Source organism: Tachyglossus aculeatus, chromosome 4, assembly GCF_015852505.1.
Source record: "Tachyglossus aculeatus isolate mTacAcu1 chromosome 4, mTacAcu1.pri, whole genome shotgun sequence".
NCBI lineage: Eukaryota > Metazoa > Chordata > Mammalia > Monotremata > Tachyglossidae > Tachyglossus > Tachyglossus aculeatus.
Genome location: NC_052069.1, coordinates 134,435,295 through 134,507,383, shown reverse-complemented (window position 1 = coordinate 134,507,383; position 72,089 = coordinate 134,435,295). Strand labels below are relative to the sequence as shown.

The 72,089-nt window shown below is 48.1% G+C and overlaps 1 protein-coding gene and 1 long non-coding RNA gene across 2 annotated transcripts; both read right to left on the bottom strand.

Moving 5' to 3' along the window:
* Positions 1–17,439: 17,439 nt before the first annotated feature.
* Positions 17,440–28,383, bottom strand: LOC119926515. The gene is made up of 3 exons (XR_005450339.1): positions 27,802–28,383; positions 18,410–18,574; positions 17,440–17,528 (listed from the first exon to the last, which is right to left on the bottom strand). It is a non-coding gene; the product is annotated as an uncharacterized LOC119926515 (long non-coding RNA).
* A 10,518-nt stretch (positions 28,384–38,901) lies between these two features.
* Positions 38,902–57,161, bottom strand: LOC119927202 (probable N-acetyltransferase CML1). Its single transcript, XM_038745728.1, has 4 exons — positions 57,152–57,161; positions 56,256–56,313; positions 43,400–43,488; positions 38,902–39,749 (listed from the first exon to the last, which is right to left on the bottom strand). Exons 1-4 carry the CDS (start codon positions 57,159–57,161, stop codon positions 39,058–39,060), a joined length of 849 nt encoding a protein of 282 aa, XP_038601656.1. The 3' UTR covers positions 38,902–39,057.
* Positions 57,162–72,089: the final 14,928 nt, after the last annotated feature.

The window sequence follows — 72,089 nt, the reverse complement described above, 5'->3', positions numbered from 1 at the left end:
GTTGAGGTCTTTGGGAGGTGGGAGAATTGAATGCTAAGAAAAAAAGTAATTGGAAACCCCTGCCCTTTTCTCCCCAGCTTTGAGGCCACTGATCCTCCTGGAGATGTTAGCATCCGCCGATTCAGATGCGGTCGGTCCTCGGCTGTGGACGTAGGGCAGGGCGAGAAAGCTAAAACTTGGGGATCGAAAATCCAGGCGTCCCCGCCGAGGTTTCAGATGCGTCGGCCAGGACGGGCTCCGATCGTCCCCCACGTTCTCGGACTGACGTTCCAGGTTCCGGTACCGTGTCGGCAGAGGACGAGTCGCACGTCCGAACAGCTCCGATACCCAGCGGGAAGTCCTGCAGCTTCAGGTCCTGGCAGTCCACGGGTTGGGGTGGAATGACCAAGAGGAAAGCCTGGCTAGCTATTAATTTCTCTACCGAGAGGACCATACTCTCTCTTGACATTGCTACAATTCCACTCCATCCTCTCCATCCAAACAGGTACCACATAAAATGTAAACACTTATCCTATCCTGCCTCGATTATTGTACCAGCCTCCTCGGTGACATCCTGTCCAGTCCATCCTCCAGTACATGTGCCTGGATAGTTTTCCTAGAAAAGCATTCAGACCACATTTCCCGGCTCCTCAAAGAATTCCAGCGGCTGACCGTCCACCTCTACAACAAACAAAAACTCATCACCACTCCTACCTCACCTTGCAATTCTCCAAGTACAACTCAGCCCACACACTTTGTTCCTCTCATACTAACCTTCTCACTGTACCTCTATCTTGTCTACCTCACCACTGACCTGTGGCCCACACCCTCCCTCTGTCTTCATATCAGACAGATAATTGTTCTCCCCCACTTCAAAGCCTCACTGAAAGCACATCTCCTCTAAGAAGCCTTCCCTGACTAAACCCTCTTCTCCCCATCCCTTCTGCCTCACCCTGACTTGCTCCCTTCATTCATCCTTCTTCCCATCCCCACAGCACCCATCCATATATATCTCTGTGTAGATGAATGTCTGTCTCCCCCTCTAGACTGTGAGCTCTATGGGCAGGGTATGTGTCTGTTGTTGTACTATCCCAAGTGCTTAGTACTGTATTTTCCACACAGTAAGTGCTCAAAAAATATGATTAAATGAATACAGAGGCTGCCCTATGTATTTCCCCAGCTTTGAGGATTATCTCTCCATACCTTCGACTGTCAGGCCAATTCTCTGACTTGCACTGCTATTGAGAAGGAGTCACGGTCTGTACTCCTACCTCAAAGGGAAGCTGTTGGGAGGCGGGTGGCTGTGTGTGTGTGTGTCTGTGAGTGCATGTAGGTGGGGGCGGCCCAATGAGCGGCGGTGAGTACCGAGGCATATGTGGGATGGACAGTATTGCTCCCCAAAGGGCTTGTCTTTGTTGGCCCAGAGGAGGCAGGATAGAGAGTCCTACCCAGGGCACACTCTAACCACGCTTGTCATCTGGGCCATCCTTTCTGACCGAACAACACTTGCGTTCCCAGGGGAGCCGACAAGAGGGAAGGCGCCCAGAGAGCAGACGAGGTCGGGATTGACCGCTACCGGCCCTTCCACTCGGCACAGACCGTACAGAGTCACCACGGCCGCGAAGATCTTTACCGTGCGATGAGGCTCTCCGATGTCTCTCGGGGCTTAATATGTCTAAAATAGAACTGTTTACCTTCCCGCTCCAAGGCCATGTGTATCTGCAATTTGTTTATGTACGACAGTGTCCATCTCCCACCGTAGCCCGTAATGGGCAACGGCGTGGCTGTCCATCTGTTAATCTGTGTTCTCTCAAGTGCCGTGTCTCGTCTCATTTTATGGCGTCGAGCCGTCTCCGTCCCACAGCGACGCCACAGATGCATCTCTCCCAGAACGCCTCACTTTCATCTACGTTGTTTCCGGTAGCATATCCACGGAGTTTTCTCTGTAATAAATACGGAAGCGGCTTACCGTCACCACCTTCCGCGGGATAAACTCGAGTCTCTGCTTTCGACGCTCTGCCTTGCTGCCCGGCTCGGGGGAGTTATGACTTCTAGTATCTCGCCTTCCACTCTGTCGCCACCGCTCAAGCTAGGTTTGGAACGGATATGCCTCCGCTCGATTCTGTCCCATAACAGAGATCATAGGAAACTCTTTGAGTGTGACCCCGAGAGAGGAAGTGCTGTGTACAGTGTGAGAATTGAACGGAAATGACAGGTCTGGCCAGAGAGAAAGGGTGAGGACCGAGGCAGTGGCCGGGACAAATATGTGGCGCATGATGGGGATATTGGGGGAAAGGGGAGTGGGTTTGGGGTGGGTAGGGGGATAGGCTGCTGTGAGCAGGGAACGTGTCCCCGTCTGCTTGTACCGTACCGTTCCGAACACTCGGTACCATGCTCTGCACACAGTAATCGCTCAATAAAAACAATCAAATGAATACTTTTCAATTCTCATGTTATCCCCACTCTTTTAGATTTCAGATGGTATCCTAGCTTCTCAGTCCCTAGCCTCACTGCTCCATCTACAACTCAGCCCTTAAGCTTCACAGTTGAGGTGAGCTACTCATTGTGTCTGCGCCTCTTTCTTTCATCTGTGTGTCTCTCATTTCTCAATATTCCCTGGCTTACTCTTTTTTCTCTGACCCCCAACTTTCTTGTGCGGCAGACCCTTGGTTTCCACCTAAGGACCTCTTGAAATGACATCTTCTCCGGGCGGCGTGGTGTGATTCATCTTTCATCTCTCCATCCTCTCTCCCCCTCCGATGAATACTCCGACATTCTCATGGCATGTAGATGTGGACATTCATTACAATCGGGAAAGGATAGGCGGGCGGTGGCCACCACCCGCACAAAAGGGTTTCAGAAGCCGAGGCTCCATGTGTGGAACCGGTTCCGTTGGACAGATGGAGGCCCGCAACCCTTGATTCTGTAGCCGGGTCCCATCTCCCCATGTCCACTGTTCCGTCTGCGGTTCTCCCTGCCCATCCTCAGTCCTTGGAGAAGGGACCCTGCACTGTGTGACAGAGGTATCTTTTGGACGTATAGGGTTGGGAGCACGATAGGGTGGCATCGATACATCCAGTACATCCGTCATCGAGAAGCAGAGTCTGAAAGACTCGCCATCTGAGGCCAAGTCAGCAGGGTGTGGGCCGGGAGGAGCTGCGTAGTCGGGCTCGGTAGCGGAAGGTGAATCATGCATTTGTACCGGACCCATGGCGAATGAACCCCTCGCGGAATAAGAGAGCCCTTAAGTGTCAAGAGGCCAGAGAGTCGCCATCAGCTTAACCAGGGTGGTCTGTCTATATGTGATATCCCCTGATGCTAAGTTCAGTGCTTGGTGGGGGAGAGGGAAAGTGGTGTCTGCAAAAGAAACTTATGTTTCCTACCCTCTGCTTCCTGTCCCTCTCCAGTTATGAGACAACAGGGTGTGCCGGAGCCCAGAGATGGCCCCTCAGTATCCTCGATCTCCGTGTGTCTCTCAAGGTCAGGTTCCACAACTCTAGGTGGGCTTTGGGTCAGGTTGGTTGAGAAACTCCCATCCCACCATCCTTCCCTCGTATCCAAACTCTGCCGCCTTCCACTCGGTGAGGGTTTTTACAGCCAGTCTTGGGTTTCGGAGAGGGTGGGGCTGGGCACAGAAGGGGAGAATGGGCAGTGTGAGTCGGTCCTGTCGGATCAGATGCCGAGAGGAGCCCCGATCTCCGTAATGCACAGATAAGGGTAGGATGACTGGAGTTAGAATCTGATAGACTATTACCTTCCCTACAGAGGCCGCTCGGTTATTCCCCGTGGCCTGGAGAATCATCCCCATGCAGCGTGGGTCTAGTTGAATCCATTCTACCACCTGCCAGAGATTGAGATACAGCTCGGCTTAGTGGAGAGATCCCGGGCTTGGGAGTCGGAGGCCATGGGTTCAAATCTCAACTCTGCCACTTGTCTGGTGTGTGACTTCGGGCAAGTCACTTCACTTCTCTGTGCCTCAGTCACCTCATCTTTAAAATGAGGATGAAGACTGTGAGCCCCATGTGGGACAAGCTGTTTGCTCTCTCTACCCCAGCGTGTAGAATAGTGCTTGGAACATAGTAAGCGGTTAACGAATACCATCCTTATTATTGAGAGATGGCGTCCCAGACTTTACGGCCACCACAAAGGCACGATGTAGTGTCGAGGAGCGCGAGTCCATCGGAGGGGTCAGCTTCAGGGGTAAGGGGAGAGAAGATGGGATCGCCGCTCTAGGTAAAGGGATCCGCTCCACCCGAGGCTCCAAGTGGGGAGCCAGTCCTGTCTGAGTTGATGACAGGAGTGAGAAGAGCCAGGGCCCTCGATTCCCTCGGAGCTTCGGAACAACATGTGCCCATGGTCCCATATGCCGGATGGAGCGGTGAGTGCTTAACTCCTGGGGAAGGGAAAATTCTGGGGCTGTCAATAGAGGATTCTGGCAGTCTAGGGTCAGGAGAAGAAGAGGGCGGCTTCCACACGTACCCACCGTTTGAATTGGAATTTGGGGAGAGCGGCTGCCTGTCAGATATGGCAGGGGAGGCCGTTCGAGGCCAGAGGTGGGACGTGGGAGCCAGGTAGGTGGTGAGATAGACGAGGTGGAGGTGCGGCAAGCGGGTCGGCCTCAGAGGAGTGGAGTGTGCCGGCTGGGACACAGTGGGAAATCAGCGAAAGGAGGGAGGAGGGGGACGAATCTTTAAAGGCAGCAGCAAGGCATTTCTTTTGGACGCCGAGGTGGACAGGCGACTCCTGGAGGTTCTCGAGGAGCGGGGAAATGGGAATGGAGTGTTTTTTTAAAAAAAGATGATCCGGGCAGCTGAGTCAAGTATGAAAACCCGAAGTGGGCGGGGATCAACTCTCTTTATTGCCAAATTGTGCATTCCGAGCCCTCGGTACAGTGCTGTGCACACAGTCAGCGCTCAGTAAATAGGGTGGAATGAACGAATGACTGGAGTGGGGAGAGCAGGAGGAAGAGATGTTAGGGAGGAGGTCGGTGCAGTAGTTAGAGAGGGATATAATAAGTGTAGGGATCATCATGGTAGGAGATAGCGGATTTTTGTTTGTTTGGTTGGTTTTTTTTTAAGGTATTGGTGAAGCACGTAGTACGCGCCAGACACCGTAGTATGTTCCGGGCACCGTACTGAGCACCAGTTCCGGTACCGATCACCGGCTGGGACGGAGAACAAAAGGTGGATTCTAGAGATATCACTAAGGTAGAACCCATAGATCTGGGTGACGGATCGGGTCGGATGAGAGCAATGAATCGACGATAACACTGAGGTCACGGGGATTGTGGGGTGGGGACTTTGAACTCAATCGGATGTATTTCTCGTGCACTTGACCGCGTGCAGAGCTCTGTACTAAGCTTTCGGGAGGGTGCTATCTAACCGAGTCGGTAGTCGCGTTCCCCGTCCGCTCCCTCTTGAAACCCCCCGGCCTTCCGCCCATCTCTTCTTGTCCTCCATGGCTTCTCCAGAAGCTTCCCCCAGGGAAAACTGAAATCAGCAAGCTTGATCCCCATAAGATCTCCCTCGCACACCCGTCTGGGCTCATCTTCCTCCACTCTTCTCCTCCTCCTCCCAGTATCTATCTACCCTCGGTACCCCCGACCCCATCCCCGCACTCCTCATTAAGACACCCGTCTCCTCCTCTCTTCCCTTTCTGACCGCTTATCATTCATTCATTCATTCAATCATATTTATTGAGCACTTACTGTGTGCAGAGCACCGTACTAAGCACTTGGGAAATACAAGTTGGTAACATATAGAGATGGTCCCTACCCAATAGCGGGCTCACAGTCTAGAAGGGGGCATCGAGCCGTCGTTCGGTCGTCTTTACTGAGCGCTTACTGTGTGCAGAGCACCGGATTGAGTGCTTGGAAGAGTACCACGCGATAGCATCCGTAGACACCTTCCCAGCTTGCTGTGTGACCTCAGGCGCGTCACTCTGCTTCTCTGAGCCTCGGTTACCCCATCTGTAAAATGGGGATTAAAGCTGTGAGCCCTCTGTGGGAAATGGGCGGTGTCCAATCCAATCACCTTTGATCTACCCCAGAGCTCAGTACAGTGTACGAGGTAATAATTGTAATGCTATTTTTTATGTGCTCCCTACGTGCCAAGCTCAGTCCTAACCGCCGAGCACCGTTCTAAGAGCCGGTGCCGTTCCCCGACGGCATCGGCTATTCGGGTTCCAGGGCGGAGACGGTAAGGCTCACCATCGGAGGTGGCGTTCATCAGCCCTCGCCGTGTATGGGACATTGGACCGAGCCCTCGGGAGAGTCTGGCGGAATCAGGGGACACATCTCCGGCCCACGGCGACCTTTGGCCTCGAGGCGGGTAGGTGGACGGCGATGTGGGATCCATAGCTCCGAATGACCTGTGACCTTTTTCGAGGGCCCAGTACAGGGCGGGTGTCCGCGGTCTAAGGGGAACAGAGAAGGGGTTTCGAATCTCCGTTTTACAGAGGAGGACAGCGTCTCAGTAACATCAATGTTATTGTCTCGTTACTGATAATTGATATGAGCTGTTCTCAATTGGCATCGTTTACTACAAAGAAAAAAAGGAAACAAAATTTTAGAGATGGCCAACCAAGTAGAGCTAAAACCTTTAGCTGAGCAGCTCAAGGGGGAGTGCTTTAAACCCTCCTCCGTAGAAGATGATGATCATAATAAATATCATGATGGTATTAGTTAAGCGCTTACTACGTGCCAAGTAGTGAACTGAGCGCTGGGGGAGATACAAGGAAATCAGGTCATCCCACAGTCTTCATCCCCATTTTTTCCGATGAAGGAACTGAGGCACAGAAAAGTTAAGTGGCTTGCCCAAGGTCACACAGCAGACAAGTGGCGGACATGTCCGTGTATAGACAAGAAAAGGGCCACAGGAACCGTGGCAGGTAAAGAGTGGCAAGTAGGTAGCGTTCAAGCAGGCGCACGTCTTGACTTCTCTCTAGGAAAATTTCTACTCTGAGGTCCCTCTGCTTTCCCCGCATGGACACATGGACACTTCTGCCGAAATCCTGGTCTGCCCTCTTCCACCGTGAGTCACGTTCCCTCGGTCCGTCACCCGTTCCTGGCCCCATGGCGTTTATGTCCGTATCTGTTGTTAATCGATTTTTATCAATGTCAGTCTCCCTCCCTCTAGACGGTAAGCCGGTTGTGGACAGGACAGGGGGAATGTGTATGTCGACTGAAGCACTGTATGGTCCCAAGTGCTCAGCGTGGCGCTTTGCATATGTAAGCGCTCAAAAAATATGGGATGTGGACAGAGTCCAAGCCAATTTTTTTGATGTCTTTCTCAGTATTTAGCAATTATCCTATTTGAAAACAAAAAAAAGAGAGAGAGAAATGTTATTCAGTTTTTCTTTATACACAGAGCATTTTATGTCATTATTAAGCTGACAGAGATAGGGAGGAAGCATATTATTGAGGTTAAGGCAGATACACATATATATTTACAACCTTATTTTACTTTATGCAGATATTTATACCCACCATTTTATTTATTCATTGCTTATTTCTATGCAGGCGCATACACACACAATGCATTTATAGACCGACCCGCAGGTTTGAACCGACAACCTCTGAATTCAGAAACGCATCACTTACCTTTATTCCACGAGCTGCTTCACATCGGCTGCCTGCTCTGCTTGGCCCCTTAAGCTCTCCTTCTAAGAGAAAACAGGTGAGCTAGAAAGTGGTTTTTTTTTTTTTCTTCTCTAATTAGGTCATCTGCTTGAAATAGGATGAACGAGCAGTTCTCTCCGTGAGAACTGCTGTGGCTTAGAGGTAAAGTAACAGCCTTGTAAAAGCTGGAGGCCTGGGTTCAAATCTCCCCTCTGGTGTAATAATTGTAAATTCACCAGAGGGCCTAGAAGTAGTCAACGTGTAAGGCTGATGTAAAATTTTTAATTCTACCTTGTCAGTAACCTCTAAAATTGATTATTTTATAACAATTAATCAGAACTGAAATTGCTTAATCACAGGTACTTAATTACAGGTGTGAGTGACTGATTTCAATGTTAACATGCTAGTACTGTTGTGATTCAATGCAATCACAATTAATAAATCATGGCAAATTAATTAATCACAGCTGTGAGTGACTGACTTCAATGTTAACATGTTAGTGCCATTACAATTCAAAGAAGTTAATCATAATTAATAAATCACAGCAAATTAATCACAGCTGTAAGCAACTCATTTCTGTGTTTGATTGTTAGTAACTCATCCATTGTTTGCAACTGGAATTAATAAACTTATTATTTAATCACTTATTCGCAGCTGTGATCAATTAAGATGAGGGAAGGGGGGAAGGGGGGAGGGGGGGAAGGGGGGGGAGGGGGAGGGGGGAAGGGGGGGGGAGGGGGAGGGAGGGGAAGGGGGGAGGGGAGGGGGGGGAAAGGTGGGGAGGGGAGGGGGGGAAAGGGGAGGGGAGGGGGAGGGGGGGAAGGAGGGGGGGAGGGGAGGGGAGGGGAGGGGGGAAAGGGGGGGAGGGGAGGGGGGGAAAGGGGGGAGGGGGAGGGGGGGGAAGGGGGAGGGGGGAGGGGAGGGGGGAAAGGGGGGGAGGGGAGGGGGGAAAGGGGGAATCCTATGCCCCCCCTCCCCTTCCCTATCATTCTTAATCGTTAATGTTAGTGTTATAATTATTGTTGATGTTGTCGTTCGTATTTAACAAAGGTATTGTTTCTGTCATTATTACTATTATTATCACTAATGTCATTATTGTCCTCACTTTTATTTGACAAAAGTATTGTCGCTGTTGTTATTACTGTAGTATCATTAGTTATTTGAAGTTGTCTTCAATTAACCTTGTTAAGTATAAAGAAATAATGACAGAGGTATTGTCCTTGTTGATATTGTATCAACATTGGTTGTTTTAAGCTGTTCTCAATTAACCTTGTTACCTATAAAGAAATAACTGTTCTTCTCAGTATTGTTGTATTAATTATTGTATTATTGTCAGTATTAATTGTTCTAAGCTGTACTTAATTAACCTTGTTAAATAAAAAGAAGCAATAGCAATAACAATAAAGACAGAAGCAACACCTTGGTCAAGTAAGAATGAAAGCAGTAACAGTAATACCAACATCAATGATAAATAATGGTAACAACAATAGTACTAGCATTGATGATAATAGTAATAGTGACACAGGCAATACTTTTGTTACTATTTCTTTGTATTTAACAAGGTTAATTAATGACAGCTTAAAACAACTAATGCTATTATGGTAGCATTTTACATATGTATAGCATTATATATATGCATATATATATATGTATATATAGGTATTATAATGATTATAATAGTAATAAAGACAGAAACAATACCTTTATTAAATACAAATGACAACATCAACAACAATTATAACACTAACATTAACGATTAAGAATGATAAGGAAGGGGAGGGGGGGCATAGGATTTCCCCCTATCCCCCCCTCCCCTCCCCCCCCTTTCCCCCCCCTCCCCTCCCCCCCCTTTCCCCCCCTCCCCTCCCCCCCTTTCCCCCCCTCCCCTCCCCCCTTTCCCCCCTCCCCTCCCCCCCTTTCCCCCTCCCCTTCCCCCCCTTTCCCCCCCTCCCCTCCCCCCCCTTTCCCCCCTCCCCTCCCCCTTTTACATATGTATAGCATTATACATATATATATATATGTATATATAGGTATTATAATGATTATAATAGTAATAAAGACAGAAACAATACCTTTATTAAATACAAATGACAACATCAACAACAATTATAACACTAACGATTAAGAATGATAAGGAAGGGGAGGGGGGCATAGGATTTCCCCCTATCCCCCCCCTCCCCTCCCCCCCCTTTCCCCCCCTCCCCTCCCCCCCCTTTCCCCCCCTCCCCTCCCCCCCCTTTCCCCCCCTCCCCCTCCCCCCTTTCCCCCCTCCCCTCCCCCCCTTTCCCCCCTCCCCTCCCCCCTTTCCCCCCTCCCCTCCCCCCTTTCCCCCCCTCCCCTCCCCCCCTTTCCCCCCCTTCCCCCCTTCCCCCCCCTTCCCCCCCCCTTTCCCCCCCTTCCCCCTCTCCCCCCTCCCCTCCCCCCTTTCCCCCCCTCCCCTCCCCCCCTCCCCCCTCCCCCCCCTTCCCCCCCTCCCCTCCCCCCCTTTTTCTCTTTCTCTCCCTTTTCCCCCCCTTTCTTTCTCTTAATTGTGTCATATCTTAATTGATCACAGCTGTGAACAACTGATTAATTAATAAATGTATCGATTTCAGCTGTGATCAATTGGCTATTAACTTAATCAATCACAGGTCAAATCGGTTCCCCAACCCCCCCCCCCCCCCTCGTTCTTTTTCTCTTTCCCTTTTTTTTCCCCTTCCTTTCTCCTAATTGTGTCATACCTTAATTGATCACAGCTGTGAACAATTGATTAATTAATAAATTTATTGATTTCAGCTATGATCAATTGACTATTAACTTAATCACAGGTCAAATCAGTTGTGCATAGCTGTCATTGATTAACTTGTAATTTATTAATAATGATCAACTTCAGTGAATTATAATGATGCTATCATGTTGGTATAGAATTAAAAATTTTATTTCAGCACTCCTCAGTGATTTATTTTAAACCCTCCTGTGTATTTGCAATTTTTTAAAAATATTCATACCCCAGGGGGGATTAGAACCCGGGTCTCCAGCTTTTCAAAGCTATTACCTTGTCATTAGGCTACAGGAGACCTCATATGGGAAAAGTGCTCGCTCATCGTATTTCAAGCAGATGACCTAGTTAAAGAAAAAAAAACAAAAAACAACCCTCTAGCTCACCTGTTTTCCCTTAAAAGGAGAGCTTAAAGGGCCAAGCCGAGCAGGCAGCCACCGTGAAGCAGCTTGTGGAACAAAGGTAAGTGGTTCGCCTCTGAATTCAGAGGTTGTCGGTTCAATCCTGCGGGTCGGTCTCTAAATACAATGTTTCTGTGTGTGCCTGTATAGAAATAAGTAATGCATAAATACAATGGTGTACATAAAGTAAAATAAGGTTGTAAATGTACATATGTATCTGCCTTAATGTGAATAATGTGTTTCTTCTCTGTCTATCTGTGTCAGTTTAGTAATGTAATAAAATGCTGTGTCTGATAAGGGATATGTACTGGGAAAAAATAAAAAAACTATGTTTCTCTCTTTCCCTGTTTTGCTTTTTTTCCCCAAATGGGATAATTGCTAAGTACCAAGAAAGACATGATAAAATCAGCTTGGACCCTGTCCATGTCCCATATTTACTGAGCACTTAGCACCACGCCGAGCACTTGAGACTGTACAGTACTTCAATCGACAGACACGTTCCCCCGTCCGTGACCGGCTTACGGTCTAGAGGGAGGGAGACTTGATATTGATAAAAATCGATAAACGATAGATACGGGCATAAGTGCCACGGGGCTGGGAACGGGCGACGGACAAAGGGAACGCGACTCACGGCGGAAGAGGGCAGAGCGGGACTTCGGCGGAAGCATCCGTGTGTCCACGCGGGGAAAGCGGAGGGACCTCAGAGTGGAAATTGTCCTGCAGAGAAGTCAAGTCGTGCGCTTCCGTATCGGTCAACGCGCGCCCGCTTGCCAGTCTTTACCTGCCACAATTCCTGTGGCCCTTTCCTCATCTATACATGGACATGTCTGCCATTTGCCTGCTGTGTGACCTTGGGCAAGCCACTTAACTTCTCTGTGCCTCAGTTCCCTCATCGGAAAAAAAACTGTGTGCCCCACGTGGGACGACCCGATTACCTTGTATCTCCCCCATTGCTCAGTTCACCGCTTGGCACGTAGTAAGTGCTTAACCAATACCATTACGATTTTTATTATGATCGTCATCTCCTACGCAGGAGCGTTTAAAACACTCCCCATTGAGCTGCTCAGGTAAAAGTTTTAGCTCTATTTGGTCGGCCATCTCTAAAATTTTGGTTCCTTTTTCCCTTTGTAGATAACGATGCTAATTGAGAACAGCTCATATCAATTAACAGTAACGAGACAAGAACATTGACAATAAAGAGACGCTGTCCTCATCTGTAAAACAGAGATTCAAAACCCCTTCTCCGTTCCCCTTAGACGGCAGACGCCCGCCCCGTACTGGGCCCTCGAAAAAGGTCACAGGTCATTCGGAGCTATGGATCCCACATCGCCGTCCACCTACCCGCCTCGAGGCCGAAAGTCGCCGTGGGCCGGAGACGTGTACCCCGATTCCGCCGGACTCTCCCGAGGGCTTGGTCCGGTGTCCCGTACACGGCGAGGGCTGATGAACGCTGCCGACAGCGAGCCTTATTGTCTCCGCTCTGGAGTCCGAATAGCCGATGCCGTCGGGGAACGGCGCGGGCTCTTAGAACGGTGCTTGATGGTTAGAACTGACCTTGGCACATAGTAAGCACTTAACAAATAGCATTATGATTATTACCTCATACACTGTACTGAGCGCTGGGGTAGATCAAAGGTGGTCGGATTGGACACGGCCCATTTCCCACAAGGGGCTCACGGCTTTAATCCCCATCTTACCGATGAGGTAACTGAGGCTCAGAGAAGCAGTGACGCGCCGAGGTCACAAGGCAAGCCGGGAAAGTGTCTATGGACGTTATCGCGTTGTACTCTTCCAAGCGCTAGATCCGGCGCTCTGCACAAACTGAGCGCTCAATAAAGATGACGGAACGACGGATCGACGAAGGATAAGCGGTCAGAAAGGGAAGAGAGGAGGAGACGGGTGTTTTAATGAGGACTGCAGGGATCGGGTTAGGGGTACCGAGGGTAGATCAATTTTGGGAGGAGGAGGAGGAAGGAGACCTCTTCTGGAGATAATGCTCATGAGGATGGGAGAGTCGAAGAAGGGAGGAAGATGAGCCCGTATGGATGTGCGAGGGAGATTTTAGGGAGATCAAGCTTACTGATTTCAGTTTTTCCCAGGGAAGCTTCTAGAGAAGCCACTGAGGGCAAGAAGAGATGGGGGGAAGGCCAGGGGGTTTCAAGAGGGAGCGGAAGGGGAACGCGGCTACCGACTCGGTTAGATCGCACTCTCCCGAGAGCTTAGTACAGAGCTCCGCACGCGGTCGAGTGCTCCAGAAATACGTCTGAGTTCTCTAGAAATACGTCCGATTGAGTTCAAAGTCCCCATCCCACAAGCCCCGTGACCTCGGTGTGATCTTCGATTCATCACTCTCTTCTGATCCGATCCATCACCCAGACCTGGCGGTTCTACCTTTGCGACATCTCTAGAATCCACCCTTTCTTCTCCATCTGAACCATTGATCAGTACCGGAACTGGCACTCGGTACGGTGCCCGGAACTTACTATGGTGCCTGGAGTGTAGTAGGTGCTTCACGAATACCTTAAAAAAGAAACAACCAAACAAACAAAAATCCACTGTCGCCTACCATGATGATCCCAACGCTTATTATATCCCTCTCTAACTATTGCACCAACCTCCGGGCTAACCTCTCTTCCTCCTGCTCTCCCCACTCATTCATTCATTCAACCCTATTTATTGAGCGTTTACACTCGGAAAGCACAATTCGGCACTAGAGAGAGACGATCCCTGCCCACACCAGGCTTTCATTCATTCAATCGCATTTATTGAGCACTTACTGTGTGCAGAGCACTGTACTAAGTGCTTGGGAAGTACAAGTTGGCAACATATAGAGACGGTCCCTACCCAACAGTGGGCTCACAGTCTAGAAGGGGGAGACAGAGAACAAAACAAAACCTATTAACAGAATAAAATAAATAGAATATGTACAAGTAAAATACATCAATAGAGTAATAAATACGTACAAACATATATACAGGTGCTGTGAGGAAGGGAAGGAGGTAAGGTGGGGGGATGGAGAGGGGGAGGAGGGGGAGAGGAAGGAGGGGGCTCAGTCTGGGAAGGCCTCCTGGAGGAGGTGAGCTCTCAGTAGGGCCTTTCCTACTTGACTCTGCTGCCTGGATCATTAAAAAAAAAATTCCATTTCCGTTTCTCCACTCCTCTAGAACCTCTAGGAGTCTCCCGTCTACCTCAGCGTCCAAAAGAAACACCTTGCCTCTGCCATTAAAGATTCGTCCCCTCCTCCCTCACTTCGCCGATTTCCCACTCCAACTCGGCACATTCCGCTCCTCTGAGACTGACCCGCTCGCCGTACCTCCGTCTCATCTATCTCATCACCTATCCGACTCCCACGTCCCACCTCTGGCCTGGAACGGCCTCCCCCGCCGTATCTGGCGGACAGCCGCTCTCCCCAAATTCAAAGCCTGACGCAAATCGGATTTTCTCCAAGAGGGCTTCCCCACCTAAGCCTTCGTTCGCTCTACTCCCTCTCCTTTCTGGGCCGTCTGCATGCTCGGCTGTGTACCCTTGAAGTGCTTGGTATTCACCTCCCCCTTCCCTCCAATCCATCTGTGTACGTAGCCGTCGGAAATTTATTTCAATGTCTGTTTCTCCCTCTGGACGGTCAGGTCGCTGTGGGCGGGGAACGTGTCTAGCGCTTCTACTGCAGCCTAAGTAACGCCCTAAGTGTTTTACGGTGCTCTCTCTGCCCACAGTAAGCACTCGGTAAGTACCACTGACAGATGGATCGATGTGCCGCCCGCTTGTTTTGATGTGTCTATATCTGTAAGTCTATTGATTTCTATCGAGGCCTGTTTACTCGTTTTGATACCTGTCTCTCCCCTTCGAGACAGTAAGCCCGGTGTGGGCAAGGATTGTCTCTCTTTATCACTAAATTGTACTTCCAAAGTGCTTAGTACAGTGCTCTGCACATGGTAAGCGCTCAATAAATGCGATTGAATGAACGAATGACCTTAAGCCCCTAAAGACAGCAATCGGGTCTATTAACTCTATTCTCCTCTCACAAGTGCTCGGTACAGCGCTTTGCACGCTGCAAGCTTCCCGAGAGGGTGGATCGTGTGCTCGGCACAGTCTTCCACACTCAAGTACCACCGATCGACCGATTCGATGCTAGGGTGTCAGAAAAAGACGCAGAGGATTTTGATTATTTTTGGCAAACGTTCCTGACCGTAGGTGAATCTCCTAAATCCGACACCGATGAACTGCATTTTCTAGCTTCCTTTGAAGGGGCAAGGGGACGGGACTGTTTCTGGAAATGAATGTTTCTAGACCTTAAGCTCGTTGTAGGCAAGGGAGGTAACTACCGGCTCTGTGGTACTGGGCTCTCCCAAGTGCTTAGTAGAATTCAGACAGATGATCGCTCTCCTCTCCCTTCAAAACCTTACTGAAAGTACATCTCCTCTAAGAAGCCTCCCCTAAGCCCTCCTCTCCCCTCCTCCCACTTTCTGCACCACGTTCATTCATCTGTATATACCTGAATCGTGTCTCGTAGGAGAGAGTCAAAGGCAGAGACTCGAGTCGACTGTGCAGCAAGAGGCGACGATACACCGCTTCCGTATTTTTACCGAGAAAAGTACGCTACCGGAACGACTGCAGATGGAAGTGGGTCATTCTGGGAGAGGTGTGTCCATGGCGTCGCTATGGGTTGGGGATGAACATATATCTGTAGTTTATTCATTTATATTCATGTCTGTTTCCCCCTTTAGACTGTGAGCTTGTTGTGGGCAGGAATGTGACTGCGGGTGTTATATTGTACCCTCCCAAGCACTCACTACAGTGCTTTGCACACAAGCACCCAATATATACCATCGAACGAATGAAAGAATTCTCAGCACACAATAAATGCTCGATAAATAAGATCTATTGATTGAGAAAAGAAAGTTCCCGAATGATTTTTTTTGTTGTTTGTTTATGGTATTTTGTTCAGCGCTTACTGTGCACCGGGCACAGTACTGAGCATTGAGGTAGATACAATAAAGTGGGACGTAGTCCCTGTCCCACATGGGGCTCCCCCATGCTAATTCCCATTTTATTGATGAGGTAACTGAGGTGCAGAGAAGTAACTTGCCCAAGGTCACACGGCAATCGAGTGGCGGAGCCTGGATTAGAACCCGCTGACTCCCAAGCCCGTGCTCTATCCGCTAGGCCACGTTGCTTCCTTAGGGTCCCCGTCCTCACAGCCGGGGGACCCAGGCCGGGGGCACCTAGAGGGACCGGCAGGACAGAGGCCCCAGAGCCAGGGGCTATGTGAGCCCGGGATCGGCCCCCAAGTCACCACAGACCCCCCACACCCAGACTTTTGATCTCTTAAGCACTTACTAGGAGCCCGATAATGTGCTAAGCACTACGGTAGGTACAAGAACATCAAGTCGGTCACAGTTCGATCAATCGAGTGCTCCCTATGCGCAAAGCACTGTCCCAAAGCTACTATGTACCCTTCGTGCCCAAGGCGATTAGTGGACCAAGCCATCAGGGAAATCCAGAGCCGAGAAGCCGGCCGGGGGCCTGTTCGTCGAGCGATTCCAGAGCCGGGCCTCTGAACTTGGAGTCGCTCTGAGGCTCCGTTGCAGGAAGGATCAAGTAGGATGAGGTTTCGTGGCTGCTTGGGGAAGAGGGGCTTCCTGAGGAAAACACGTCCACGGTGGGGACCCTTCCCCACGCACCCGTACGGCTTGTCCGTTTGCGTCCCGGCGAGAGCGCCGGCCTACCGAGTCACCGGGCCCGGGTTCTCCTCCCGGCTCCGACGCCCGCCCCGCAGTGTGACCTCGACTCGCGAGTCGCCTCGCTTCTCCGTGGCTCCATTTCCTCAGTTGTAAAATGGGGATTCGGTGCCTATCGATCCATCGATAGATCATACTTAATGAGTGCTTACTGTGTGCAGAGCACTGCGCTAAGCGGTTGGGATGATACAGAAGAACTTCCCCCCCCAAAACGAGCTTACGGTCCAGAAGGGTAAATGGACGTAGATATAAATCAGTCAATAAATTGCAGATATGGACAAAAACGGTCCAGAAGGGTAAACGGACGTAGATATAAATCAATCAATAATTGCAGATATGGACAAAACGGTTGTGGGGGCTGAGGTGGATAAAGAGAGAGAGTCGGGGCGACACAGAACAGAGCGGGAGAACAAATGAGGACTCAGTGGGGTCAGGCTGCATGGAAGAGATGTGCCTTCAATAAGTCTCGGAGGGTGCGGAGAGCGGTCGTCTGTCAGTCGAGAAGTGGTGTGGCTTAGTGGATAGCGCACCGTCTTGGGTGTCAGAGGACGTGGATCCTAATCCTGACTCTGCTACTTGTCTGCTTTGTGAAATTGGGTAGGTCACTTCCCTTCTTTGTGCCTCAGTGACCTTGTCTGTAAAATGTGAGCCCCACGTGGGACAATTTGATTACCCTGTATCTACACTAGTGCTTAGAAGAGGGCTTGGCATATAGTAAGCACTTAACAAAAACCACCGGTATTATTATTATTATTACAAGGAGGGAGGGCATTCCGGGATATACCGGGGGAGCAGCGAGGTGAAGGAAGAAGGGGGCAAGGTGACCGAGTGCTTTAAAGCCGGCGGTAAGGAGTTTCTGCTCAACACGGAGGTGGACAGGCAATCTCTGGAGTTTCTTGAAGAGTGGGGAGACGGGATCTGAAGGTTTTTGTAGCAAAATCATCCGGGCAGCAGAGTGAGGTAAGGGCTGGAGTGGCGGGAGGCGGGGAGGTCCAAACAGCCATCCAGGACGAGTGCTTGGCTTAGCGTGCTACCTGTTTGGATGGAGAGGAGAAAGCAGGTTTTATTCACAGCATGAAGGTTCAACTGACAGGATCCAGTGACATGCTGAATATACTGGTTGAATCAGAGAAATGATTGCTTGTTCTACAAAAATGTTTGGTCCCCGTCTCCCCGCTCCTCAAGAACCTCTGGGCCATCAGATGCAGGAGGCAGTCAGTCAATCAGTCATTGGTATTTCACTCATTCATTCATTCATTCAATCGTATTTATTGAGCACTTACTGTTTGCAGAGCATTGTATTGTGCCCCATGAGAGAGGAGGATAAAATGACAGACAGGTGGGCCCTCCCCACCAGAATGGGAGTCCTGTGAGGGGTGGGGATCATGTCCGACCGGAACATCTCCTGTCCGTCCCTGAGTTTGGCATGTGGTCGGCACAATGTGGGCCAGATGGCTGGAATTTATTCATTTATTCATTTCCATTAATGTCTGTCTCCCCCTCTAGACTGTGAGCTCGCTGTGGGCAGGGAATGTGTCCGTTATATTGTTGTGTTGTACTCTCCCAAGCACTTAGTATGGTGCTTTGCACACAGAAACTCACTCCATAAATACAACTGAACGAATGGATGAACAGTTTTCATCATCCTCGTCATCCGTACCACCCTGGTCTGTCAAAGGAAGACCCCAGATGGGCGGTTTGGGAGAGAGGGCGGGCAGGTCTTTGTCCTTGGGCCCATTTGCACAATAAAGCTCTTTATATGGGCAAGTAGCATCTCCGCCCATTATTTATTCCTATTAATGTCTGTCTCCCCCTCTAGGCTGTAAACTCGTCAGGGGCAGGGGACGTGTCTGTTGGATTGGACTCTCCGGGAGTTCAGTCCAGGGCTCCGCACGAACTTATGCTCGATAAATACCGGCGATCGAATGCTGAAGAGGGGAGGCCCAGCCGACGGGGCGGACGCTGAGAGTGGTGGCCGCCCGGAGTCGCTCCGGAGGAAGGCCCGGTCTGTGGGTGTCGGACCGCCACCTTTCCGTGGCTCCACGGGGCTGGCTTCTGTGGGTGTCTGGTCACCGTGGGGCTGAAAGATTTAGAGATCTGAGTTGGACACATCCACGGCGAAGAACTCAATCTATCCAATTTTCAATTGGTCGGTCAACCGATGGTATCGACAGTGCAGATAAATACCAGATCCAATAAATAGCACTTTGCTGAGCACTTGGGAGAGTGCTATATGATAGAGTTACTACTACTGATAATAATAATGATAGTCATAATAACGGCATTTATTAAATGCTTATTATGTGTCATGCAAGGTTCTAAGTGCTGTGGCAGGTACGAGTTTATCGGTTCAGACACCATCCCTGTCCCACATCGGGGGAACGGTCTAAATAGGAGAGAAAGTAGGTATTTGATCCCCATTTTACAGTTGAGGAAACCGAAGCACAGAGAAGTAAAGCGTCTTGGCCAAAGTGCCACAGCAAGCGACTGGCAGAGCTGGGATTAGAACCCAGATCCTCCGTCACTCTGACTGGCTCCCTTCATTCATCCCCCCCTCAGCCCCACAGCATTAGTGTCCCCATCTGTCATACATTTATTTATATTAATGTCTTTCTCCCCCTATGGACTGTGACCTCACTGTGGGCAAGGCCTAAGTCTGTGGATTTTTATATTTGTACTCTCCCCAGTGCTCAGTACAGTGCTCTGCACTAAGCGCTCAAGAAATAGGATTTAATGAATGAATGAAAGAAAACAGAGCACTGGGCCAAGCGTTTGGGAGAGTACAATAGAACAATAAACGGACACATTCCCTGCCCACAACAAGCTTACGGTCTAGAGGGGGAAACTGGCGATAATGGAAATAAATAAATGACAGATACGGACATAAGTGATGTGCAGCTGAGAGGAGGGGAGAATAGAGGGAGTGAGTCAGGGTCACACAGAAGGGAGTGGGAGAGGAGGAAAGGAGGCTCAGTCACAAAAGGCGTTCTGGGGGCTTAGTACAGTGCTCTGCACACAGTAAGTGCTCAATCAATACGACTCATTCATTCATTCATTCAATCGTATTTATTGAGCACTTGCTGTATGCAGAGCACTGTGCTAAGAGCTTAGAAAGTACAATTCGGGAACATATAGAGACAGTCCCTACCCAACAACGGGCTGACAGTCCAGAAGAGGGAGACAGACAACAAAACATAACAAGTAGACAGGTGTCAATATCATCAAAATAAATAGAATTACAGATATATACACAACATTAATAAAATAGAGTAATAAATATGTACAAATATACACAAATGCTGTGGGGAGGGGAAAGGGGTAAGGCGGGGGGGCGATAGGGAGGGGAGGAGGAGCAGAGGATAAGGGGGGCTTAGTCTGGGAAGGCCTCCTGGAGAAGGTGAGCTCTCAGTAGGGCTTTGAAGGGAGGAAGAGAGCTAGCTTGGCGGATGTGTGGAGGGAGGGCATTCCAGGCCAGGGGAAGGACGTGGGCCAGGGGTCGATGGTGGGACATGCAAGAACGAGGCACAGTGAGGAGGATAGTGGCAGAGGATTGGAGTGGGCGGACTGGGCTGTAGAGGAAGAGAAGGGAGGTGAGGTAGGAGGGGACAAGGTGATGGAGAGCTTTGAAGCAAACAGTGAGGAGTTTTTGCTTCATGCAAAGGTTGATAGGCAACCACTGGAGATTTTTGAGGAGGGGAGTGACATGCCCAGAGCGCTTCTGTAGACAGATAATCCGTGCAGCATACTGAAGTATAGACAGAAGCGGGGAGAGACAGGAGGATGGGAGATCAGAAAGGAGGTTGATGCAGTAATCCAGTCGGGATAGGATGAGAGATTGAACCAGTAAGGTAGCAGTTTGGATGGAGAGGAGAGGGCGGATCTTGACTATGTTGCGGAGGTGAGACCGGCAGGTTTCAGTGATGGACTGGATGTGTGGGGTGAAGGAGAGAGTGGAGTCGAGGATGACACCAAGGCTGTGGGCTTGTGAGACGGGAAGTATGGTAGTGCCGTCCACAGTGGCGGAAAAGTCAGGGAGAGGACAGGGTTTGGGACGGAAGATAAGGAGCTCAGTCTTGGACACATTAAGTTTTAGACGGCGGGCAGACATCCAGATGGAGATGTCCTGAAGGCAGGAGGCGACACGAGCCTGGAGGGAGGGAGAGAGAGCAGGGAAGGAGATGCAGATTTGGGTGTCAGCGTAAAGATGATAGCTGAAGCCGTGGGAGCGAATGAGTTCACCAAGGAAGTGAGTGTAGACAGAGAACAGAAGGGGACCAAGAACTGACCCTTGAGGAACCCCTACAGTAAGGGGATGGAGGGGGAGAAGAAGCCCATAAAGGAAACTGAGAATGAACGGCCAGAGAGACAAGAGGAGAACGAGGAAAGGAGAGGACGGAGTCTGTGAAGCCAAGGTTGGATAGCGTGTTGAGGAGAAGGGGGTGGTTCACAGTGTCGAAGGCAGCGGAGAGGTCGAGGAGGATTAGGATAGAGCAGGAGCCAGTGGATTTGGCAAGAAGGAGGTCATCGGTGACCTCTGAGAGGGCAGTTTCGGTGGAGTGAGGGGACGGAAGCTGGATTGGAGTGGGTCTAGGAGAGAGTTGGTATTGAGGAATTTGAGACAGCCAGTGAAGACGACTCGTTCTAGGAGTTTGGAAAGGAAGGGTAGGAGGGAGATAGGGCTATGACTAGAAGGGGCAGTGCGGTCAAGAGTGGTTTTTTTTAGGATGGGGGAGACGTGGGCATGTTTGAAGGCAGAGGGGAAGGAACCAGTGGAGGGTGAGCGGTTAAAGATGAAACTTAAGGAGGGGAGGAGGGAAGGGGCGAGAGTTTTCATAAGATGAGAAGGAATGGGGTCCAAAACACAGGTGGATGGAGTAGTACTTGAGACAAGGGAGGAGATCTCATCTAAAGATACTGCTGGGGAGGATAGGATAAAAACGATTGAATGAATGATCAATCAGGTCAGACACAGTTCCTGTCCATGTGGGGCTCATAATGATGATGATGATAATGATAATAATAATGATATGAATAACAATACTAATACTACTAACAGTTCAGCCAAGTCCATGTCCCACATGGGGCACACTCTAAGTAGGAGGTAGGCAGGGAATGTGTTTGCCCACTGCTGTATTGGACTTTCCAAAGCACTTAGTACAGTGCTTGGCACATAGTAAGAACTTAATAAATATGACCGAATATAATGGTATTTGTTAAGCACTTACTATGTGCCAGGCAGGCACCGTCTAAGCACTGAGGTACATACAAGGTAATCAGGTTTGACACAGTCCATGTCCCCCATGGGGCTCACAGTCTTAATCCCCATTTTACAGACGAGGTCACTGATTAATCAATCAATCAATCAATTGTATTTATTGAGCACTTACTTTGTGCAGAGCACTGTACTAAGCGCTTGGGAAGTACAAGTTGGCAACGTATAGAGACGGTCCCTACCCAACAGTGGGCTCACAGTCTAGAAGACTAATGTCCTCCACAGTTAGTCAATCATATTTACTGAGCACTGACTTGTTGCAGAACATTATACTAAGCCCCTGGGAGAGTACAGTAGAACAATATAACAGACACATTCTCTGCCCACAACAAGCTTACAGATTAGAGGGGGAGACAGACATTAATATAAATAAAACTGGCAGAGCCGGGATCAGAAGCCAGGTCCTTCTGACATCCAGGCCTGTGCTCTATCTGCTAGGGAACAAACCAAGCAGCAGAAAAACCTCAAAATCCCAGTTCCTACCGCAACCCTTCTCATTTCTCTCCTCTGCCTCGCATTCACCACATTTATGAAGCCAAAAACATCGAAGTTCGAATAAGCAGAAATAGGAAAATCAAAAGGCTGGTTTTTCAGACTCCAGACTGTAAGCTCCTTATGAGCAGGGAACGTGTCTGCTACTTCCGTTGCATTGTACTCCCCTAAGTGCCTAGTACAGTGCTTTGCACCTAGTAAGCATTCAATAAATAATTTTGATTGATTTTTAACCAGAAGGTGGAGGAAGGGGTGTGGCCTAGTGGAAAAAGCAACCAGTCAATCAGTTACATTTACTGAGGGCTTACTGTGTGCACAGCACAAGCCAGTGAGTCAGAGGACTTGGATTCTAAGCTCAGCTCCGCCATTTGTCTGCTGTGTGACCTTGGGCAAGTCACTTCACTTCTCTGCACCTCAGTTCCCTCATCGGAAAAATGTGGATTCAAGACCAATTTTGAATTGTGAGCCCCAATGTGAAACCCAATTATTTCTTCTCCGTCCCACTTTAGCACAAGCCACAAATACCACAACTATCATTAACCCAACTTCTTACTCTATTCTAGAAATTAGCCTAGGCCCAGAGACTTCTTTCGGTCCTTGGAAATATTGGCTTAGTGGATGGAGCACGGTCCTGGAGGTCAGGTTCCAATCCTGGCTCTATCACATGACAGCTCTGTGACCCTGGGCAAGTCACTTACTTTCTCTGAGCCTCAGTTACCTCATCTGGAAAATGGGGGTTAAGACCAGGAGACCCATGTGGGACAGGGACTGTGTCCAACCTGATTAACTTGCATCTACCCCAGAGCTTAGAACAGTGTTTGGGACATAGTAAGGGCTTAACAAGTACCATTATTATTATAATATTACTACCCTCCTCCATGGTAAACATGTGGAACCCATTCTCACAGGAAGACAGGCCTGAGAAGCCGCATGGCCTAGTGGTAAGAACTTGGGCCCAGGAGTCAGAGGACCCGGGTTCTGATTCCGGCTCTACCACTTGTCTGCTGTGGGATCTTGGGCAAGTCACTTACGTTCTCTGTGCCTCAGTCACCTCATCTGTACTATGGGGATCAAACAGAAACTCCTTACGGTCGGCTTTAACGCTCTCCATCAATTCGCCCTCTCCCACCTCGCCTCGCTGATTTCCTACTACAACCCAGTCTGCATGCTTCGCTCCTCTAGCGCTACCTCGCTCACTGCCTCAATCTCGTCTATCTCGCCGCAGACCCCCTTCCCACATTCTCCCTCTGGCCTGGAATTCCTTCCCCCTCCATTTACACCAGACCACTACTCTCCCCACCTTCCAGGGTCACGTCTCCTCCAAGAGGCCTTCCCCAGTTAAGCTCTCTTTTCCCCAGCTCGCTCTTCTCCCTTATGCGTCATCTCTGCACTTGGACCTTTGATCTTTGTTCAGCCTACAATGTGTTCCCGAAATCCTATTTGGAAGTGAAATAGGACCAATGTCTGGAGGGCCGGCATTTGGTTGCGGAAAGGGGGATGGGGGAGAATCAAGACGAGGGAATAGGACCGGTGACTGGTGTGGTCCATGATTATGAGCCCATTATTGTTAATAATAATTAGTATCATTATAGTATTTGCTAAGCGCTCACTATGTGCCAGGCACTATACTAAGCCCTGGGTTGGATACAAGCCAATAGGGTTAGGCATAGTCTCTGTCCCACATAGGGCTCACAATCTCAACTCCCCTTTTCCTGGTAAGGGAACTGAGGCACAGAGAAGTGAAGTGATTTGCCCAAGTCCACGGCAGCAGACTAGGGGCAGAGCTGGAATTAGAACCCATGACCTTCTGACTGCCGGTCCCATGCTCTATCCACTACATCCAGCCAAACTCCCATCCCTTCAGGATAGGATAAGTGCTTGGATCTGTGGGGTAGCTGTTTGAATGGAGAGGAAAGGGTGGATTGTAGAAATGTGAAGATAAAACCTCCAGGATTTGGTGATAGATTGAATATGCAAGTTGAGTGAAGGATGAGTCGAGGATAACGCCAAGGTTACCGAATGTCAAGATTACAGGCTTGAGGGGCAGGGAGGACGGTGGCGTTGTCTACAGATGGGAAAGAATTTGGAAGAGGAGTGTTTCGGTGGAAATAAGGACCTCTGGGTGGGAATATGAGGAGTTCTATTTTGGACGTGTTAAGTTTGAGGTGTCAGCGGGACATCCGAGTATAGAGATGTCATTCATTTGATCATTCAATTGTACGTATTGAGCCCTTACTGTGTTCAGAGCACTGTACTAAGCGCTTGGGAGAGTGCAATACAAGAACAGACAGACACATTCCCTGCTCATGGTCTAGAGGACGAGCTCACTGGAAGACAGGAGGAAATGAGAGGCAACATGGCCTCGTGGATAGAGCACAGGCCTGTGAGTCAAAAGGACATGAGTTCTAATCCCAGCTCTGCCATTCATCTGCTGTGTGACCTTAGGCAAGTCACTTCACTTCTCTGTGACTCAGTGACCTCATCTGTAAAATGGGGATTAAGACTATGAGCCCCAGTGGGACAAGGAATGTGCCCAACTTGATTAGCCTGTTTCTACCCCAGGGCTTAGTAAAGTGCCTGGCACATAGTAAGCACTTAAAAAATGCCATTAAGAAAAAAAGAGAGAGAGGTTCAGGCTGGAGAGGTAGATCTGGGAATCATCCACATAGAGATGGCAGTTAAAGTGTAGTTTAGTGGATACAGCATGGGGCTGGGAGTCTGAAGGACCTGGGTTCTAATCCTGACTCTGCCACATGTCTGCTGCTAGGGTAGTAATAATCATAACAATAATGGTATTTATTAAACACTTACTATGTGCCAGGCACTGCACTAAGAGCTGGAGTGGATACAAACAAACCCAATTGGACACAGTCCACGTCCCACACAGGGCGCAAGTTCTTCATCCACATTTTACAGATGAGGTAACTGAGGCACAGAGAAGTGAAGTGGCTTGCCCAAAGCCACACAGCCCACAGGTGGTGGAGCAGGGATTAGAACCCATGACCTTCTGACTCCTAGTGTGCTCTAGCCACTAATTAATGTCACAACTTCTGTGCCTCAGTTACCTCATCCGTAAAATGGGGATTAAGAGTGTGAGCCCCCCATGAGACAGGAACTCTGCCCAACCTGATTAACTTGAATCAACCGCAGCACTTTCAATGGTGCTTGGCACATCTTAGGCGCTTAACAAGTGCCATAATTATTATTAAGGCTCCTTTCAATTCGCGCCTGTGCATTCTTTCCCAGCGCTTGGCACAGTGCTCTCTCTGCAAACGGGAGACAGAGATACTTAATAGTCCTCCTCCTCTTCATCCCCCCCACCAACCCTACTCCTCCTCTTCCTCTTTCTTCTCCCCCTTCTCCTCCTCCCCGTTCCCCTGCTCCTCCTCCTCCTCTTCCTTCTCTTTCATGCCTCAGTGAGAAGATGCCTCCTGGAAGGACTAGCGGAGTGTAGATGGCACCGTGCAAGGCGCAAACACTATCATCAACTCCTGCACGGGTTTCTCAGGCTCAAAGTTTCAGGGCCCAGCGTCACCCACCATCTTCAACAGGAGACTTTGTCTTCATAATTTTTGCCTTGTTTAGTCATCTCTCCCACCCACTAAGCTAATTTTTTGGAGGGTAAGTGGGAGAAACTGTCTTCTACTTCTCTGGTAATAACAATTGTAATTATTAACAACTGTGGTATTTAGTAAGTGCTTTCTCTGTGCCAAGGACTGAAAAGCAGCATAGCCTCATGGATAGAGCGCAAGCCTGAGGCACAGAAGGGCCTGGGTTCTAATTCTGGCTTTGCCACCTGTCTCCAGGGTGACCCTGGGCGAGTATCTTCACTGTACTTAACGTCATCTGGAATATGTAGATGAAGACCATGAGCCCCATGTGGGACGGGGATTGTGTCCAATCTGATTAGCTCGAATCGACCCCAGTGCTTAGAAGAGTGCTTGATAAATAGGAAGCGCTTAACAAACACCATCTCTTCCATCCACTAAGATCACTCTTTTGAGGATAAATGGGGGAAACAGTCCTATACTTCACTTGTAGGAATTATAATGATCATCATACTTGGAATAATTAATTGTGGTATTTGTTAAGCATGTACTATGCACCAAGTACTGAGAAGTAGCATGATCTGGTGGAAAGAGCACGGGCCCGGGAATCCCAAGGACCTGTATTCTGATCCCAGTTCTGCCACTTGTCTGCTGTGTGCCCTAGGGTAAGCCACTTCACTTCTCTGGGCCTCAGTTCCCTCGTCTGGAAAATGGGGATTTAAACTCTGAGCCCCACGTGGGACAGAGAATGCGTCCAACCCAATTAGCTTGTATCTAGCCCGGCACTTAGAACAGTGCCTGGGCCACAGGTAAGTGCTTAACAAATATCATTTTTTAAAATGTTACAAAATGCATTTGTTTCCTGGGACGTTATCTGCTCATAGTAGAAGAAACAGGAAACACAAAGTCCTCCCCCGGCCTTTCCCCTCACTGTAGATGTCACCACAGTGCTTCCTGTCTCACAGGCCTGTAACCTTGGTGTTATCCTTGACTCCGCTCTCTCATTCAACCCGTCACCAAATCCTGTCGGTCCCACCGTCACAACATCGCTAACATCTGCCCTTTCCTCTCCATCCAAACTGCTACCACATTAATACAATCACTCATCCTCTCCCACTTAGATTAGTGCATCAGACTCCTTGCTGACCTCCCAAACTCCTGCCTCTCCCCACCCCAGGCCCCACTTCACTCCGCTGTCCGGATCATCTTTCTACAGAAGCATTCACGACATGTCAACCCCCTCCTCAAAAATCTCTAACGGTTACCTATCCATCTTCATATCAAACAAAAACTCCTCACCACTGGTGTTAAAGCAGTCCATTTACCTTGCCCCCTCGTACCTCACCTTGCTTCTCTCCTACAACCCAGCCTGCACACTTCACTCCTCTGGTGCTAACTTTTTCACTATGCCTCCATCTCACCTGTCTCGCCAATGACCCCTGGCCCATGTCCTACCTCTGGTCTGGAATGCCCTCCCTCCTCAAATCCACCACACAATTACTCTCACCCCCCCCTTCAAAACCTTACTGAAGGTCCATCTCCTCCAATAGACCTTCCCAGACTAAGCCCCACTCTGCCTCATCTCCCACTCCCTTCTGCATCGCCCTGACTTGCTCCCTTTGTTCTTCCCCCCTCTCCAAGCCCCACAGCACTTAGGTATATTTCTGTAATTTTATTTATTTGTAGTGATGTCTGTTCACTACAGGGCAGGGATTGTCACTCTTTATTATTGTACTGTACTTTCCCAAGTGCTTAGTACAGTGCTCTGCACAAAGTAAGCGCTTATTAAATACGACTGAATGAATGAATGAGTGAATAAAAGTGAAGGCCCTGGGCCACTAACGCAAGGCCGGGTGGATTTCGAACACCCTCTTGGGCCCGTCCGTGTCCGGCTCGACTGCCGAGACTGAGGTCCCTGAGTCGGCAGGAGAGTACCAGATTCCCCATCCCTCCTGGGGGGACCCCGTATCTGAAGCCCCCGGAGCCTAGGCTTACCCTGGCACTTTCTTGGTGGTGCGGGACACACAGATCAGGACGGGGCGGAAACGATGGTCTCTCTTCTTGTCTCCATATCAGTCAAAAGTTATTTAATTTCTTTTCTAGAACTATAAAAACATACAAAGGAGGGTTCAGTTTAAGGCTGGAAACAAGATAGAATTACCATGACCAACCAGACACAAAGGAAACAATATCTTTCTTTCCCACCTCGTACTTCCCTCCTCCAACCTGACCCTCCTTGATTATCAGAATCAAATCGATCCCTGCCTAGATTAACAAAGGCACAGCGAATCTCCCAAAACACACATCCATGCGGCACATAAAATCAGATTGTTCACCCCCCCAGATCAGTGCTGGATCCTAGTAATAAATATCCCTTTGGAGCCCAGAAGGATTGTTCCTTGTCATCACTCCCACATGGCCTTTCTTCCCAAAACCCGGTTGGTGATTTTCTGTGGAAAGAAAGAACTGAAGAGTGATTAATCCTGCTTTGCCGAGTCCAAGCCCATGGACCCATTCCAACTCTTCACTCCCTTGAAAAACTACACTAGGAGCAAAAAAAGAGGTGGTATCTGTTGTTAAGGGCTTACTATGTGCCAGGAACTGTACTAGACACTGGGGTAGATACAAGCTAATCGGGTTGGACGCAGTCCACGTCCTAAGTGGGGCTCACAGTCTTTATCTCCATTTTACAGATGAAGGAACTGAGGCTCAGAGAAGTTAAGAGACTCGCCCGAGGTCACCCAGCAGACAAGCTGCGGAGCCGGGATGAGAACCCGAGTCTTTCTGACTCCCATGCCCGGGCTTCAGCCACTAGATCCCGCTGCTTCCCTTCCCCACAGCTAAACGGGCCGACACCTCCTCCGTCCTTTCTCCGCTGTGTCTGCCGCAGCTGCCAGGGCAGGGAGAAGGGTTTCTTCCTTCCTTAGGGTGGCAGGGAGCTGACCGTTGAGCCCAGGGGAGGAGGCTTCCGAAGCACAGTTCTTGAGACAGACATGAGCTTATAGTGCAAAGCGAAGGGGATCAAAACCAAAAACTCTGTTCCCGAGACATAAAGAGGAGTCTTTGGTGTTCAAAACACCCCTCGGTATCTCCATCCACTACAACGCCTTACTGAAAGCTCATCTCCTCCAAAAGGCCTTCCCTGACTAAGCCCTCTTTTCCTCTTCTCCCACTCCCTTCTGCTTCACCCTGACTTGCTTGCTCCCTCTGTTCTTCCCCTCTCCCAGCCGCACAGCACTTATAAGCACATCTGTAACTTTATATAAATGTCTGTCTCCCCCCTCTAGACTGTAAGCTCATTGTGGGCAGGAAATGTGTTCTTTAGACTGTGAGCCCACTGTTGGGTAGGGACTGTCTCTATATGTTGCCAACTTGTACTTCCCAAGCGCTTAATACAATGCTCTGCACACAGTAAGAGCTCAATACGATTGATGAAATGTGTCCATTTATTTATTGTTGTATTGTACAATCCCAAGTGCTTAGTACAGCGTTCTGCACATAGTAACCGCTCAATAAATACGACAATGAATGAATCCTCCTTCTCCAAGTGCCTGAGGAAATTCTTATTTTAAATTCATTTCAATTCCCTTTTATGTCTCTTCTCACAACTGAACCCTCATCCCGAGGGTTGCCAATTCTGCCTCTTGCCAAGTGCGTGAGAAACTGTGGACAGGATCCCTGCCTTCGAGGAGCTTAGGGTCAAACGAATGAGGAGCACTGTCCTAAGCAATTGGGAGCGACCGATAGCATTCTTAGCCATGATCCCTGCCTTCCAAGAGCTTACAGTCTACTATGGGCACAGCACTGTACCATGGACTTGGGAGAGCACATTAGAGTTAGTAAACAAGAGCCCTGCCTTCAAGAAGCTTAAGTCAGCTGTGTACAGAGGGCTACGCTACACACTTGGGAAAGAACAACAGGATAGCGTTGGAAGACACGATCCCTGCCACCAAAGAACCTACAGTCTAGAAAGGGAGATGCTTACCATGTCTGGGGCACTGTGGTGGATGCCCATATGCAGACCACTGAACTAGGCATCTACCATGCAGCATGAGAAGCAGCGTGGCTTAGTGGAAAGAGCACAGACTTGGGATTCGGAGGACATGGATTCTCATCCCGGTTCTGCCACTTGTCTGCTGTGTGACTTTGGGCCAGTCACTCAACTTCTCTGTGCCTCAGTAATCTCATCTGTAAAATGGGGACTAAGACTGTAAGCCCCAGGTAGGACAAGGACTGTGCCCAACCTGATTAACTTGTATCTACTACAGGGCTTAGAACTGTGCTTGACCCAGAGTAAGCACCTAACAGAATGTCATTTAAAAGAAAAGAAAAGAGAGGGAGGTAGCCAGGCTGAAGAGTCAGTCAGTCAATCATATTTATTGAGTGCTTACTGTGTGCAGAGCACTGTGCTAAGTACTCTTGGGAGAGTACAATAGAACAATAAACAGACACATTCCCTGCCCACAACGAGCTTAGTCTAGAGGGGAAACAGACAATAATAGAACTAAATAAATGACAGATATGGACATAAGTGCTGTGGGGCTGGGAGTGGGGATGAACAAAGGGAGCAAGTCAGGGTGACGCAGAAGGGAGTGGGAGGAGAATAAAGGAGGGCTTAGTCGGGGAAGGCCTCCCAAGTGCTTAGTACAGTGTTCTGCACACAGTAAGCACTCAATAAATACAACTGCCTGACTGACTGTCCTACCGGATTAACTTTTATCTGCTCCAGTGCTTGAAACATAGAAATGCCATTTAAAAGAAATAAGAAAAAAGAGAGAGGAAGCCAGGCTGAAGAGGAACTGAGCTCTATTCCTCATCTGGCCAACTTCCCTAGGGCTGGAGGGAGGAAGGGGAATACTCTACCAGGAGAAAAAGGGAGCCTAACGGCTAGATTCCAGGCCTGGAAGTTAGAAGGACCTGGTTCTAATTCCAGTTTGGTTCCTGGTCTGCTGGGTCACCTTGGATAAGTCACATCACTTCTAGAACAGTGCTCTGCACATAGTAAGTGCTTAACAAATACCATCATTATTATTCTCTGGGCCTCAATTACCTCATCTGTAAGATGGAGATCAATCATAAATTAATACCTATTTATAATTTAACTTCCAGGATTATTTTATTGGGGTAATTCTTGATTGATTTTGGTGGGGGTGATCTAGGAGTATGATAAAACCACTGTAGACTTACAAGTCTACCCAAAGAATCACCAACAATATATCCAACAGTGGGCCTTGTGGAAGGAATGCAGAGCTGGGAGTCAGAGCTTCTGGGTTCTAAGTGGCTCTGCCACTTGTCTGCTGTGTGACCTTGGATAAATCACTTCACCTCTCTGAGCCTCAGCACCCTCACCTGTAAAATGGAGATTAAGACTGTGAGCCCCATGTGGGACAGGGAAATGTCCAACCTGACAAGCTTGTATCTACCCAGGCCCTTAGAACAGTGCTTGACACATAGTAAACTGTGTTGCACTCTCCCAAGCACTTAGTACAGTGTTTTGCACCCAGAAAGCGCTCAATACATACAACTGAATGAATGGCTTTCATCACACTTGTCATTCATACCACCCTACGTCTGGCAAGGGAAGATCACCAAAAAGCAGTGATTTTTTTTTTTTATGGTATTTGTTAAGCGCTTCCTACATGCCTGGCACCGTACTAAATGCTGGAGCAGAAACAAGCTAATCAGGTTGGACACAGTCCTTGCCCCACATGGGGCTCACAGTCTTCATCCCCATTTTACAGATGAGGGAACTGTGGCACAAAGAAGTGAAGTGACTTGCCCAAGGTCACATAGCAGCTAAGTGTGCTTACTGGGTGCAGAGCACTATGCTAAGCTCTTGGAAGAGTACACAATAACAGAGTTGGTAAACATGTTCCCTGCCACTTTTTTCCCCTCTGATCTCTCAAGGGTCAGTCCAGCCCAGCTGACCTCAGTCTAACCTGTACTTTCCTCTGGCCCCTGATCAGGAGATACCAACACCCCATGAGATATTTATTTATATTAATGTCTGCCTCCCCATCTAAACTGGAAGCTCTTTTTAAAAAAATGGTATTTGTTAAACGCTTACTATGTGTCAGGCACTGTTCTAAGCGCTGGGGCACATGCAAGACAATCAGGTTGGTCACAATCCACAGATGAGGTAACTGAGGCACAGAGAAATTAAGGTAACTAAGGTAATTAACAGAGAATTGAAGTGACTTGCACAGAGTAAGGATTTAACAAATACCATTTTTTTAAGATATACCAAAACCTCCAAAAAACCAACAATAAAAAACAGCAGGGAGGGGGAACTGCCTGCCCCATGATGATGGTTTTGAAAATCTGTTGTGGGGAAGGAAAACCAGATCCGGACCCCTTCACTGAGGTTTAGAACTTGGATAACACCACCAGCGTGGCCTAGTGCAGAAAGCACAAGGCTGGGAGTCAGAGGGATCTGAGTTTAATTGTGAATTGCTTACTGCACGACTATGGATATGTCACTTAACTCCTCTGAGTCCCAGTTTCCTCAACTGTTAAATAGGGAAACCTGTTCTCCCCCATACTTAGGCTATGAGCCCCATGTACGACATTGGCAATGTACAACCTAAAGAGCAGGCATATGTCCTTGGGCCCATTTGCATAATAAAGCTCATGATATGGGTAGGGAACATTTCCACCCATTATTTACTTCAATCAATGTCTGTCTCCCCCCTCTAGGCCATAAACTCTATATGGGCAGGGAATATATCTGCTGAATCTGTTGGATTGGACTCTCTCAAGACTTTAGTACAGCACTCTGCACGTAGTTAGTACTCGATAAATACCAGTGATCGAATGATGAATAGGGGAGGACCAACTGCACCCAGCCGACGGGGTGGACGCTGAGATCAGGGGCCGCCTGGGATCGCTCTGGAGGAGTGTCCAGCCCTCTGTCTGTGGGTGCTGGAGACGGGCTGCCACCTTTCCATGGCTTGGCGGCCTCCGTGGAGGCGGCGATCACGGGTGTCTGGTCATCCTGGGGTCGTTCACCTGGGGTTATCTCGGGGCTGAAAGATTTAGGGATCTGAGCAGGACACTCCTTAGGGAAGGACTCAATCGATCAAATTTTCAATTGTCCAATCAATCAATGGTGTCAACTCAGCGCTTCCTAAATGCAAAGGGCAATGCTGAGCAGTTGGAAGAGTGCAATACAATAGAGTTAACTACTACTACTAATAATAATGATAGTAATAATAACGGCATTTATTAAGCACTTATTACGAGTCAAGCAAGGTTCTAAGTGTTGAGGCAGGTACAAGTTAATCAGGTCGGACACAATCCCTGTCCCACAAGGAGGGGGCACAGTCTAAATAGGAGAGAGAATAGGTATTTAATTCCCATTTTACAGTTGAGGAAACTGAAGCACAGAGAAGTGAAGCAACTTGGCCAAGGTCCACAGCCAGCAACTGTCAGAGCTGGGATTAGAACCCAGATTCTCCAACTCCCAGGCCCCATGCTCTTTCCACTAGGGCATGATGCTTGAAGTTGGTAGCGTGGAAGCACAAGGGTCTACTGGTCCTACAGTTGTCCCCCTTTCTTTGTCTCTCACCTCTGTTTCAGCCTCAGGCCTGCTTGACCACTCATATCACTTAACGCCTGGATTTACTCAAGAAAATTTGGTTCCCAAGATGAAACTCCTCCCTTGTGCTAATCAAGAGCCCTGGCCCTGATTATCAGTAATATCAGATCACCTAGAACAAGGCAGGCCTGGAAAAGACCAGAAAGCTTATTGCTTTCTAAAGTATTGCTATTGTATTCTTCTGATAATATAAATGCTGTACCAATGGTATATAAAGAAACTCTGTAGTGCTTGAAGATGAGCTGGCCTTGACATGCCAACTTGTACTTCCCAAGCGCTTAGTACAGTGCTCTGAACACAGTAAGCGCTCAATAAATATGATTGAATGAATGAATGAATATAGAGGGAACTCTGCCACTCAATCAGCACTCCCTGCTAGCACTCACAGAAATAAACTTGCCTCTGACATACCCTTTAAACAGAACGTGGAGTTCTTGAAGTTTTTCTTCCACAGTACACGTGATCCTTGCCCTCAAGGTAGCTTAAAAATCTATTAGGAGTGACAGACATTAGTTGTCCTCCCCTAATAATAACAATGACCATGGTAATAACTGCACTATCTGTTAAGCGTTCACTACGTGCCAAGCACTGTCCAACCCCAAGACAACCGGGTCAGACACAGTCTGCCCCAGAATGAGGTACCAGTCCAAGGAAGACGGAGGACGTGTATTGAAGCCCCATTTTCAGAAGGGTTTTATGGGTGTTTGCACATATTTATTACTCTATTTATTTATTCATTTTACTTGTACATATCCATTCTATTTATTTTATTTTGTTAGTATGTTTGGTTTTGTTCTCTGTCTCCCCCTTTTAGACTGTGAGCCCACTGTTGGGTAGGGACTGTCTCTATATGTTGCCAATTTGTACTTCCCAAGCGCTTAGTACAGTGCTCTGCACATAGTAAGCGCTCAATAAATACGATTGATGATGATGATGATGATGAATGATAAGTAAAGACTTACAAGTCTATCCATAAAATCACCAGTAATATATCCAACAGTTGGCCTTGTGGAAGGAATGCAGGGCTGGGAGTTGGAGGTTCTGGGTTTAAATCCCTGCTCCGCTCGTCTGCTGGGTGACCTTGGGCAAGTCACTTGACTTCTCTGTGCCTCAGTACCTCGTCTGTAAAATGGGAATTAAGACTGAGACACCCATGTGGGACAGGGAAGTGTCCAACTTGATGAGCTTGTATCTACGCAGGCCCTTAGAACAGTGCTTGACACAGAGTAAGTGCTTAACAAATACCACCATCATCATCTCCCTTAGCAGAGCCTTAGTTCCCTCAACTGTAAAATGGGGACTTAATACCTGTTTCCTCTCCTACTTGGGCTGCGGGACAAGCACCATATCTACTGATAAACAGTTCGGACACGGTCCCTGTCCCATGTGGGGCTCATAATGATGATGATGAAGATAATAATAATAATGAGTTAAGCAAAGTCCTTGAGTCTAACTGGGAGGTGGGCAGGGAACGTGTCTGCCAACTGTTGTGTTGGACTCTCCCAAGCACTTAGTACAGTGCTCTGCACATAGTGAGTGCTCAATAAATACCATTGATGGTGATGATGTAAGTTCTCTGTAGACTATAAACTCGTGCACAGGGAACGTGACCACCAACTCTGTATTATTATATTCTCCCAAACGCTTTGCATAGTGCCCTGCACACAGTAAACACTCAATAAATACAACTGATTGGCTGATGATCTCGTATCTACCAAGCACTTAGTACAGTAATTGGCATATAGTAAGCGCTTAACATCCCCTCAGGATGGCACCTGGGGAGTCTCCAGGACTCTACCCGTCTCAGCTACGGGAGGGAGAGTCAAGCAGAGGCCTACCCATACCATTCCTAGCTTGGCCAGTGGCTAAAGAGTGGAAGACCATCGGCTACAAGTCCAAGTACACCTGTGCTGGGCAGCAGCGGCACGGGAGAGAGAGTCGAGGGCGGAGACACAAGTATACTGCATGGAAGAAGGTAAACCACTTCCAGACTTTTACCACGAAAACTCTAAGGATACACTCCCGGAACGATTTTAGATGGAGGTGGAGCGTTCTGGGAGAGATGAGTCTGTGGAGTCCCTAGGGGACGCAGATGACTGGACAAAATAGGATAAGCACTTAACAAAAACCACAATTATTGCAATTATTGTCAACAGAGAAGCACACGGCCGACAAGTTGTAAATTCAAACTCGAACCCAAATCTTCCTTTCTCTTGGTCTTGTGCTCTTTCCCTACACTCTGCCCTCATCATACCCTGGCCTACAAGCCCTCATCTTCTCTCTGAATGAATTTGACAGTTTGACCGACTCAAGGCAGTGCTTTCGATCTACTAGACTGTAACCTCCTCAAGGGTGTGGATTATTGTTTCGATAATATCTGGTGCAAGACATTATCATTTGATTTTTCAGCCCCTCCTATTTGTTCGGTGCTTACTATGTGCCAGGCACTGCACTAAGCACTGAGGTAGATACAAGTTAATCAGGTTGGACACAGTCTACGCCCCCCATGGTGCTCACAGTCTTAATCTCCATTTTGCAGATGAGGTAACTGAAGCACAGAGAAGTGAAGTGTCATGCCCGAGGTCACTCGGCAGACAAGTGGCAGAGCCAGGATTAGAACCCAGGTCCTCTTGACGCCTAGACGCATGCTATTTTGGAGCAGGCTGTGGTCTCCGTTCTCTCTACGCTACATCTCTCTGCAAGTCTCAATGGCGCAGTCTGCAGCAAATGGGAGGATGGAGCCCCTGGACCTGCGCTTGGTACTATAGAACACAAGCATAAATTCGTCCAGGAGGCCCTTAAAAAACAGAGAGGAAGCAATCACCCAGCCCAAACAGGTGGGTGTCTTTATCCTTTGGGAATGGGCAGAGGAGGTTTGCGACCCAAAGGGGAAAGCAAACGGAATGGGGTTTAAAGAAGGGGTACTCCAGGCGTCACCTCTCAGGGTCGCACCTGGAGAGTTTCCAAGACTTCGACTACGGGAGGGAGAATCAAGCAGAGGCATTTCCATTTCTAGCTTGGGCAGTGGCTAGTGAGCGGAAGACAATCGGCTACAATGTAAAACTCCTGTGCTGCGGCTGCCTGGCATGGGAGAAAGTCAAGGGCGGAGACTCAAGTTGACTGCACGGAAGGAGGCAACGATGAACCTCTTCCGTATTTTTACCAAGAAAACTCTATGGATACACTACCGGAATTACTGCGGATGGAAGTGGTCCGTTCTGGGAGAGATGTGTCTATGGCATCGCTATGGGTCGCACAAGATCTGACAGCATAAGACAACAACTACTACTCCTCCAGGCTTTCTAGGGCAGGATTGAGAAGCAGTGTGGTTTAGTGGATAAAGCACAGGCTTGTGAGTCAGAAGATCATAGGTTCTAGTCCTGGCTCCACCGCTTATCCGCTTATCTTATCTTGGGTAAGTCACTTCACTTCTCTGTTCCCTCTTCTGTAAAATGAGGATTAAGACTGTGAGCCCCATGAGGACATGGACTGTGTCCAACCTGATTACCTTCTATCTGAGGGCTAAGTACAGTCCCTGGCACATAATAAGTGCCTAACAAATACCATTTTTTTTTAAAAGGCTCGTGGATAAATCCAAAGACCTGGGAGTCGGAAGGACCTGGGTTCTAATCCCAGTTCTGCAACATGCCTGCTTTGTGACCTTGGGCCAGACTCTTAACTTACCTCATTTGTCAAATGTGGGATATGGGCAGTATCCAAACTGCTTACCTTGTATATACCCCAGTGCGTAGAACAGTGCACCTGGCTGGATTATCACATCAGCCTCCTTTCTGACCTCCATCCCCCCCACTTTACCTCCTTCTCTTCTCCACAGCACCTGTATATATGTTTATATGTATTTATTACTCTATTTATTTTACTTGTACATATTTATTCTATTTATTTTATTTTGTTAATATGTTTTGTTTTGTTCTCTGTCTCCCCCTTCTAGACTGTGAGCCCACTGTTGGGTAGGGACCGTCTCTATATGTTGCCAACTTGGACTTCCCAAGCGCTTAGTACAGTGCTCTGCACACAGTAAGCACTCAATAAATACGATTGAATGAATGAATGACCTCCCAACCTCCTGCCTCTCCCCACTTCAGTCCATACTTCACTCCACTGCCCGGATTATCTTTCTACAGAAACGTTCAGGGCTTGTAACCCCCCTCCTCAAAATTCTCCAGTGGTTGCCTATCAACCTCCATATCAAAAACTCCTCACTATTGGCTTTAGAGCACTGCATCACCTTGCCCCTTCCTACCTCAACTCCCTTCTCTCCTTCTACATCCCAGCCTGCAAACTCCACTCCTCTGGTGCTAACCTTCTCACGGTGATTCGATCTCACCTGTCTCAGTGCCAGCCTCTGGCGCATATCCTACCTCTAGCCTGGAACGCTCTCCCTCCTTAAATCTGCCAATAATAATAATAATGATAATGGCATTTATTAACCGCTATGTGCAAAGCACTGTTCTAAGCACTGGGGAGGTACAAGGAGATGAGCCAATCACTCTTTCCCCCTTTCAAACTCTACTGAAGGCTCACCTCCTCCAAGAGGGCTTCCCAGACTAAGCCCCCTTTTCCTCAGCTTCCCCTCCCTTCCGTGTCACCTCAACTCACTCTTCGCTCTTCTCCACCTCACAGCACTTATCTATATATATATATATATATATATATATATATATATATATATATATGGAGAGAGAGAGAGAAAGAGAAAATCTACAATTCTATTTATATTGATTCCTCTTTATTTTGATGCCTGTCTACACTGTAAGCCCATTGGGGGTAGGGATTGTCTCTCTACTGCTGTACTGTACTTTCCAAGGGCTTAGTACAGTGTTCTGCACACAGTAAGCGTTCAATAAATACGATTGAATGAATATCCACTAGGCCTCACTACTTCTCAGAGTATTTACAGTTTAATGAGGCTGGGAGACATCCAGATTAAAATCATCTAGGGAAGATTGCTTTTAGGTTTGCTGGTTTTTACCTTTCTGGCTACTTTTATAGTTTTAAGGTGGTGCTGCTGATTTGCCATAGGGAGAAAAAAAGGAAAGCTGGAGGAATGAAGAAAAGGAGAAAGACTGTGAGGAGAGGAGGCAAGGAAAGGTTTAATTCTCCTAGCTACTCAAGCGCTCACGCTAATAGTGGGGTCAGCAGTCCTTAAGACCACTCTGGCATCTTTCAGGAACCAAGGATCACTGGATTAAAGGCCATCAGCCCGGCTTACTCATTCACTCTGCTAATTCTGGGCCTGGGGTTCAAAGGTCATGGGTTCTAATCCCAGCTCCGTCCCTTATCTGTTGCGTAACCTTGGAGAAGTCACTTCACTTATCTGGACCTCAGTGACCTCAACTGGGAAATGGGGAATGAGACTGTGCACCCCACCTAGGTCAGAGACTGCGTCCAACCCAATTTGCTTGTATCCACCCCAGCGTTTAGTACAGTGCCTGGCAAATAGTAAGTGCTTCACAAATACCATAATTATAATTATCATCCATTCAATCATATTTATTGAACGCTGAACGGTATGCTGAGCACTGGACTAAATGCACGGGAGAGGACAACAGAAAACTAAACAGACATATTCTTGGCTCGTTATCACCGACGCTTCCTGCGTCTGCTGAGGAGGGGTCTTATCCGACTGGGAGTCAGGGAGACGGGGGGAGGGGGCAGCTGTAATTAAAGACGCAGAGGCCGATCACCCTCCAGGAGAGCAACGGGATCTCCTCGGACATCTTTCGGAAGCCCATGGCCTGGTAGAGCCTATGGGCCGCGTACTGCACGCAAGTGGTAGAGAGGAGGACCGTGTCGCAGCCCTGATCCCGGGCAAACTGTAACACGGTGCGGACCAGGGCCTGGGCGATGCCCCGACCCCGGTGATCTTTGCCCAGGGACATGCGGAGGAGCTCTATCTGCTTCCCCCCGGACGGGTCCGGCACAGGCCGGGCGGCCACCAGGCCCACCACGCGTCCGGCCGACTCCGCCACCCAGAAGCCGCAACCGTCCGCTTCCAGGTAGGACCCGCGGATGTCCTTCAGGTCGGTGCGAAGGGCGTTCTCCACGTAGTCCCCCCAGGGTTTTTTCAGGAACACCCGGAGGGCGGCCAGCAGGACGGCCGGAGCCGAGAAGGCCAGGAGGGGGGAGCCCGTAGCCACGAACAGCGCCAGGGACACCGCCAGGAGGAACAGCCCGGTCCGGGGCAGGGTGGCCACGTGCCAGAAGGCAGCAGGAGCATGCTCCATTATTCCACTGGAGAAAAGGTCCCTCACGGCCTCTCCGTCGCCCTCCCGGAACTGTCGGATGCGGTAGTGGGCCATGACGGAGCTCCCGGTCACGTCTCCTACAGCCACCATGGGAGAGACCAGACCCGATTCCCCCGACTCAGATTTGCCGCATCACGTGGTGCCCCTTCCCCCCTGGGCCCACTATGGCTGTGGGCAGGGAACGTGTCAGTTTATCGTTCTACTGCACTCTTCCAAGCACGTAGTACAGTGCCCTGCCCACAGTAAGGGCTCAATAAATACGACTGTGAGCCCACTGTTGGGTAGGGACTGTCTCTATATGTTGCCAATTTGTACTTCCCAAGCGCTTAGTACAGTGCTCTGCACATAGTAAGCGCTCAATAAATACGATTGATGATGACTGACTTACTCGGGGGAGTCTGCCATTTTGAGGTTCCTCAGAGCGCCTACGGACAACTTAAGTCTGCACCCCACTCCCCCAGACTTTAAGCTCATTGTGGGCAGGGAATGTGTCTGCTTATTGTTCTAGTGCACTCTCCTGAGCGCTCAGTACAGTGCTCTGCACACAGCAAGTGCTCTATAAATACGATTGACTGACTGACATGGGGAAGTTTGCCATTCTGAGCTGGCTCAACGGGCCTAGGGGCACCTAATGTCTGCTCCCCATGCTCCGGGCTTTGAGCTCATTGTGGGCAGGGAATGTGTCTGTTTACTGTTCTTCCATACTCTCCCAAGCGGTTACTACAGTGCTCTGCCAGTAAGTGCTCAATAAATATGACTGAATGAAGGAACAAACTGTACCTTAGCGCTGACGGCTTTGGCACTGTCCTTTCTGGGACAACCTGGTCAGTAAGTTTCTGGGTCTGCCCTGAATAAATGTCTGCCTCTTGTCTTGTGGTGACCTTTGGTCAAGTCACTTCACTCTGGGCCTCAGGTACCCCACCTATAAAAGTTGGATTGAGACTGTGAGCCCCATGAGGGACAGGGACTGTGTCCCATCTGATTAGCTTTTATCTACCCCAGCGCTTAGAATGGTGCCTGGCGTATAGTAAGCACTTAAATAACGATCATCATTATAATAATAATAATAATGATGATAATGTTGGCATTTGTTAAGCGCTTACTATGTGCAAAGTACTAAGCGCTGGGGGGATACAAAGTGATCAGGTTATCCCATGTGGGGTTCACAGTCTTAATCCCCATTTTACAGATGAGGTAACTGAGGCTCAGAGAAGTGAAGTGACTTGCCCAAGGTCACACAGCAGACATGTGGACCTGATTAGTCTGTAACAGAGTGCGTATTACAGAGCCTGGCACATAGTAAGCACTTAACAAATAACATTTTTAAAAAAGGTGCTTCTCTTACCCACTCAGTCAGTCAACTGCATTTATTATCAATCGTTTCAATTATCAATTGTATTTACTGAGCGCTTACTATATGTAGAGTACTGTACTACATGCTTGGGAGAGCACAACATAACAAAAGTAGCAGACATGTTCCCTGCCCATAAGGAGCTTTCAGTCTACAGGGGAGTAGGATACTGAGCGCTTACCGTGTGCAGAGCATTGTACTAAGCACTTGGGAGACTACAATATAACGGATACTGTCCCTGCCCGCAACAAGCTTACAGCCTAGAGGGGGAAATTTCAGGCAGATGGGGTTTTTCCCCCCAGATTTAAAAGACTCCTGTGGTCTTTCCATCACCGTGACTAATAAGTAAGGGCAAGGAGGCTGGTGCCCATTCTTGGAGGACAGGGAGCCAGGCAAGAATTGGGCATTCATTCATTCAATCGTATTTATTGAGCGCTTACTGTGTGCACAGCACTGTACTAAGCGCTTGGGAAGCACAAGTCAGCAACATATAGAGACGGTCCCTACCCAAAAACGGGCTCACAGTCTAGAAGGGGGAGACAGACAACAAAACATGTAGACAGGTGTCGAAACCGTCAGAATAAACAGAATTAGAGCTATATGCACATGATTAATAAAATAGAGTAGTAAGTATGTACAAGTAAAATAAATAGAGTAATACATCAATGCAGTTATTGGTGGGGAGAGGCTGGGGGTTTGGGGCACCCCAGTGGCCCTGGGAGTCGGAAGTCCTGGGTTCTAATTTCTGCTCTGCTGTGTGACTTAGAGCAAGTCACTTCAGTACTCTGGGCCTCAGCTCCCTCATCTGTAAAATGAGGATGAAGACCGTGAGCCCCACATGGGACAGGGACTGTATCTGACCTGACTACCTCGTATCCACCCGGGCACTTGGAACAGTGCTTGGCACGTAGTAAGCGCTTCAAGCCAGAAGAACCTGGGTTCTAATCCCGGCTCCGCCACTTGTCTGCTTTGTGACCTTGGGCAAATCGGCTCACTTCGCTGGGCCTCGATGATCTTATCTGTGTGTATATATATCTATAATTCTATTTATCTATCTTGGTGGTATTGACACCTGTCTACTTGTTTTGTTGCCTGTCTCCCCCTGCTAGACTGTGAACCTGTTGTTGGGTAGGGACTGTCTCTATCCGTTGACGAATTGTACTTTCCAAGCGCTTAGTACCGTGCTTCGAATCAAGCAAAAACTCCTCACTCTCGATTTCAAAGGTCTCCATCACCTCACCCCCTCCTACCTCACCTCCCTTCTCTCCTTCTGCAGCCCAGCCCGCACCCTCCGCTCCTCTGCCGCTAACCTCCTCACTGTGCCTCGTTCTCGCCTGTCCCGCCATCGACCCCCGGCCCACATCCTTCCCCTGGCGTGGAATGCCCTCCCTCTGCACATCTGCCAAACTAGCTCTCTTCCTCCCTTCAAAGCCTGACTGAGAGGTCACCTCCTCCAGGAGGCCTTCCCGGACTGAGCCCCCCTTTTCTTCTGTTCCTCTTCCCCTTCCCATTGGCCCCCACTCCTTCCCTCTGCCTTACCCCCTCCCCTCCCCACTGCACTTGTGTTTATTTGTACATATTTATTATTCTATTTATTTAATTAACGTGTAGATAGCTATAATTCTATTTATTCTGATGGTATGGACACCTGTCTCCTTGTTTTGTTGTCTGTCTCCCCCTTCTAGACTGTAAGCCCATTGTTGGGTAGGGACCTTCTCTATATGTTGCTGATCTGTACTTCCCAAGCATTTAGTACAGTTCTCTGCACACAATAAATGCTCAATAAATACGAATGAATGAATGCTCTGCACACAGTAAGCACTCAATAAATACGATTAAATGAATGGAGTGGGAATGAGGACTGGGTGCCCCATGGAGGGCAGGGACTGTGTCCAACCCGATTAGCTTCTATCTACGGCAGGGTTTAGTACAGGGGCTGGCACGGAGTAAGCGCTCAGCGTGGCTCGGTGGAAAGACCACGGCCTTTGGAGTCAGGAGTCACGGGTTCGAATCCCAGCTCTGCCACTTGTCAGCTGTGTGCCTTTGGGCAAGTCACTTCTCTGTGCCTCAGTTCCCTACTCTGGAAAATGGGGATGAAGGCTGTGGGCCCCCCCGTGGGACAACCTGATCTTGTAACCTCCCCAGCTGTGCTTTGCACAGAGTAAGCGCTTAATAAAATGCCATCACTTTGGCATCACAAAGGATGCCATGGCATCAAAAATGCCTTGATTATTGTAGGAGCCCCTGACTCCTTTTTAGTGGCAAAGCTTCCCGGCCCTTGCTCTTCCTTGGGGTCCCCGGGTGGTCGGCAGGGGCATCCCCAGGAGGCTCAGGCTGTCGGGGTCCCGATGCCCATCCCGGGGGGCTCCCCATCACCTCTCACCACCTGCGGGCAGCTACTCCTGTGGGTACCGCACCCAGCTCCGCCTCCGGACTCTAGCCGCCGCCGACCCCGGAAGATCCCGCTAGGGGGCGGAGCGGAGCAGGGGGCGTGGCATGTGGTGTGGGCGTGGCCTCGACGCGTGGGCGGAGCCAATCACCGCCCGCGACGGGAGAAGGGGGCGGGGCTTACGAAGACCCAAGTCCCGACCGGGCGACAGGAAAATCCCGGCCTGGATCTGCTCCGCCGCCGGAACGGGCTCCTTCTCTTTAAAAAAACAAAATTTTGACCGGCCTGGATTTCCCCAGCACTGGAACGGGCTCCTTCTCCTTTTTTTATTTAGTGCTTTTTTTTGACCGTCCTGGATTTTCTCGGCACTGGAACGGGCTCCTTAATAATAATAATAATAATAATAATAATAATAATAATAAGCATTTGTTAAGCGCTTACTATGTGCAAAGCACTGTTCTAAGCGCTGGGGAGGATACAGGGTGATCAGGTTGTCCCACGTGGGCTCACAGTCTTAATTTTTGTTTTTTATGCTACTGTGCTATTTTATGCTTCTTGTTTTTTATGCTATTTTTTTTGGACCGGCCTGGATTTTCTCGGCACAGGAAAGTGCTCCTTCTCCTCTTTTTACATTTTTTTGTTTGTTTGTGTTTGGCTTTTAAGGGCCTGGATTTTCTCAGCACCGAAACAAGATCCTTCTCAGTCAATCAATCGTATTTATTGAGCGCTTACTGTGTGCAGAGCACTGTACTAAGCGCTTAGCACTGTACTAAATGCTTTTGTTTCTCCTTTTTGTTTATTTAATGGGGGTCTTGTCTGACAAGTCTGGATTTTTTTCGGCACTGGAACACGCTCCTTCTCTCTTTTTATATTTTTTGTTTAGCTTTGTTTTGTTTTAACCGTCCTGGATTTTCTGGCACTGGTACAGGAATCTTTTCCTTTAAAAAAAAAAAAAACTTTTTTTTTTTTTTTTTTAAAAAAGCTGGCCTGAATTTTACCGATCCTGGAATAAGCTCCTTCTCCTTTTTTTTTTAATGGTATTTTTTTAATGTTATTTGTTAAGCACTTGTTATGTTGTATTATCTCAAGCGCTTAGTACAGTGCTCTGCACACAGGAAGAACAACTGAATGAATAAATGAATGAATGGTATTTGTTAAGCACTTACTACGGGACAGGCACTGTTCTAAACGCTGGGGCACATACAAGATAATCCAGGTTTGACACAGTCCATGTCCCCATTTTGCAGATTCAATCGTATTTATTGAGTGCTTACTGTGTGTAGAGCACTGTACTAAGCGCTTAGCACTGTACTAATGCACAGATGAGGTCACTGAGGTCCAGAGAAGTAAAGTGACTTGCCTAATGTCCCCCATAGTCAGTCAATCACATTTACTGAGCACTGATTAGTTGCAGAACAACATACTAAGCCCTTGGGAAAGTACAGTAGAACAAAATAACAGACACATTCTCTGCCCACAACGATCTTACAAACTAGAGGGGGAAATAGACATTAATGTACATGAATAAATTACAGACAACAGGCAGAGTTAGGATTAGAACCCAGGTCCTCCTGACACCCAGGCCTGTGCTCCATCCGCTAGGGAACAAACCAAGCAGCAGAAAAACCTCAAAATCCCAGTTCCCACCAGCAAACCTTCTCATTTCTCTGCCCCACCTCACACTCGTCACATCCGTACGGCCAAAAACATCAAAGGCCTAATAAGCGGAAATAGGAAAATCAAAAAGCTGTGTTTTTAGACTCCAGACTGTAAGCTCCTTATGGGCAGGGAACGTGTTTGCTAATTCTATTGTACTTTCCCAAGCGCTTAGTACAGTGTACTGCACATAGGAACGTGTTTGCTAATTCTATTGTACTTTCTCAAGCGCTTAGTACAGTGTACTGCACATAGTAAGGGTTCCATAAATACCATTGATTGATTTTTAACCATTCAATCGTATTTATTGAGCACTTACTGTGTGCAGAGCACTATTCTAAGCACTTGGAAAGTACAATTTGGCAACAGATAGAGACAATCCCTACCCAACAACGGGCTCACAGCCTAGAAGGGGGAGACAGACAACAATAACATCAAAATAAATAGAATTATAGATATATACACATTAATAAAATAAAATAAAAAATATGTACAAATATACACAAGTGCTGTGGGGTGGAGAAGGGGGTAGATCAGAGGGAGGGAGTGGGGGGGATGGAGAGGGGAGGAGGAGCAGAGGCAAAGGTGGGGCTCAGTTTTGGAAGGCCTCCTGGAGGAGGTGAGCTCTCAGTAGGGCTCTGAAGGGGGGAAGACAGCTAATTTGGCAGATGTGAGGAGGGAGGACAGCGCAGGCCAGAGGTAGGACGGGAGAAGGGGTGTAGCCTAGTGGAAAGAGCAACCCATCAATCAATCATATTTATTGAGGGCTTACTGTGAGCAAAGCACAAGCCTGGGAGTTCGGAGGACTTGTGTTCTAATCTCCACTCCGCTACTTGTCTGCTGTGTGACCTGGGGCAAGTCATTCATTCATTCAATTATATATATTGAGTGCTTACTCTGTGCAGAGTACTGTGCTAAGCACTTGGGAGAGCACAAGAGAACAACAAACAGATACATTCCCCACCCACAACGAGCCAGGGAGCTGGCCCAGAGGTTGAGCCCCATATGACTTGGCTGGTGACTTCTTCCCAAATGCTGTGGAGAAGCCGCCTAGCTTAGGGGCTGGAACCAGGGGACTGCGAGTCAGAAGACCTGGATTCTACTCTCAGCTCTGCCACTTGTCCGCTGTGTGACTTTGGGCAAGTCACTTTACTTCTCTGGGCCTCAGTTACCTCTTCTGTAAAATGGGGATGAAGACCCCTGTATCTCCCCACTTCAGTCTATACTTCTCGCTGCTGTCCGGATCATCTTTGTGCAGAAATGCTCTGGACATGTTACTCCCCTCCTCAAAAATCTCCAGTGGCTGCCGGTCAACTTATGCATCAAGCAAAAACTCCTCATTCTCGGCTTCAAGGCTGTCCATCCCCTCGCCCCCTCCTACCTCACCTCCCTTCTCTCCTTCTCCAGCCCAGCCCGCACCCTCCGCTCCTCTGCCGCTAATCTCCTCACTGTGCCTCATTCTCGCCTGTCCCACCGTCGACCCCCGGCCCACGTCCTCTTCCTGGCCTGGAATTCCCTCCCTCCGCACATCCGCCAACCTATCTCTCTTCCTCCCTTCAAAGCCCTACTGAGAGCTCACCTCCTCCAGGAGGCCTTCCCAGACTGAGCTCCCTTTTTCCTCTCCTCCCCTTCCCTCCCGCCCTACCTCCTTCCCCTCCCCACAGCACCTGTATGTTTGTACAGATTTATTACTCTATTTATTTTACTTGTACATATTTACTATTCTATTTATTTTGTTAATGATGTGCATCTAGCTTTACTTCTATTTATTCGGATGACTTGACACCTGTCCACATGTTTTGTTTTGTTGTCTGTCTCCCCCTTTTAGACTGTAAGCCCGTTGTTGGGTAGGGACCGTCTCTATAGGTTGCCAACTTGTACTTCCCAAGCGCTTAGTACAGTGCTCTGCACACAGTGAGCGCTCAAATATGATTGAATGAATGAATGACTAAGCCCCAGGTAGGACAGGGACTGTGCCCATCCCGATTAACTTGTATGTAACGCCAGGGCTTACTCGACACAGAGTAAGCACCTAACAAATGTCATTTAAAAGGAAAAAAAAAAAAAGAGGGAGGGAGCCAGGCTGAAGAGTCAGTCAATCCAATTTATTGAGGGCTTACTGTGTGCAGAACACTGTGCTAAGCACTCTTGGGAGAGTACAATAGAACAACAAACGGACATATTCCCTGCCCACAATGAGATTACAGTCTAGAGGGGGAGATGGACAATAATAGAAATCAATATATTACAGATGTGGACGTAAGTGCTGTGGGCCTGAGCCGGGGGGGGATGAATAAAGGGAGCAAGTCAGGGTGATGCAGAAGGGAGTGGAAGAATAGGAAAAGAGGGCTTAATTGGGGAAAATCTCCCCAATTACTGCACAGTAATCACACAGTAATCACTCAGTAAATACAACTGACTGACTGTTCTACCTGATTAAATTGTAGCTACTCCAGTGCTTAGAACAGTGTTCTACAAATAGTAAGTGCTTAAAAATGTCATCTAAAAGAAAAAGAAAAAAGTGAGAGGAAGCCAGGCTGAAGAGGAACTGAGCTCCATTCCTAGTCTGGCCAACTACCCTGGGGCTGGAGGGAAGAAGGGGAATACTTTTCCAGAAGACACGAATAGGCCTAGCGGCTAGAGCCCGGGCCTGGAACTCAGAAGGACCTGAGTTCTAATTTCAGCTTTGTCCCCGGTCTGCTGGGTGACCTTGGATAAGTCACTTCACTTCTCTGGGCCTCAATCACCACATCTGTAAAATGGAGCTCCATCATAAACTAATGCCTATTCATAATTTAACCTCCAGGATGATTTTACCGGGGTAATTCTGGGTTGATTTCAGTTGGGGTGATCTAGGTGTATAATAAAACCTCTGAATGACAAGTAAAGACTTACAAGTCTACCCATAAAATCACCAGCAATATATCCAACAGTTGGCCTTGTGGAAGGAATGCAGGGCTGGGAGTTGGAGGTTCTGGGTTATAATCCCTGCTCCGCTCGTCTGCTGGGTGACCTTGGGCAAATCACTTGACTTCTCTGTGCCTCAGTACCCCCATATGTAAAATGGGAATTAAGACTGAGACACCCGTGTGGGACAGGGAAGTGTCCAACTTGATGAGCTTGTATCTACCCCGGCCCTTAGAACAGTGCTTGACACATAGTAAGTCCTTTACAAATACCATCATCACCTCACTTAGCAGAGCCTTTGTTCCCTCATCTGTAAAATGGGAATTAAATACCTGTTTTCTGTCTGACTTGGGTTGTGGGACAAGCACTGTATCCATATGATAATCAGGTCAGACACGGTCCCTGTCCGAGTGGGGCTCATAATGAAAATGATGATGATGATGATAATAATAACAAAAATAACCGTTCAAGCGAAGTCTGTGTTCCATATGGGGCATAGCCTAAGTAGGAGGTAGGCAGGGAATGTGTCTGCCCACTGTTGTATTGGACTCTCCAAAGTACTTAGTACAGTGTTCCGCACACAGGAAGAACTTATTAAATATGACTGAATCAATGAAGGAATGGTATTTGTTAAGCACTTACTATATGGTGGGTAGGCACTGTTCTAAGTACTGAGGTACATCATCATCAACATCAATCGTATTTATTGAGCGCTTACTGTGTGCAGAGCACTGTACTAAGCGCTTGGGGTAACATAAGCACTTACAGATGAGGTAATCAGATTTGACACAGTCCATGTCCCCCATGGGGCTTACAGTCTTAATCCCCATTTTACAAATGGGGTCACCTAGGCCCAGAGATGTGATGTGACTCGCCTAATGTCCCCCACAGTCAGTCAATCACATTGACTGAGCACTTACTAGTTGCAGAGCACAGTACTAAGCACTTGGGAGAGTACAGTAGAACAATATAACAGATACATTCTCTGCCCACAACAAGCTTACAGTCTAGAGGGGCAGACAGACATTAATATAAATAAATCACAGACAAGTGGCAGAGCCAGGATAAGAAGCCAGCTGGACTCTATCCACTAGGGAACAAACCAAGCAGCGGAAAAACCTCAAAATCCCAGTTCCCACCAGCAAACCTTCTCATTTCTCTCCCCTGCCTCACAGTCGTCACATTTGTAAGGCCCAAAATATCAAAGTTCTAATAGGAAATAGGAAAATCAAAAAGCAGTTTTTTTAGACTTCAGGCTGTGAGCTCCTTATAGGCAGGGAACCTGTTTGCTAATTCTATTGTACTCTCCCAAGTGCTTAGTATAGTGCACTGCACACACTAAGCATTCAATAAATACCACTGATTGATTGATTTTTAACCAGTATATGGGAGAAGGGGTGTAGCCTAGTGGAAAGAGCAACCCATCAATCAATCATATTTATTGAGGGCTTACTGTGAGCAGAGCACAAGCCTGGGAGCCAGAGGACTTGGGTTCTAATCTCAACTCTGCTACTTGTCTGCTGTGTGACCTGAGGCAAGTCACTTCATTTCTCTGCATCTTGGTTCCCTCATCTGCAAAATGGGGATTCAAGACCTGTTTTGAACCATGAGCCCCATGTGAGACAATTATTTCCTATCAACCACATGCCACAAACACCACAACTATTATTAACCGAACTTCCTACTCTATTCCAGAAATTAGCCTAGGCCCAGAGAGGAGTTCCGTCAGTCCAAGAAAATACTGGCTTAGTGGATAGAGACCGGTCCTGGGCGTCGGAAGGAACTGCGTTCTAATCCCGGCTCTTCCACAAGACAGCTTGGTGACCCTGGGCAAGTCACTTAACTTCTCTGAGCCTCAGTTACCTCATCTGGAAAATGGGGATTAAGACTGGGAGCCCCCAAGTGGGTCAGGGACTGTGTCCAGTCTGATTAACTTGTATCTACCCCAGAGCTTAAACGGTGCCTGGAGTACAATATAACGACAGACACATTCTCTGCCCGCAACAAGCTTACAGTCTACAGGGGGTAAATCCATGAGAGTCGTCAGGCCTGAGTTCTATTTTCCAATATTGTGTCCTTCCCCCTAGATATCCTGGCCATCATCATCATCAATCGTATTTATTGAGCGCTTACTGTGTGCAGAGCACTGTACTAAGCGCTTGATTTCACTCCCTCATGTGCACAACCAAAAACTGGTCTTGTGTCTGGTTCTCTCCCTCATAAATTAGCAGTGTGGCCCAGTAGAAAGGCCACAGGCCTGGTAGACAGAGGACCTGGGTTCTAATCCAAGCACTTAGTAGAGTGCTCTTCACGCTGTAAGCACTCAATAAGCACAACTGATTGATTGGCTCTGGCTCCGCCACTTATTGTGACCTTGACAAGTCACTTGACTCTTCGGTGCCTCAGTTTCCTCATCTGCAAAATGGGGATTCAATACATGTTGTCTCTCCTACCTAGACTGTGAGCCCTGTGTAGGATCTGACTAAACTGCATCTACCCCAGTGCTTAGTACAGAGGCCTCAACTGTAAAATGGGGATTAAGGCTGTGAGCCCCATGTGGGACATGGACTGTGTCCAAACTGATCAGCTTGTATCTCCCCCAGCACTTAGTACAGTGCCTGACACATAGTGAGCACTTAATTATTAAAAAAAAAACAGTGCTTGGCATTTAGTAAGGGCTTAACAAATACATTATTGTTATTATTATTATTATTACTGAAGAAAAATGTGAACTACAGGCTAGTTTTCGTCAAATCAGGATAAACTCCAGATTAAACTATCTACATGGCCATTAGATTGTAAGCTCATCAAAGCAGCATGGCTCAATGGAAAGAGCCCGGGCTTTGGAGTCAGAGGTCATGGGTTCAAATCTCAGCTCCGCCAATTGTCAGCTGTGTGACTTTGGGCAAGTCACTTAACTTCTCTGTGCCTCAGTAAAAACGGGGATTAAGATTGTAATCTTAAACAGCATGGCTGCTTAAGCAGCGTGGCTCAGAGAAGCAGTGTGGCTCAGTGGAAAGAGCCCGGCCTTTGGAGTCAGAGGTCATGGGTTTGAATCCCAACTCCGCCACACGCCTGCTGTGTGACCTTGGGCAAGTCACTTAACTTATCTGTGCCTCAGTTACCTCATCTGTAAAAATGGGGATTAAGATTGTAAACCACCTGTGGAACAACCTGATCACCTTGTAACCTCCCCAGAGCTTAGAACAGTGCTTTATGCATAGTAAGGGCTTAATAATTGCCATTATTATCAATCAATCAATCAATCAATCGTATTTATTGAGCGTTTACTATGTGCAGAGCACTGTACTAAGCGCTTGGGAAGTACAAATTGGCATCACATAGAGACAGTCCCTACCCAACAGTGGGCTCACAGTCTAAAAGGGGGAGACAGAGAACAGAACCAAACATACCAACAAAATAAAATAAGGAGGATAGAAATGTACAAGTAAAATAAATAAATAAATAAATAAATAGAGTAATAAATATGTACAACCATATATACATATATACAGGTGCTGTGGGGAAGGGAAGGAGGTAAGACGGGGGGATGGAGAGGGGGACGAGGGGGAGAGGAAAGAAGGAAATAAAATTATTATTATTATTATTATTATTACCCAAGTGGGCACCCAGCACAGCCCCCTACACCCAGAGATGCCCATCACAGTGCTCTGCATCCCATCTCTCCCCTCTCCTTCATTGATTCTTTCCTCTCCTTCACTGCTTCTCCTTCCAGTGACTGAACACGGACCCCCATCCCCCCAAACTGTCCCCCAGTGACCCAACACTGACCATCCCACATCCCTGACTCTACCCCAGTCACCCAGCATGGACCACTCCAGACCCTCTTTCCTCTCCATCCCTGACCCTCCCCTCTCCATCACTGACTCTCTCCTCAGTGACCCAGCACGGGCTATCCAACACCCCTGACTCTCCCCCACTCTCCGTCCCTGACTCTTCCCTCTCCATCCCCGACTCTGCCCCAAGTGACCCAAAACAGACCATCCATTTCTTCTAACTCTCCTTTTCCTCCCTGACTCCTCCTTGAGAGATCCAACATAGATCCCCCCAAACACCCCTGACTCTCCCCTCTCCAATTCTGACTCTACCGGCACAGCCCGGACCATCCGACACCTCCGAATCACTCCGGGACCGACCCATCCTCTTTTCCGACTCCCTTCCGTGTCACCCTAACTTGCTCCCTTTGTTCTTCCCCCTTCCCAGCCCCACAGTACTTATGTATGTATCTGTTATTTATTTATATTATTGTCTCTCTCCCTCCAGGCTGTAAGTTTGTTGTGGGAAGGGAATGTGTCTAATTATTGTTATACAGTACTCTCATCATCATCATCATCAATCGTATTTATTGAGCGCTTACTATGTGCAGAGCACTGTACTAAGCGCTTGGGAAGTACAAATTGGCAACATATAGAGACAGTCCCTACTCAACAGTGGGCTCACAGTCTAAAAGGGGGAGAGCCATGTTGCTTCTCAATAAATGCTGCTTCTCAGTACTCTCCTGAGCACTTAGTACAGTGCTCTGCACACACTAAGTGCTCAATCAATACAATTGACTGACCGGCTGACAGGAAACAATTCTGCTCTGCCCAGGGCCCTGCCCCAGAAGCAGATGATCCGTCAATCAGAACATTCATTCAATCGTATTTATTGAGCACTCAGTGTGTGCAGAACACTGTACTAAGCACTTGGAAAGTACGAAACATATAAACACATATACATATGTATATGTATACATGTACAACACATATAAACTATTATATATAATCTATATATTATAGATTAGATTATAATCTATATACTATAGATACATACACATTTATTGAGAAGCAGCATGGCTCAGGTGGAAAGAGCGTGGGCTTTGGAGTCAGAAGTCATGGGTTCAAATCCTGGCTCTGCCAATTGTCAGCTGTGTGACTTTGGGCAAGTCGCTTAACTTCTCTGTGCCTCAATTCCCTCATCTGTAAAATGGGTATGAAGACTGTGAACCCCAAGTGGGACAACCTGATCACCTTGTAACTTCCCCAGTGCTTTGCACATAGTAAGCGCATAATAAATGCCATTATTATTATTATAAACAAGTAAACAGGTATCAATACAAATAAAAAGAATTATAGATATATGCACATATACGTAAGTGCTGCGGGGAGGGGAGAGGCGGGGAAGAGCAAATGGAGTGAGTTGAGGTGATGCGGAAGGGAGGGGAAGCTGAGGAAGTGGGGGCTTAGTCTGGGAATAATTATGGTATTGGCTAAGTGCTTACTATGTGCCAGGCACTGTAACAAGCGCTGGGACAGACCCAAGCGAACTGGGTTGGACACAGTCCCTGTCCCACGTGAGGCTCACAGTCAATCCCCATTTTACAGATGAGGTAACCGAGGCCCAGGGAAGTAAACTGACTTGCCCAAGGTCACCCAGCAGACAAGTGGAAGAGGCAGGATTAGAACCCATGACCTTCTGACTCCTAGGCCCATACTGTAGCCATGTCCCCTCATCACTGCTACTGGGGTACACGTGAGACATCCCACCACAAATCCAAGACACCCTAGGTCCTTTGTACTGGCTCTGAGCTCCACAATGAAGTTGGCTCATCATAATTATGTAGCTCATCTACAGGTCGGGGGTTATAATCCTAAGGGGAGAAGCTTCAATCAAGAGTGTCTGTCCTGATTCAACTTGTATCAGTTCTTTTATTTTTTTTTTTGCTATGTGCCAGGCACCGTACTAAGCGCTGGGATCGATAGAAGCTAATCAGGTTGGACACAGTCCCTGTCATTCATTCATTCAATCAGTCGTATTTATTGAGTGCTTACTGTGTGATCATCTTTGTGCAGAAATGCTCTGGGCATGTTACTCCCCTCCTCAAAAATCTCCAGTGGCTGCCTGTCAACCTATGAATCAGGCAAAAACTCCTCACTCTCGGCTTCAAGGCTTTCCATCACCTCGCTCCCACCTACCTCACCTCCCTTCTCTCCTTCTCCATCCCAGCCCGCACCCTCCGCTCCTCTGCCACCGCTAACCTTCTCACCGTGCCTCGTTCTTGCCTGTCCCGCCATCGACCCCTGGCCCATGTCCTCCCCCTGGCCTAGAATTCCCTCCCTCCACACATCCACCAAGCTACCTTTCTTCCTCCCCTCAAAGCCCTACTGAGAGCTCACTTCCTCCATGAGGCCTTCCCAGACTGAGCCCCCTTTTTCCTCTCCTCCTCCCCATCCCCCCCACCCTACCTCCTTCCCCTCCCCACAGCACCTGTATATATGTTTGTACAGATTTATTACTCTATTTATTTTACTTATACATACTTACTATTCTATTTATTTTGTTAATGATGTGCATCTAGCTTTACTTCTATTTATTCTGATGACTTGACACCTATTCACATGTTTTGTTTTGTTGTCTGTCTCCCCCTTCTAGACTGTGAGCCCTTTGTTGGGTAGGGCCGTCTCTATATGTTGCCAACTTGTACTTCCCAAGCGCTTAGTACCCTGCTCTGCACACAGTATGCGCTCAATAAATACGATTGAATGAATGAATAAATGTGCAGAGCACTGTACTAAGTGCCTGGGAAAGTACAATACAGCAATAAAGACTGAAAAATCTCTGCTCCAACGAGCTCACAGTGTAGAGGGGGGAGACAAACATCATTACAAATAAACAGACATCACTGTAAATAAATAAAATTATAGATCTATACTTAAGTTCTGTGGGGCCGGGGGGGGGGGGGGGGGCAAACAAAGGGAATAAGTCAGGGTGATGCAGAAGGGAGTGGGAGATGAGGAAAAGCGGGGTTTAGGCTGGGAAGGCCCCTGGGAGGAGATGTGCCTTCAGTGAGTCTTTGAAGGAGGGGAGAGTCATTGTCTGACAGTTTTGAGGAGGGAGTGCTCCAGGCCAGGATGTGGGCCTGGGGTCAGCAATGAGACAGGTGAGATGGAGTCTCGGTGAGAAAGTTAGCACCAAAGGAGCGAAGTGTGCAGGTTGGGATATAGAAGGAAAGGAAACGAGGTGAGGTAAGGAGGGGGTGATGTGATGGAGTGCTTTAAAGCCAATGGTAAGGAGTTTTGTTTGATACGGAGGTGGCTGGGCAACCACTGGAGATTTTTGAGGAGGAGGGAGACATGTCCTGAACGTTTCTGTAGAAGGATGATCCGGGCAGCGGAGTGAAGTGCAGACTTGAGTGGGGAGAGGCAGGAGGTTGGGAGGTCAGAAAGGAGGCTGATGCAGTAATCTAGGCAGGATAGGATGAGTGATTATATTAATGAGGTAGCAGTTTGAATGGAGATGAAAAGGCAAATTTTAGCGATGTGAAGGTGAAAGCAACAGGATTTGGTGACGAATTGAATATGTGGGTTGAATTAGAGAGTGGAGTCAAGGATAACACCCAGGTTAAGGGGCTTGTGAAAAGGGAAGGATAGGGGTGTCGCCTAAGACAGGGTTTAGGTGGGAAGATAAGGAGCTCTGTTTCGGACATGTTAAGTTTGAGGTGACGGGAAGACATCCAAGTGGAGATGTCTTGAAGGCAGGAGAAATGTGAGCCGGGAGAGAGGCCAGGGGAGGAAATGTAGATTTGCGTATGATCTGCATAGAGATGGTAGTTGAAGCCGTGGGAGCGAACGAGTTCTCCAGGGGAATGAGTGTAGTTGGAGAATAGAAGGAGACCAAGAACTGAATCTTGAGGGACCCCCAAAGTTAGGCAGGGGGAGGCAGAGGAGGAGCCCGCCAAGGAGACTAAGAATGAACAGTCAAAGAGATAATAATAATAATAATAATGGCATTTGTTAAGCACTTACGATGTGCAAAGCACTGTTCTAAGCGCTGGGGGGTACGAGGTGATCAGGTTGTCCCACGTGGGCCTCACAGTCTTCATCCCCATTTTACAGAAGTGGCTTGCCCAAGGTCACACATTAGACTTATGGGGGAGCCGGGATTAGAACCCATGACCTCTGACTCCCAAGCCTGTGCTCTTTCCACTGAGCCACAATGCTTACAGTGCTCTGCACACAGTAAGCGCTCAATAAACACGATTGATTGATTGATTGATTCTCCAAGATCACTTCTCTGGGCCCCAGTTGCCTCGACTGTAAAATGGCGATTGGGACTGTGACCCCAACGTGGGACAACCTAATTGCCTTGTACCTACCCCAGGGCTTGGTACAGTGCATAACAGCGCTTAACAAAACCATTATTATTATTATCATTATAACATTATTATCATTATACTAAATACAACTGAATGAATGAATGAATAGCGGAGCTGCGCCTCACTCTCGCCCCCTGGTGGCGCCCATCGTTATATAGGGCGGCTGCGCCTCTCTATCGCCGCCTGGTGGCGAAAAAGTATGGTACCCCAATAAGCTGGTTCTGTAAGAAACTCATCAGGTTGGACACAGTCCACGTCCCACAGGGGACTCGCGAGTTTTCATCCCCATTTGAGAGATGAGGTACCTGAGGCTCAGAGAAATGAAATGACTTGCCCAGGGTCACCCAGCAGAGACATGGCAGGGGCTGGATTTGGATCCAGGTCCTTCCGGGCTGTGGCCACCAGGCGGCGCTGCTTCTCTCCCAGATGGTGATTCGGGGCGGCCGCGCTTCTCTATCGTCACCTGGTGGCACTTTGCTCCAACAGCGCCGGCTTCTTCCCTGAGCCTCCATCACTTCTAGGTCATCATCATCAACCGTATTTATTGAGCGCTTACTGTGTTCAGAGCACTGTACTAAGCGCTTGGGAAGTACAAATTGGCAACATATAGAGACAGTCCCTACCCAACAGTGGGCTCAGGAATGATTGAATGGACGGATGACTGAATAAGTGATTGAACGAATGGAGCAACGATTGGATGGATGGATAAGTGATTGAATAAATGAATGGAGGAATGATTGAATGAATGATTGGATTGATGGATGGGTGAATGATTGAATGAATAATTAGATGAATGGAGGAATGATTGAATGGATGGATGACTGATTGAATGAATGGAGGAATGATAGAATGGATGGATCGCCTCCTGCTCCTTTCCCACCGCCTTCCCCTGGCCTGGATCTCCCTCCCCTTCCACATAGGCCAGACCGCCACTCTCCTCATCTTCAAAGCATTATTATGGTGGCAACTGCGCCAAGAGACCTTCTCCGATTCAGCCCTCTTTCCCTGGGGGCTCCCTCACCCATCCGCATCGTCTACACCTTCTTTGGACATCCACTATTTTCCCTGCAGCATTTATTTTTGTATCTGTAAACTGCGCACTTTGTGTACAGAAATGCGGTGGGCGGGAGTGAGCACAGAGGAGTTGTATAATAATAATAACGGTGGTATTTATTAAGCACTTAATATTTGGCCGGCACTGTATCCCGACTCCGCCGCTTGTCAGCTGTGTGACTTTGGGCGTCTACCCCAGCACTTAGCGCTGGGGTTGATACAAGGTAATCAGGTTTTCCCCTCGTGGGGGCTCACAGTCTTAATCCCCATTTTACAGATGAGGTAACTGAGGCACAGAGAAGTTAAGTGACTTGCCCAAGGTCACACAGCAGACAAGTGGTGGAGCCGGGATTAGAATCCACACATTCTGACGTCACAACTTCTCTGGGCCTCAGTTCCCTCAACTGTAAAATGGGGATGAACACTGTGAGTCCCACATGGGACAATCTGATGACCTTGTATCTATCCCAGCGCTTAGAACGGTGCTTGGCACATAGTAAGCGCTTAACAAATACCATCATTATTATTATTGTTACTAATCACTGGGGTAAATACAAGAAAATTGAGTTGGACACAATCCCTCTCCCACGTGGAGTTCACAGTCTCAATTCCCATTATACAGGTGAGGTAACTGAGGTACAGAGAAGTGAAGTGACTTGCCCAAGGCCATATAGCAGGCAAGTCTTCTAGACTATGAGCCCGTTGTTGGGTAGGGACCGCCCCTATATGTTGCCAACTTGTACTTCCCAAGCGCTGAGTACAGTGCTCTGCACACAGTAAGCGCTCAATAAATATGACTGAATGAATGAATGAAAGTGGCAGAGCGAGAATTAGGACCCATTACCTTCTGACTCAGTGAAAGAGATGAAAACACACGGGTAATTATTGAGCATTTACTGGGTGTTGAGCACTGTACGACATGCTGGAGGAGTACGATACTGAGTTATTATTGTGGTATTTGTTAAGCACATACTATGTGCCAAGCACTAAGCGCTGGGGTAGATACAAGGTAATAAGGTTTTCCCCTCGTGGGAATCACAGTCTTAATCCCCATTTTACAGATGAGGTAACTGAGGCACAGAGAAGTTAAGTGACCTGCCCAAGGTCACAGAGCAGACAAGTGCTGGAGCTGGGATTAGAATACATACATTCCGACTCCCAAACCTGTGCTCTTGGCACTAAGACAGTGTGTTGTGGGAAGGGAATGTGCCTGTCATACTCAGTACAGTGCTCTGCAGTACTCTGAGATGCAGCGTGGCTCAGTGGAAAGAGCGCAGGCTTTGAAGTCAGAAGTCATGGGTTCAAGTCCTAGCTCTGCCAATTGTCAGCTGTGTAACTTTGGGCAAGTCACTTAACTTCTCTGTGCCTCAATTACCTCGTCTGTAAAATGGGGATTAAGACTGTGAGCCCCCCGAGGGACAACCTGATCACCTTGTAACCTCCCCAGCGCTTAGAACAGTGCTTTGCACATAGTAAGCGCTTAATAAATGCCATCATCATCATCATCATACAGTATGCCCTCCATCAATCCAACTGATTGACTGAAGGCGCAAAACCTTTCACTTTCTAGTACAAACCTGCCTTCTGTCCTCCCAGCCCACACCCCTGTTGACTTGATCTCAGGCAGGAGTCTGCCCCAGTGGCTACTACTCTATCCTAATCCTCCTCAACCTCTCAGATGCCTTTGACACTGTTGACCATCCCCTTCTTAGAACAGTGCTTTACACATAGTAAGCGCTTAATAAATGCTATCAAAAAAAAGAAAATATGTTATCCAACCTCTGGCCCACATCTTACCTCTGGCCTGGAATGCCCTTGCTCCTCACATCTGCCAAACGACCACTCTCCCCCCCTTCAAAGTCCTATTGAAAGCTCACTTCCTCCAGGAGGCCTTCCCGGACTAAGCCACCCTTTTTCCTCTGCTCCTTCTCCCCATCGCCCCTACTCCCTTCCTCTGCTTTAGCCCCCGCCGCCCCGCAGCACTTGTGTGTGTAGGTACAGATTTATTATTCTATTTATTTTATTAATGCTGTGCTTATATCTATAATTCTGTTCATTTATACTGATGGTATTGATGTCCATCCACTTGCTTTGTTTTGTCTGTCTCCCCCCTTCTAGACTGTGGGGGTAGGGTTTGTCTCTACTGCCAAATTGTACTATCCAAGCACTTAGTCCAGTGCTCTGCACACAGTAAATGCTCAATAAATATGATTAAATGAATAAATGAATGAGGAGAATCAGGAGAGGTACAGAATCAGTGAAGCCACATTTGGATAACATACCCGGGAGAAGGGGGTGATCCACGGGGTCAAAGGCAGCTGAGAAGTTGAGGAGGATAAGGATGGAGTAGGAGCCTTTGGATTCGGCCAAGAAGGAGATCTTTGGTGACCCAAGATCCGCACTTTCCTCTCCATCCAAACCGCTACCTTGCTTGTTCGATCTCTCATCCTATCCCAACTGGATTACTGCATCAGCCTCCTCTCTGATCTCCCATCCTCCTGTCTCTCCCCACTTCAGTCTATACTTCACGCTGCTATCCGGATCATCTTTGTGCAGAAACGCTCTGGGCATGTTACTCCCCTCCTCAAAAATCTCCAGTGGCTACCAGTCAAGCAAACACTCCTCAGTCTCGGCTTCAAGGCTGTCCATCACCTCACCCCCTCCTACCTCACCTCCCTTCTCTCCTTCTCCAGCCCGGCCCTCACCCTCCGCTCCTCTGCCGCTAACCTCCTCACTGTGCCTCGTTCTTATCTGTCCCGCCGTCAACCCCTGGCTCGCGTCCTCCCCCTGGCCCGGAATGCCCTCCCTCCGCACATCCGCCAAGCTAGCTCTCTTCCTCCCTTCAAAGCCCTACTGAGAGCTCACCTCCTCCTGGAGGCCTTCCCAGACTAAGCCCCCTTTTTCCTCTCCTTCTCCCCATCCCCCCTGCCCTACCTCCTTCCACTCCCCACAGCGCCTGTATATATGTTTGTACAGATTTATCACTTTATTTTACTTGTACGTATTTACTATTCTATTTATTTTGTTAATGGTATGCATCTAGCTTTATTTTTATTTATTCTGGTGACTTGACACCTGTCCACATGTTTTGTTTTGTTGTCTGTCTCCCCCTTCTAGACTGTGAGCCCGTTGTTGGGTAGGGACCGTCTCTATATGTTGCTAACTTGTACTTCCCAAGCGCTTAGTACAGTGCTCTGCACACAGCGCTCAAGAAATACGATTGAATGAATGAATGACCCTTGAGAGGGCAGTTTCAGTGGAGTGAAGGGGACACAAGCCAGATTGGAGGGGGTCCAAGGAGAGAACTGGTGGAGAGGAATTTGGGATGGCGGGTGTAGACGATTCACTCCAGGAGTTTGGAGAGGAATGGTAGAAAGGAGATGGGGGCAATAAAAAAAAAAGATGGCATTTGTTAAGCGCTGACTGTGCCGAGCACTGTTCTAAGCGTGGGGGTACATACAAGGTTATCAGGTTGTCCCACTTGGGGCTCAAAGTATTAATCCCCATTTTACAGATGAGGTAACTGAGGCACAAAGAAGCCAAGTGACTTCCCCAAAGTCACACAGCAGACAAGTGGCGGAGTCAGGATTAGAACCCATGACCTCTGACTCCCAAGCCCGTGCTCTTTCCACTAAGGCACGCTGCTTCTCGGGAGCCAAGGGGTAAAGGAACTGTCTCGTGTGAGACTCACAGTCTTCATCCCCATTTTACAGATAGGGGAGCCGAGGCATAGGGAAGTGAAGTGAGTTGCCCAAGGTCAAACAGCAAGTACGTGGTAGAGCGAGATTAAAAATCAGGTCCTTCTGACCACCAGGCCCACTCTCTAGCCACTGGGCTGTGCCACTTGCATGCTTAGAACAATGTCTGATGCATAGATGCTTAACACACACCATAAAAAACAAACTGAGACTTGCATTTAGAGATAAAAGGCGTAGACAATTCAGTCCCTTTACACACTGTCACCAAGAACTATTATTATTGTCTGTACCGAGTCAATGGGGGAGTCTGTAGGAAGAATCGGAGGTGTTGGTCAGTCCATAACTATCAGCGAGGACAGTTGTCCAGGGGCTACTGGCGCGTGGCTCCTCCCAGCGACCCACCGCTGCCATTCGGAGTCAGAGCCTCGGGCCGGCCGGACGTGAGGCCGGCCCGGTGCTGCCCGCTCCCTTACGTCCCCACTTCCCCGGTAGGCACCGGCACCGTTGGAGGCCAGAACCTGCCGCCTTTCCAGCCGGACGTTCTCAGCCTGCCCTCTGGAAGCCGGGCATGAGGCCTGCTGCTCAGTCCATGGGTTCTAATCCTGGTTCCACCACTTCTCTACTGGGAGACCTTGGGAGAGTCTTCACTTCTCTGTGCCCCAGTTTCCTCAACTGTAAAATGGGGATTAATACTGTAAGCCCCATGTGGGACAGGGACAGCATCCAACCTAATTAACTTGTATCTAAGCCAGGGTTGCGGGCTTTTCCTCCCCCTCCATCCCCTAACTGTAGGAGTCCCTCAAGGTTCAGTTCTTGGTCCCCTTCTATTCTCCATCTACACTCACTGCCTTGGAGAACTCATTCGCTCCTATGGCTTCGACTACCATCTCTATGCAGATGACACCCAAATCTTCATCTCCTCCCCTGTTCTCTCTCCCTCCCTCCGGGATCACATCTCCTCCTGCCTTCAGGACATCTCAACTTGGATGTCCTCCCACCACCTCAAACTCAGCATGTCCAAGACAGAGCTCCTTATCTTCCCTCCCAAATCCTGTCCTCTCCTGGACTTTCCCATCACTGCGGACAGCACAACGATCCTTCCTATTTCACAAGCCCATAACCTTGGTGTCACCCTCAACTCCACTCTCTCATTCAACCCACATAGCCAATCCGTCACCAAATCACGTCGGTCTCACCTTCCCAACACTTCTAAAATCTGCCCTTTCCTCTCCATCCAAACCACTACCACACTAGTACAATCTTTTGTCCTATCTCGACTAGATTACTGCATCAGCCTCCTTTCTGACCTCCCAACCTCCTGCCTCTCCCCACTTCAGTCCATACGCAACTCTGCTGCCCATATTACCTTTCTACAGAAATGTTCAGGATACATTACCCCCCTCCTCAAAAACCTCCAGCAGTTGCCTATCCACCTACGTATCAAACAAAAACTCCTCACTATTGGCTTTAGAGCTCTCCATCACCTCGCCTCCTCCTACCTCACCTCCCTTCTCTCCTTCTACAGCCCAGCCCGTATATTCCACTTCTCTGGTGCTAACCTTCTCACTGTGTCTCGAACTCACCTTTTTCGCCACCGACTTCTGGCCCATGTCCTGGCCTGGAATGCCCTCCTTCCTCAAATCCGCCAAACAATCACTCTTCCCCCCTTTGAAGCCCTACTGAAGGCACACCTCCTCCAAAAGGTCTTCCCAGACAAAGCCCCGCATTTCCTCAGCTCCCTTCCACGTCATCACGACTCGCTCCATTTGCTCTTCCCCCTTCTCCCCTCCCCACAGCAGTTATGCATATATGTATATATCTATAATTCTATTTATTATATTGATGCCTGTTCACTTGAATTGATGTCTGTCTCCCCACCCCCACCAGACTGTAAGCCTGTAATGGACAGGGATTAACTCTCTTTAGTGCCATATTGTACTTTCCAAGTACTTGGTACAGTGCTCTGCACACAGAAAGCACTCAATAAATATGATTGAATGAATGAATGTTTAGAACTTGTGCCTTGCTCACAGTAAGTGCTTAACAAACACTATTAAAAAAAAAACCTGTCATCATTATTTAGGGGGTGGCCTCATGTCCTCTAGGCTGCAAAATCATTAGGGGCAGGGAAACTGCTCACCTAATCCTCACTGTACCACCCTCTCCTAAATGCTTAGTGCAGTGCTCTGCACATAGTAAATGCTCATTCATTCATTCAATCGCATTTACTGAACGCTTACTGTGTGCAGAGCACTGTACTAAGCACTTGGGAAGTACAAGTCGGCAACATATAGAGACAGTCCCTACCCAACAGTGGGCTCACAGTCTAGGAGAGTGGGCTCACAGTCTAGAAGTGCTCAATAAATACCATTGATTGACTGATGTCCCTTGCTTGTGGTGGCTTTTTTAATAGTTTTTATTAAGTGCTACATGCCAAACACTGTACTAAGCGCTGGGGTAGATGCAAGCTAATCAGGTTGGACATAGTCAGTGGCCCACATGAAGCTCACATTCTTCACCCCCATTTAACAGACGGGGAGGCACAGAGAAGTGAAGTGACTTGCCCAAAGTCATGCAGCAGTGAGCGCTCAATAAATACTATTGATTAACTTCATCTCCATGGATCCTGGCAATAATCACATATTCTATTGAGGAGGTACAGCTTCATCCCTGGAGACGGAGACAAGTGTCCTTGCAAATATCATTGCAACAATGCTCTAAAAGATTATTGCAACTGAAACTTTGGAAACCGAACGGCTTTTGCGATGGGGTGGGAGGAAGAAATGGTCACGCGACTGGAAGAGAAATAATTAAGGGACGTACAATTAGAGTGTTAGCTCCTTGTAGGCAGGGATCGAAGCCACTAACTCTGATACGTTGTACTTTCCCGAGCACTTAGTTCAGTGCTCTGCTTACAGTATGCTTAGAGAAGCAGCGTGGCTCAGTGGAAAGAGCCCGGGCTTTGGAGTCAGAGGTCATGGGTTCAAGTCCCGGCTCTGCCAATTGTCAGTTGTGTTACTTTAGGCAAGTCACTTCACTTCTCTGGGCCTCAGTTACCTCATCTGTAAAATGGGAATTAAGACTCTGAGCCCCCCGTGGGACAACCTGATCACTTTGTAACCTCCCCAGCGCTTAGAACAGTGCTTTGCACATAGGAAGTGCTTAAGAAATGTCATTATTAGTATTAATAAATACCATTGATTGATTTGATCGGAAGCAACTTAATGAAAAGTTTTGTGGCCTCAGTTCCAGAGTTGAAAGCGGCAAGGTCTGAAATGACTTTCCCTTTATGCGAAACGCAGTATTCGTGATTATAAACTCCCTGAGGTCGGGGGAGTCTTGTTACTGCTCTAGTCTCCCACATACTTAATTAGTACAGTGCCTAGCACTTATATAGATCTTGATTTGACTTTGACGGTAAGCGGCGTGGCTTAGTTGAAAGAGCACAGACCCGGGAGTCAGAGGACCTGGGTTCTAATCCTAGTTCTTCAACTGCACTGCCAATTGCTAGCTGTGTGACCTTGGTCATGTCATTTCATTTCTCTGTGCCTCAGTTTCCTCAACTGTAAAATGGGGACTCAATGCCCATTCTCCCTCTCACTTAGGACCGTGAGCCCCATGCGGAACAGGGATTATGTCCGACCTAACTGACATGTACTTAGAACAGTGTGTGACACATAGTAAGTGCTTCACAAGTACCATAAAGCAAACAAACGAACTAAAAGCAGACAGGAGGCAGAGCCAGGATTAGAACCCAGGTCCTTCCAACTCTCAAGCCCATACTCTATCCACTGGGTCACTCTGCTTCTCAAATCCTTCCTTCCCTCCAAACCCCAATTCACACACTGTACATCCCCTCACGCCCCCCCACCCCAATTAAAAAACACTGTTATTTTTTAGGACTTCCTGGTGATCAGGTAAATGAGGAAAAAGTGACCCTCCAGCATGAGCCCTAAGAAATAAAGGGATGTTTCACCCCATCAAGACACTCCAAAGTGCTGGGGGTCAGAGTTCAGATGGACACCACGCTTTCAGGAGGCCGGCTCTCAGAATGGAGGTAGATCTCTCCTCTGGGCACACTTCGGGTCTCTCTCGAAAAACCCTCACTCCAATGCTCAAAGGGATCGAAAACAATCCAGGTAGCCACAGAAAGCTAAATCTAGGACTTCGTAAGTTCCAACTCTAGATGTCAGATATAAGACTCGGAAGATTTTTTTTTTGGTGAATTCCATGAATTTAATAAGTTTTTCCGGGCTAGAACAAGATACAATTATGGCATCGCACTTGCTGTTTATGTAATTACCGGATACCCGTGTGATTGCCTATATTTACACTAATTATATAACTAGGCATGATTTCGTGCATGACATAAATGCTTAAAAATGACAGTGTTCTTTCAAGAGCCACACAAATATGTTTGAGGAGAACGATACCCAGAGTTCTCCTCTTTCTGGAACTAAAGCCCCTTGTTCCTCCCCCGACCTGTGTCCGGCCAAAAATCCTTCATGTCACTCCTCTTTTTTTAAAAAAAATGATATTTGCTAAGCCCTTACTATGCTCCAAGCACTTTACAAAGCACTGGGCCCGCTGTTGGGTAGGGACCGTCTCCATATGCTGCCAACTTGTACTTCCCAAGTGCTTAGTACAGTGCTCTGCACACAGTAAGCACTCAATAAGTACGATTGAATGAATGATAGATGGATAGATAGATAGATAGATAGATAGATAGATAGATAGATAGATAGATACAAGCTAATGAGGTTGGACACAGTCCCTGTGCCACATGGGGCTCACACTTTTAATGGCCATTTTTCAGATGAGGGAACTGAGGCACAGAAAAGTGAAGTAACTTGCCCAAGGTAACATAGCAGACAACTGTCGGAGCCAGAATTAGAACGCATGTAGTGCTGGGGTAGATGCACGTTTATCAGGTTGGATACAGTCCCCGTCCCACAGGGTGCTGACGGGAACGATGGGTGGTCTATCAGGACCCCATGTGGAGGAGTGACTTCCAGGGCTAGTGGCTCGGTGGGCAGGAATGCAGCTTGTGACAAAATACACATGAGCCACCACGGCACATGTCAGCTGGTGCTGGGCAAAGCCAAGGCTGGAACCCAGGACTCCCAATTCCCAGAGCCCGGCTCTTCCCACTGGACCTCGTACTTCCCAAGCGCTTAGTACAGTGCTCTGCACACAGTAAGCGCTCAATAAATACAACTGATGATGATGATGACCTCTCGGGCAGTAAATACCACATCACAAACAAGGAAAGGCCCACCATCATTATCAAGCAATTGGTCAAACAATGAACGGCCCACCATCATTATCTATCAATTAAACAATGAAGGCCCCCCCCCCCAACATTATCAATCAATCAAACAATAAAGGGCCCACCATCATTATCAGTCAACTAAACAAACAAGGAAAGGCCCATCATCAGCTGTGGAGGAGCCATTTAGTGTTGACTAACCAAGCCAGGGTGTCAGAACAGAACCAGGAAAACACAGTGCTCATTCCTTACAACACGAGTATTAGGCAATGCCCCTTGACCCTCTATTAATAATAATAATGGTATTTGTTAAGTGCTTACTGTATAACAGACACGGTACAAAGTGCTGGGGTGGATACAATAATAATAATAATAATAATGGCAATTATTAAGCACTTACTATGTGCAAAGCACTGTTCTAATCAGGTTGGACACAGTCTCTGTTTCTTCATTCAATCGTATTGAGTACTTAGTGTGTGCAGATCACTATACTAAGCGCTTGAGAGAGTATGATATAGCAATAAACACAGTCCCTGCCCGCAACAAGCTTACGGTCTAGAGGGAGAGACAGACATTAATAAACATAAATACATGACAGCTACGGACATAACTGCTCAGTACAGTAAGCACTCAATAAATATGACCGAATAAAAGTGCTGTGGGGTTGGGATGGGAGATGAATAAAGGGAAGGAGTCGGGGTGATGCAGAAGGGAGTGGGAGAAGAGGGAAGGTGGGGCTTAGTCCGGGAAGGCCTCTTGGAGGAGATGTACCTTCAATAAGGCTTTGAAGGAGAAGAGTAATTGTCTGCCAGATTTGAGGAGGGAGGGCATTCCAGGCCAGAGGCAGGACGTGAGCAAGGCGTCGATGGTGAGATAGATGGGTTTGAGGTACAGCGAGAAGGTTTATATGTATATATGGTTGTACATATTTATTACTCTATTTATTTATTTATTTTACTTGTACATTTCTATCCTATTTATTTTATTTTGTTGGTATGTTTGGTTCTGTTCTCTGTCTCCCCCTTTTAGACTGTGAGCCCACTGTTGGGTAGGGACTGTCTCTATGTGTTGCCAATTTGTACTTCCCAAGCGCTTAGTACAGTGCTCTGCACATAGTATGTGCTCAATAAATACAATTGATTGATTGATTGATTGATTGTTGGCATTAGTGGAGTCCCTGATCCACCCGGGGCTCACAATCTTAATCTTCGTTTTACAGATGAGGTAACGGAGGCCCAGAGAAGTGAAGTGACTTGCCCACGATCACACAGCAGACAAGTGGCAGAGCTGAGATTAGAACCCAGGTCCTTCTGTCAGGCCCATGCCCTATCCACTAGGCCGTGCTGCTTCCAAATTAATGACCGTAGACATTCTGGCGAAGGCACTGTGGGAAAGGCATCGCTCATTCCCCTATGTGGCTAATGAGAGAATCAGGTGAAGGCATGAAAAGAGATTTGCCAACTTTGATGGTACCCATTTAGTGTACCTTTCAGAGATAAAATCTCTAGACTATGAGCTCATTGTGGGTAGGGAATGTGTTGACTAACTCTGTTATATTGTACTCTCCCAAGCGATTAGTCCAGTGCTCTACCCCCATTCCCCCTTCGAGACTGTGAGCCCACTGTTGGGTAGGGACCGTCTCTATATGTTGCCGACTTGTACTTCCCAAGCGCTTAGTACAGTGCTCGGCACACAGTAAGTGCTCAATAAATACGATTGATTGATTAGTACAGTGCTCTGCACACAGTAAGCGCTCAATAAATACGATTGAATGAATGAATGAAAGTGCTCAGTAAATACAATTGATTGATTGAAGATCGAAAGAGAAACAGGAGTCTGTAAGCCACACTTTTTGGGCTCCTCAAATGAAGATGCTCAGACCTGTTTGCCAAATAATTACAGAGAATATATTGCATTAAGGTCACCTCCAAAGCAAAATCAGCAGCCGAGGTCTGTCAAACGTTGCGACCGTGCTTATCATCATCATCATCAATCGTATTTATTGAGCGCTTACTGTGTGCAGAGCATTGTACTAAGCGCTTGGGAAGTACAAGTTGGCAACACATAGAGACAGTCCCTACCCAACAGTGGGCTCACAGTCTAAAAGGGGGAGACAGAGAACAAAACCAAACATACTAACAAAATAAAATAAATAGAATAGATACAAAATAAAATAAATAGAATAGATAATAAAATAAATAGAATGGTGGAGAAGGAATGAGGGTCTGTGCTCTGGCCGCCAGACCCACACTGCTGGACAGAAGTCAGAGAGAGAGACAGACAGATGGACAGAGACGGAGCCAGAGAGAAACAGAGACAGAGAGAGAAGGGGGAAAAGACCTTGGCTGGGACAGTCAAGATCAGGAAAGAATTAAAACTAAAAGGAAGAGATCAAGAGCCAGAAGGATGGGGCTGGACAGAAACAGCATGCCCTAGTAGGAAGAGCCTGGGAGTTAGTTAGAGGGGCCTGGGTTCTAATCCCAGATTTGCGATGTGTCTGCTGAGTGACCTTGGACAAGTCCCTTCACTTCTCTAGACCTCAGTTACTTCATCTGCAGCGTGTCTCGGTGGAAAAAGCACGGTCCTGGGAGTCCGAGGTCATGGGCTCTAATCCCGGCTCCGCCGCTTGTCGGCTGTGTGACTTTGGGCAAGTCGCTTAACTTCTCTGTGCCTCAGTTACCTCATCTGTAAAATGGGGATTAAGATTGTGAGCCCCACGTGGGACAACCTGATCACCTTATATCCCCCCAGCACTTAGAACAGTGCTTTGTACATCGTAAGTGCTTAACAAATAGAGTTATTATTATTATTATCTGAAAAATGGGGATTAAATCGTACTTTCCACCTACTTAAACTGTGAGCCCTCTGTGGTAAAATCTGATTACCTCATATCTACCCCAGCCCTTAAAACTGTGCTTTAAGTCTGTGTTAAGTAAGCACTTAACAAGTACCATAAAAAAGTGAGAGGCTGGGAAGAGAATTGATCAATCCATGATACTCAAGGAGTGGGCAGAGCAGAGAAAGGAAGACTTAGGAGATCAGAGGGCAGTGCCAGAGAGGCATATGGATGAAGAGAGAAACCAAGGGCCTGATGGAAGCTGGCCTGAGAGTTTGTTTTTCTTAAGCTGCTTTAGCTTTTGTTTGTTTTATTTGTATGGTATTTGTTAAGCACTTACTATATGCCAGGCACTGTACTAAACCTTGGGATAAATCCAAGCTAATCAGGTTGGTCAAGGTCCATGTCCCATAGGAAGCTCCCAGTTTTGATCTGTATTTTACAGATTCAGTAACTGAGGTCCAGAGAAGGCCCCACAGAAGATAAGTGAAAGAGCAGGCGTTAGAACCCAGGGCCTTCTGACTCCCAAGTCTGTTCCCTAGACACTAGGTCACGCTGCTTCTTCAGTTGTTGAAATTTGCCCCAGTTCCATGTCTCCCTGCCTGTCCACTTCCCCACCTCCTGATGTCCCCATCCAATTTCCTCCACCCCAGGACCTCCTGCCCGTCAACCCCTCTGGGCAGTGCCAGCTCCCCACAAATACTCAACAACAACAACAACTGAGGGGCTAGCCGACTTCATTTTCCCCAGTGCCAACGCTCTCTTGAAGTCTAGAAAATGGACATATTGAAGGCTATTAGTCCTAATTCTCTCCATTAGTAGGAGACCATCATTAGGACTAACACTAGTTTCAAGCAATGGCATTGAGTGAGCTTTTACCGTGTACAGAGCACTGTAATGAGCACTTGGGAGAGTACAGTAGAGTATGAGGACATCATCCCTGCTCACAAGGAGCTTACAATCTAGTAGAGGGTCAACTGGCTCTCTGTCCGAGTGGACAGCCACCAAGGGTAATGTCAGTAGAAGACCACCTAGTTGTCTCCATTAGCAGTGGGCCACCCCAAAAACTAAAACCGGTAAAAAGGCTGCAAGATTTTCCCTATGAGCACAAGACCTCCATTAAGGCTCCACAGGACCAGTAAAGGACCACTAGGCGCTCTCTGTGAGAGGAGAGTCACCACTAAGGCTAACCTGTAGCCGATGGCCAGTTTCTCTCCGTCAGCTGAGAGCCACCACTGAGGACAACACAAACAGCAGACCGTCAGTCTCCCTCCGTGAATGGAGGGTCACCATAAGAAGGGAGGGCCTTCCTATGAATGGAGGGCCAATACTAAGGCTAACAACAGAAGAACACTAGCCTCTCTTTATGAGCCAAGGGCCACCGTTAGGGCTAACACCAGTGGAGAATCAATAGGCTCTCTCCATGAGCCAAGAGCCACCGTTCAAGTTAACCCCAGTAGAGGACCACTAGGCTCCCTTATGAGACAAGAGCCCCCATTAGGGCAAACACCAGCAGAAGACCACCAGGCTCTCTCCATGAGTGGAGGGCCACCGTTAAGGCTAACACCAGCCACGGACCACCAGTTTCTCTCCGTCAGCAGAGAGCCACTAGTAACACCAACACTAGTCGCATACCATGAGTCTCCCTCCATGAGTGGAGGGCCACCGTTAAGGCTAGCGCTGACGGAGGACAGCCAGGCTCTCTTCATGAGCCGAGGACCACTATTAAGGCCAATGCCAGTAGAGGACCACAAGTTTCTCTCCATTAGCAGAGAGCCACCATTAAGGCCAACACCAACAGCAGACTGTAAGTCTCCCTCCATGAGTGGAGGGCCACCATTAAGGCTAACACCGGTAGAGGACCTCCAGGCTCTCTTCAGAAGCCGAGGGCCACCAATATGGCCAAAACCAGTAGAAAATCAGTAGTCTCGCCCCATGAGCAAAGGGCCACTATTAATGCTAATACCAGTAGAGGACCATCAGGCTCTGTCCGTTAACAGTAGTAAATCCGAGGCCCCTGACTTTAGTGGTACTTGGCAAAAGGCACAGTATCGAGTCTCTGAGCATTTCCCTACCCTTACCCCTCAGGATGCCCAAGAGGAGACCACCCTCTCACTGCCTTAGCCCCTCAAAGCCCATGTCCTACCTGAATTCCAACCACGAGGCTCAAGGACGTGTCACTTGACTCCATCCCTCACGACATCTCCAGACACAGACCGGCTCTAGGCCCCGCTTAGCCTAAGGAAAGAGAAGGGGAGGAGTCAGAGCATTCATGAATTCATTAGGAAATTCATTTAGGGTTCACTATGTGACCGGTGCTACAGCACTCGTGTACGCATCTATTAAAAAATCTATTATAAATTATTTATTCATATTAATGTTGGTCTCCCCCTCTAGACTGTGAGCTCATTGTGGGCAGGAATGGGTCTGCTTGTTGTTATATTGTACTCTCCCAAGCATATAGTACAGTGCTTTGCACACAGTAAGCTCTCAATAAATACGAATGAATGAGTTTACGGCCTGAGGGAGGAGCTTACAGCCTAGAGGGAGAAGCATTCAGTCTAGAGGGAAGGACTTACATCTAGAAAGAGAATTTTGTGATCTAGAAGGAGTGATGGGCAGCCTAGAGGGTGGAATTTACAGTCTAAAGGGAGGAGCTCAAGGTCTAGAGGGAGGAGCACACCATCCAGAAAGAGGAGCTTATGTCTACAGGGAGAAGCTTATGTCTAGAGGGAAGAGCTCACAGTCTAGAGGGAGGATCTTACAGTCTAGAAGGAGTTCACAGTCTGGAAATCTGTGGAGAGGTAGGGATGGAGCCAGAGAGAAATTCTCCTCATCTTAAATAATATTTCCTATCTCATAACGGTCCAGTAGTTGTGTACCCTCACATCCACCTGGGGGAAATAGCCAAGATGGACAGCTAGACGTTACCTCTTCAACAGAAATGCCCCAGGCACTGAGGGCCGGAATTGCCGATCGAGGCACAGTGAGCAACCATCCTCAGAACGAACTGTCAGTGAAACCACAACGTTTACCCTTAGAAGGACTCAGAAAACACAATCAGTCCAGGGCAATGGCACATATAGAGGCTGCTCACTTCTTG

What these genes read in the sequence shown, in the direction of transcription:
- LOC119927202 (XM_038745728.1), bottom strand. An exon ending in GGCGCCACCAGGGGGCGAGA is followed by an intron (nt 43,489 to 56,255) that starts GTGAGGCGCAGC and finishes TCCGCCCCCTAG; the next exon opens with CGGGATCTTCCGGGGTCGGC. An exon ending in CTGCCCGCAGGTGGTGAGAG is followed by an intron (nt 39,750 to 43,399) that starts GTGATGGGGAGC and finishes TGGTGGCTGTAG; the next exon opens with GAGACGTGACCGGGAGCTCC.